Consider the following 72,089-nt stretch of genomic DNA (forward strand, 5'->3'; position numbering starts at 1 on the left):
TCTTATGCCTAGGATGAAGTGGTATAAATGGGTGAAGTAAGCTCCTATAATTTTAATGAGATGAAAAAATCAATTTTATCCCTCAAATCATTGTTATCTAGGTTAAGTATGAGTAATATAGTAAAATATATTATTTTATACTATCATTACCCACAAAACAAACCTGGAATAATAATTCACAACTATCTTATTTTTATCTTATCATCATATTTTATTATTATCTCTATCCCAACATTTATCTTTACCTTATCTCCATCAAATACCAAACGCCCTTTAAAGTTTACACATTAGTCAGTATCTTTCTTCATCACTGACTTACGCATCATAGCTGCGTCGTTGGTTTTTGACCCCTCTTTAACCATTTCTTTTTTGTCTTATCTCAAGCATCTTAAGGATTCATCAAAACTAAGTTCAGATTCTCTCATATCAAGTATTATGGTTATTGAGGGAATGAATTTAAATTTAATGTACAAAACAGTTAAATTTTGAACTTAACGTTTAGTATACGGTAAATTTTCTAGTCAGTCTGGTTAACGGAATATAGGCTTTTTCATTAACAAAAGACTGTATGGAATTTCAAGTTTTATGGATTAGTCAGAATGCTCAAAATTGGATGTTGGATAGTAATTTTTAGTATTGCTGTTGTGGGAATTTCACGTGGAAAGAATAAGAAAGAAAAGAATAGTTTATATTTATGAAGGGGATTTTATGGATTGTATAATTGTATTTAATATTTATAGGTCTAATACATCACGAGCTCGCTGAACTTGTTCATAAAAGTAGATTCACTCTTTAAACTTTGCAAGTGTCTCAGTAGTTCCTTGAACTTGATTATTTCGTATCACAAACTCCTTGAACTTGTCCATAAAAGCATATTAGCTTCCTAAACTTGTTTATTCCGCAACAACTAAATACAAAAACCTACTAAACCTAAATTCTAAAAATACAGTTTCATCTATTCAAGAGGTAATTTTTTTCTCTTCTCCTACCTTTCAACTTATTATAAGAGTTACTGCTGCAAGTTTAAGAGATCGAATGGATGGAAATTGAGAGTTAGTATTATATTTTTGTATTTAATTATTACGGAATAAGCAAGTTTGAGAGTTGATGAGACACTTATAAAGTTCAGGGAGCTAATGTATTTTTATGAATAGTTGAGGGAGTTGGTGATACAAAATAATGAAGTTCAATGAGCTGGTGAGACACTTGTAAAATTTAGGAAGTCAATCTATTTTGATGGACAAGTTCAGAAAGCTCATGATGTATTGGGTCATATTTATATACTAAATGCACTTAGCATGTGCCCATGGTTACTTAAAGATTAATAATATTTATATATTTTTTTGTGTTATAAATATCTTTAACCATTCATATTTATATTTCTGTTACTTCCGTTTTAAGCATTTCAATACATTCATAGAAAAATTAATGGAATTACTATCATTAATTTTGTATTAAAAAATACTAAAAAAAATTTAGTCAAATACAGTAAAACCTCTATAAATGCATATCATTGGGATCGGAAAAAAAATATTTATTAAGCGGGATTATTTATTTATAGATAAATAAATAAATTATTCATTTATTGATAAATCAATATTTATTATTTTATAGATAATTTTTCATTGTAAAATTCATACATTGTATGTGGTAAGAAAAATCAAAAGACATCAGTTAAGGATGTTGTTCATTTTTTAGGTGGAAAGAAAAAACAATCAACTATAGATACATTTTTTTTTAGAAGAAATGATTTCTAGTTGATTGATTGAAAGATTTTGGTATATATATATATATATATAGAGAGAGAGGGAGAGGGGGGAGATGAGATGTGACATATCTCTTATGGTGTGACAAACCTTATTGTGTAACAAAGATCAATTTTGTAATTAACCAAAAGAATGTGGCAAATTTATAAATAAAATGAAAGAGAAAATTGTTTTATTTTTTTTCTTTAAAATGCATTTTCCCGACTTTTCCAACCTCGTTTTTCAAAAAAATTTATACCGTTGGACTCGTCTTAATTAAACGGTCATTTTAAGATCCATGAAGCTCAAGTAAAAAAAAATCCGGTAAATGGAATTTGGGTGGGCGTTTTCTGGCAAGCAAAAAAGTGTCCAGAAAATTCTCAAAAAATTTCAGAAAATGTAAAACATTATTCTAAGAAACTTTAATTCTTGGATCAAAGCGAGATTTCTTACGGTTTAGTCCCAATAAAACTTTTTCCTTAATTTTATCCATTTTACATGCTTCAACAATTTGTTTGGTAAAAACTGTAAGGAATCTCGCTTTGAGCCAAGAATTAAAGTTTCTTAAAATAATATTTAAATGTTTTAAAATTTTTTGATAATTTTCTGGACACGTTTTTTGTCCTACTTACGTTGTTCCAAATCAATGTATCATTTGTTTTAACATAATACTTATATTGTTCCAATAGAAAATTGTTTTATTTCTTTTCTTTATAATACATTTTTCTGACATTTCTAACCTCGTTAATTTTTTATACTATTAGACTCGTCTAAATTAGACAGTCATTTTAAGATCCCTGAAGCTCAAGTAAAAAAAATTCCGGTGAACGGAATCCAAGTGGACGTTTTCTGGCAAGAAAAAAGTACCCAGAAAATTCTAAAAAAATTCCAAAAAATGTAAAATATTATTCTAAGAAACTTTAATTCTTGGGTAGAAGTGGGATTTCTTACGGTTTAGTCCCAATAAAACTTGTTCCTTAATTTTATCCATTTTATATGTTTCAACAATTTATTGGGTCAAAAATGTAAGGAATTTTGCTTTGAGCCAAGAATTAAAGTTTCTTAAAATGATGTTTTACATGTTTTTAAATTTTTTGATAATTTTCTGGGTACATTTTTTGTCCTACTTACATTGTTCCAAATCAGTGTACCATTTGTTCCAACATAATACTTGTATTGTTCCAACAGAAAAATATTTTATTTCTTTCTAAATCAGTGTACCATTTGTTCCAACATAATACTTGTATTGTTCCAACAGAAAAATATTTTATTTCTTTTCTTTAAAATATATTTTCCCGACATTTCTAACCTTGTTTTCGAAAAATTTTATACTATTAGACTCGTCTAAATTAGACGGTCATTTTAAGATCCCTGAAGCTCAAGTAAAAAAAATTCCGGTAAACGGAATCCGGGTGGACGTTTTCTGGCGAGAAACAAAGTACCCAGAAAATTCTCAAAAAATTTTAAAAAATGTAAAACATTATTCTAAGAAACTTTAATTCTTGGGTCGAAGCGGGATTTCTTACGGTATAGTCCCAACAAATTGTTGAAGCATGTAAAATGGATAAAATTACGGAAAAAGTTTTATTGGGACTAAACCATAAGAAATCCTATTTCGACCCAAGAATTAAAGTTTCTTAGAATAATATTTTACATTTTCTGAAATTTGTTGAGAATTTTCTGAGCACTTTTTTTCTCATCGGAAAACGCCCACCCGGATTCCGTTCACCGGAATTTTTTTTACTTGAGCTTTAGGGATCTTAAAATGACCGTCTAATTTAGACGAGTCTAATAGTATAAAAAATTTCGAAAAACGATGTTAGAGATGTCGGGAAAATGTATTTTAAAGAAAAGAAATAAAACAATTTTCTCTATCATCTCTTTCATTTTATTTACCAATTTGTCACCTTGCCCTTTTTAATTATCATCAAAACTACGTAGTTTTGTTATGTCACACAATAAGCTCCTTGTCACAACTTAAGCACTTGTCACGCTGGATCTCACCCCTATATATATATATATATTTATTGTATGTAATTCAATAATTATTAATTTATATTTTCATTGAACCGTTAAGGATTTAAATGTTTTTATTACTTAATGCATTTAGCGAGGTTATTACTTTAGTCCATTGGTCCAAATCGGGACCGAAAGAATTTATTATATAAACGATATTATTACTTTATCGAACATTCTTTTATTGAACCCAATAACAATTAATAGTGAAAATTAATATTTATCATCATCATACATTGGAAAGTGACCAAAATATGAAACTACACATAAATAAAACTTATATTCAATAAGATTTAAAATTATAACGTCTAATAAACATTTAACTTTTATCTTTAATTAATACAGTACAACTTAAAATTACACCGTTCGTAAACATTAAACTTAAGATATACACTGATATTTCCCGCAGACCCACTATAAGCATTAATTGCTGTCCGTTTTAAGAATTTTCCTAGTTCTTACAAAATTAGGAACCAAGAACTTGGACCACAATTTTCCTCAACCAATCATAAACTTGATAATGAAGTTACCATATTTTGTCTTGTTTTTAAACACTGAAATTCAAGATTAATTGAACTTCTATTGACCACCAAGCAAGACGATTAATATACAGAATCTGTTTAACCATTTAATCAAGAATCGAGTCATTCAAATAAAAATACACCATGATTAAAATATTTAATGAAAAAGCTTTATTTTTCGAAAAGAATCTATTCAATTCGAATATGGATTAGCTTATAAACTATCAGTGTAGGCTATCAGGTAGTTAGACAAAAAAAAAAAGGTTTACATCAAAAGTCCTCCGAAGTTCCTTAAAAAGTTTGATCTACCCTCTAAACTTGCTTTAAGTATCATTATTAAGTCTCTAAATCTATAAAAATGTCATAGAAATGTACAAAACAGAAAGTTAGTTTGTTTTAAAGACTTGTAATCATGAATTAGACATTTAGTTTTGAAGTTTTGAATTTTTTTTAAAGATTTAGATAAATTGCAATTTATATCATTTTAAACAAGTTCAATGGACAAATGGATCACTCTAAACAAATTCAATGGGTTAATAGATTACTTTAAACAAATTCAATTAATCAATATGTTATTTTAAGCAAGTTGAGGGAATTAACGAGACATTGTGTATAGAGAGTTAATCAAATTTTTTTAACAAATTCAGAGGCTTTGATGTATTAAGAAAAAAAAAATTGAACTTCTATTGCAAGTTAAATTGAAGAAACATTTAGAATAAGAAAAATAAAATCAATATCATAAATGAATTGTCCTTATCTAAGAAATTAAGAGGAACTTTCGATATGGTACTAAAACAAAACATTTGAGAATTGACTTTTCATGAAGTAACACGTAATCAAAAATTAAAATAAAAAAATTTAGATACAACAATTTGAAAATCTAAGTTAAAAAGGAAAATTAGTTAATTATGGATAGTGCCCCTTTTCTTGTCGATGAAGGGATAAAGTATAATCTTGAAGGTTTAGGTGTTCACACGGAAAAATCAGAGATATGAATATGATGTTTTTTTTTAAATTAAATATGTTTTTCTATTAAAGTAATTGAAATCCAATAAGGGGTAGACAATTTAGCATACTATATATTATCTTTCAATTAATTTAAGGTATATACATGAACATTGGTATTGACATATAAATATCTTGCTCAGAGTTAGTTTATATTATTTTTACAGAGTCAAATTAATGATCCGTTTATTTTACCTACTATTTGTTGTTGTTGTTTGATATTTATTGTTACGGTTTGCTGTTTACTGTTGGAAAATACTGCTTTTTTAAAAAACAGAGGTTTCCTTGCTTTTATAAAAGACTACTTTTTAAGTGTAAAATGCAAATATGAATTCACTAACTAAACACCAAAAACTCTATCTCAAAAGACAAATAAAACCATAAAAAACAACAATCAAATATCCCATAAGTCAAATTAAATAAACTAAGTTCCATTTGGCTCGCTCAATTTATATTAAGAAAATTTAAACTTAAACTATATGATTATGAACAATATAATTTGTATCAAGTTAAAATTCAATCAATTAATTCAACAAGATTCAACAAAATATAATTTTAAATACAAAAACTAACAAAATAACAATATATATATATAAAGTCGGGTTGGGCTAACGATTTGGATTTTGAGATGAATCTCAAGGCCAACTCATTTTATGTGTGGGCTTGGAGTAGACGGAACAAAACATTAAATATGTATCTACGTAGATTCATAGATTTACGAGGTTGCATTAGTAGAAATGATTCCGATTCAATCGGTCAAAAGAAACTAAATGATGAGATTGATTTGTAGCTCATTTCATGCTGATTTGGATTCAAAAAAAGTATGAGATTTGTTGTCATGTTGTTTAAGTTGTACTTTTTAGGATAAATAATTTATTAGTTCTTTTTTTTTACCTAATACACTATTTGGTTCCCATATTTTGAAAAACACATTATAAGATCCTTATCTTTTGTCACTATTAACCCTTTGGTATTTTTGTCCATTTTCTTTTGGATTTTTAACCGTTATATTTGACATAAACAAACATATATAAAATAACAAAGTAACATGGTCATTTTGTATCGTACTATGGATGTCCTGAAATGACCAAATGGTTAATATTAACAAAAGATAGAGATCTTATGATGTGTTTTTCAAAATAGGAAGACTAAACAATGTGTTATATAAAAAGGTGGGGGACTAATGAATTATTTACCCTACTTTTTATGAGTTTTTTTCTCTTTATAGTCTTGTTCTTTTCTTTACGAATCTTGTGTTATGTTTTAACCTATATTTATTCGAGGTTTTATTCCTTACTATTTTCATATTTTAGTTGTACTTTTTCGAACTGACATAAGCATTTTTAAAAATCTAACTCATAAAGAAATGACGATGTGATAAGACTGGCATGTCTATTTTAAGAGACAATTTGTTAACAATTATTAATAGAAAAAAACAACGAAGTAGAAATACAATATTTTAAAAAATAGAAAATACAATGAAACTGAAAGTAGAACGGATAATTTGAAATCTGATTATATCAGTTTCTTTAACATAAATTTAGTCGTAATTGATTATCATATCTCAGGTGCAACAGATACGTGGACAAACTTAAACCGTGAGTAGAAGATATATTTTTCATATTTATCCAACACAATTTATATTTATTGTATAAAAGTAAATCTCTAACATTTGTTTTATTTTTTTATTATATACTTTGGGAAGAAAACTCAAATTTGAAACCTTAGTGAAGCTCTTAACTACTCCAATTAACACATTATTAAATTAAACTATTATATGATTAAGTGAATACATTAGAATTACAAATGTTGAATTATGAGTGAAAATATATATTTTATTTTTTAAAATGTTGTTATTTAATTTGATTTTGGTTTGATAAATCGGGACACGATAAGATGAGTCATGAAATTTGGTGGAATTGAATTGACCAAAATGAAAATGAAGTGAGTATTCGTGTCATGGATGATGATGCAACTCTTTTTCTTCTTGTTTAAATCTCAAAAAAGTATGTTTTACGGATATTTATTTTCATAAAGTAACCACTATTTGTTGATGGATATTATGGTGTCGATAGAATTCCTTTAACTTGGATTTTTATCCTACAATGTCAAGTTGTGACATCAATTATTTAATCCATAATTAATATTCTATATTCAATTCTTCTTTAAAAAAAAGCAGCCCGGTCGCACTACGCGTCCCCGCTGAGCGAGGGTCCGGAGAGGGGTCCCGCCATAAGGGTGTACTGGGGGCAAACCTTCCCCTGCCAATTTATTTGGCAAGAGGCCGCTCCTAAAACTCGAACCCGTGACCTCTTGGTCACACGACAACAACGTTTACTGTTGTGATTTATCATGTCTTAAGACGAAACATTATAAATACAGCAAAAAAAAATTAAGATGAATAGGACTACATATTCATACAAACAACAATTGGTATAAGATTTTTAAAGGGAAAAAATTATAAAAAAAACCCATAAAAGGTACAAATAAAATAAAAGTAAATATATAAATTATATCTTTCTTATAAGTTGAATTCCATTGAAAAACTGATGCAATCCATTATTTATCATGTAGGTTTGTTTGAACATTCGGATCTGAATCATTTCTTTGTGTGCAACAATGCAGATCTATAAATTTACATATATAAGATGAATCTTTTTTGCTCTTACTAAGACTGAAGAAAATATAAATGAAAGAAGTATGACTATAGATATAGATCAGACGGAAAAAGAACTTTAATAAGGTATATAGATTTTAAACTAACAAGAAAATATAAATATGAAGTTAAAAACTAAAATTAAAACATAGATGAGATGAGGAGGAAGGAAGACACGCTTTCTTTAAAGATCTGCTTGTTTTGAGGTTAATTAGTTACCTTACTGGAGAGAAAGGTTAAATGGAGAATAGAGATTTAAATGTTAAATGGAGGTTAATAAGCTACCAAAAACGTCCATTTTAAGTCCAATCAAATTGGTGGGATTTGGAGGTTAAAACCTCACTTCACCTTCCCTTCTATTATTTAATCTTCCTTAACCCCCATCTAAGCAGATCCTAAGGTAACCTAGTTAAAAAGGCTAGAAGAGAGGGAGTTAAAGAAGAAGAAGAAAAAAGAATGAGATGATGGCAGTGGCAACAGTTAGACTTGTCCATGGGTCGGGCTGGACCGGGTTCAGGCCGGACCTATCGAGTTTTTAGCTAAAAATACTCAGTCTAAGCCCAGCTCGCTATTAATTTAGACATGCTTAGACCGGACTGTGCTCGAACTTAAAAATCAAATCCAAACCCAACTCATATAAACCCACCTAAAAGTATATATAATTTTTAATTATAAAAAATAAAATTATACTTAAAATTAAATATTTAGTATAAAAATACATAAATTTATTAATTAATAGACGGACTGGACCGGCTCGTGCTATTTTTATTAATCACAAGTTCGTCCAAAAAATAGATGGGCTTTAGCTGACCTGGACTGGATAGGGTCTAAAATCAATTTTCATTGTCCAAACCCGATCCAAGAGACACATGTCTAGATGGTATTCGGGTGTGTGGACAGGTCTATCGATAGCAGCAGCGATGACACGTGGAGAAGAACTTAGGGGATTTTTCAAGGGAAGGAATGGGGAGTTTCTTTCTCTAAAACTGTCTTGAACCGTCGACATTTTAGTTGTTAGATGCTAGATATAAACCATTATTTTATTCTTTTCGGGAAAAAAATAATTGTTTTATTTATAGGAAAACAACATAGCTCGATATAAGTAATTAAAAAATTACAATCCAAAATTGCATCGGAGTAGTTTGAATCTGCATCTTCAATATCATAGATCGTGATAGAGCAATAGTAGACAGTATTTAAAACTGTTTTTGGTACAACCGCGAGAAACACACTCTATCCACAATGGGCTTCATAATCTTTTTCTTCAGAAATGACTTCATGATATTTCAATCAGTCAAATTTATGTGATTATAGACAAAACTCTTCTATTTTTTCATGAATGAAAACATGATAACACTCATATAGGAAGATATGCTACAACCACTCATAAAGGGAGAAAGAACGAAAAAAATTATAAATAACGAAGAAACTAATAAATCTACCATAGTAGATCAATAAAAAAAACAGTATTTAATAAAGAAAAAGTAAAACAAAGTAAATCAAGATGAGAGTTTTTTTACAGCTAGATTTGGATCTTATTTTTAATCTAAACCATTCTTTTATTAAATAATTAAGTTTTAATTAACCTTTTATTGTTTGGTTACATTAAACATGAACACTTAAGTGGATATGGATGAAGTTAAATATTGAGCTAAGTGATTGAGTGACATTGTAGAATAAGAAAACAATTGTCAAGTCTTCATCATAAGTGAATATATTCATCAATAACTATACACCCATAAAAATTGCAAATTCACTTTGTTAATTGCCATATTAAGCATGATGTTGGAAATTTTGTATTATTACAAATTGGGCCAATGGAAAGCCCAATATTTTAAGAAACTGGGCCTCACTTCATTCACATTTTCTAGCCCAATTAACAAAATGGGTCCATCTGGAGCACTCTTTCATCTATATATATATAATATAAAACAATAACGATGGAGCTGAGGTGTCGCCTTCTCATTTTTTGTTGATTAAAAATAATATCATTTATTTATGTTTTTCTTTTAATAAAAGATATTGATTAAATCATTTTGAATTTCATTGATTAAATCATTTTGAATTTCGATTTTTTTGCATTTTGGATTAAAAATATTTGGATGAGTGAACTGAAATTACACCAAAACCGTGCCTATCTATTATATATAGAATTATATAGAATTGTCATTGTAATTTAAAAAAAAAAATTGTTATTGCTCCCTGTACAAGAAATCAAAACTTACTAGAATAAAATATAAGATTTATAGATTATATATAGATTATGGACCATATAAATTAGGGTACATGGTTCATAATTTATATTTCAGAATCTAAGGTTCATAATTAGGTTCTATTCTAGGATTTATATTTTAGGGTTAAATGTTTATAAATTAAGATTTAGGGTTTATATTTTAGTGTCTAAAATTAACATAAAAATATATTTTTAACATATAAAATAAAAATAAAATAAAATTATATTGAACATATTCATCTCTAAAGTCAGTTGTGCTGGTCTTGCATAGTCTACTTATTGATCTTATTAACTAATCAGCCTAGCGTATTGTATTAGCAGAATATTTGGTGATACTTGATATAGTTGCAATCAATCTCTACAAGGAAGATGCAGATCTTCGTTAAAACCCTAACAAATAGAGCAGTGATACCAATGACAATGACAATGTCAAGGCCAAGACCAATACATTGAAGATATTATTTTTCTTGCAGAGATTTTACTATCTATTTTCTTTCTTATGATATGTTTGGTTCCTCATTGTAATTAGTTTCAATATTTGTCAATCAATTAATCTGATATTTGAATAGTTATTCCACCGCAAGATGGGTGCACCTTGGTTGATTACAATACACAGAAAGGTTTGCTCTTTATTTACATTATCAATATTTAAGTTGATTTGAGCTTACTATTTCGTATAAAGAAAAAGAAATAAGAATAACTTTTTTTTATCTGGTACACAGAATTGACTCTTGAAGGAGGCTATTGCATCCTTTTATTTTGCTGGTTAGGATTTCTCTATTGGTGGTATTAGATCATTTTTATTTCATATTTCCTAGGAGTAGTTGTTTTTCCTATTTTAATACTGAAATGACATTTTTTTTCCAATTGTAGCCAAGTGGAATTGTTTTGTCAAAGTCTGTGTGATTGGCAATTTTGGGTTTGTCCAAATCCTAACCTTTGAGATATGATTAGGAGTGGCAATTTCGGTTTGTCAAAAATAATGTTATGTATTTAATTGAATTGAAAATTTCAGGATGAAGTTGCAATCTCTTAAATGTGTATCAGATTTATAAGTGTTGGTGGATTTTCATAGGTTGAGGAATTTTTAAATGTTGAACAGAGATGCTAAATCATTTGGATTTTTTAGGAGTTTTCTTATTAGACTACAATAAAATTTTAATTTTTATATGCTAAATCATTTTGGCTCTATGATTTTTCAGCCGCTCAAATCATGTGAACATCAGCCTATGTTTGATATTGGCTGCATGTTTAATTACAAAAAGTATCTCACTTAATTTAGCTATCTTTATGTCTGAGATCTCAAAGCTTCCTTTCTCTATTGTTCTTTTCTCAGGGTGTTTATCTCACTTATCAAAACAATATTCATGGAAGATGAAGATTAGTTACAGAGAAAGCTTTGGAAGGGAGAAGAAGAAGGAGACTCTTGAGTTTCCAGGACAAAGTGAACTCAATGACTATCTTCCCTAAATAAAAGAAATCAAGTTGATCTTTGAGTTACAAGGGTAATTCGGTCAATGCACAACAAATAAGGGCATTTTGTTTTTTTTCCCAATGATAGCACATTCTAGAAGTAGTCCATCTCCTTATGATAGTCCCTCCTTCATCCAATCCATCCTCAAACAAATCAACACCATCCATTTAATCAAGATTATCACAGGGCTCATCTTTGGACACTTGTCTTGTCCTTTTTATTTTCTTACCCATCAATTGTGCTTAGAGAGCACCTAGAACAATATAAAAATGTAATAGTTAGTAAGTTTTAATTTAATGAGAAAGTAATTAATCCTTTGATTCCCTCATTCAATTTATTATGGTATCAGAGCAAACACTAAATTAAAAGGCTATCCTTTTACTTACCCATTATGGCTGGTCCGATGATCACATCCAGCAGCCCGTACCATCTTCCCCAAAACGAGACGTCGGCGCTGTCTCTGGTCTCGGAGGTTCTCACCGGACCAAACTATCATCAATGGTCTAGAGTTGTCAAGGTAGCTTTAATGTCCAAGAACAAATTTGCGTTTGTAGATGGAACCATCACAGCACCTGCACTCGAAGACAACATGTTCAATGAATGGGAGAGATGTAACAACATGGTTATATCCTGGTTACATCATGCTGTCTCACCTACCATTGCGAGAAGCATAATGTGGCTCGATAAGGCGGAACAGGTCTGGGCAGATCTGAAAGAGCGATTCGCGCAGACGGATTCATTGCGGATACTCGAGCTGCGGAGGGAAATACATAGCATGAAGCAAGGAAATGGAAGTGTCACTGAATACTATACCAACTTGAAAGTTTTACAAGATGAGTTGATGAACCTGAGACCAATGTCGAAGTGTGTTTGCATACATGCGTGTAGCTGTAATGCTTTCAAGGCCTTGCGTGATCAACAAGACGCGGACCAGGTTATCACCTTCCTTCAAGGGCTAAATGAGTCGTATTCTACTATCTGTTCGCAGATCTTATTGATCGAACCAATCCCCTCCTTGAACAAGACATATGCCCTCGCCATACAGCATGAAAGGCAGCTTGGGCTTACCCCTGCAAAAGGAAATGAAGGAAATGAAAGCAGCATGTTCGCATGATTTACTAACACAAACGGCAAACAGGGCAGACAGAACAATCCAAGGAATAACAATCGCAAAAGCAATGGCAAAAATTCATCCCTATGCACCTATTGTGGCAACACAGGACACACAGAAGAGATATGTTTCAAAAAGCATGGCTATCCGCCCAACTATGGCAACAGAAACAAGAATCCTTTCAGAACAAATCAACCCAGGGCAAACTCAGCAGTGAATCAAAGCAAAGATGAAGACTCGGGAGAGGAAGATAACAGGCAAGCAAACTTAGAACCATTCACTCTAACCAAAGATCAGTACCAAACACTTGTTGCCCTATTGCCAATGAATCATTAAGGAAAGACTCCGGCCTCGGGCAGCAGCGTCAATACATTTGTTAAGGGAGACAGTTCTGGTAAAAGCTTTAACCCTAACTTTGTCTCATCATGCTAGATAATTGACACATGGGCTATAGATCATATCATTTGTGATAAACAAATGTACAGTTCATATAGCAAAATTGAAAAATGCTGGGTAAACTTGCCAAATGGAGAAAGGGTCAAGGCAGAATATATTGGCACTGTGAACTTAAAACCACAGCTTGTTTTACATAATGCTTTGTGTATACCTGCATTTGATTACAATCTTATATCGACTAGTAAGTTATTGAGTACTAGTGGACTGTGCGTTGTGATAACGGGGTCGATGTGTGTGATACAGGACACAACAAGTTGGAAGAAGATTGGCTTGGCTAGAGAGCATGGAGGCCTTTATTACTTGGAATATCCGTTACCAAATACTATTTCTGTTTTTTCAATTAAAGCCAGTATGTGGCATTTACGTTTTGGTCATCCCTCTCATGAGAGGTTGAAGGACCTCAACCTATCATGTAATGATTTTGATTCTTCTAAAGAAATACCATGTGACATTTGTCAAAAGGTTAAGCAGAAGAAAATACCATTTTCATTAAGTCATAGCATAGCAAAAGAATGCTTCGACCTAATACATGTAGATATATGGGGTCCAACGCAGGAATCACACTCACATAAGAAATACTTTCTAACCATATTTGACGATCACAGTAGGTATACATGGGTTACATTAATGCAAACAAAGGGGGAATCAAGCACAACACTACAACAATTCTGCAAGTATGTCAGTCGACAATTTAACAAAAATGTAAAGACAATACGGACGGACAACGACCCTGAGTTCATCATGAAGGATTTTTACGTCAACAATGGAATCATACATCAAACATCGTGTCCAGAGACACCACAACAGAACGGAAGAGTGGAAAGAAAACATCAAGATATCATGAATACCACAAGGGCAATTATGTTCCAAAGCTCACTACCTAAGGATTTCTGGCCAGAGGCAGTCAATCATGCGGTCTATCTCATAAACAGACTATCGTCTGCACCAATTCAGGGGCAAACACCTTATGAGCGCATATATGGGGAAATGCTAGCATAGAAGACTTGAAAGTCTTTGGGTGCTTAGCATATGCTTCGACATTGGACAGGCACAAAAGTAAATTCACAGAAAGAGCAGTGAAGTGTGTTTTCTTGGGGTACATATATGGCATCAAAGGCTACAAGCTTTTAAACCTTAGCACTAACATTGTTTTCTTTTCTAGGCATGTCAAATTCTTTGAGGATTTTTTTCCTTTTTCAGAAGAAAACCAGAAAGCAGAAATACCATGTTACAGTGAGGAAGAATTAGATTCACTTCACAGAGCATGCATGAGTGAAGATGAAGAGGAATCATACAACACAGAACCATAGCAAGAAATGCCAGAAACAACACAACATGTTGATGAGATATAAGAGATTGAAGAAAATCATGAACAAGCATAGGCAACATTGCATGAAAATCAACAAGAAAACACAAGACCACAAAGAACAAGGAGGCTTCCGACCTATCTTAGGGATTATCATTTGGCGCTAGCACAGGGTTCCACTTTGCCATGCCTCACCAACTCTCCACATGCCTTGTCCAAGCACCTTTCTTATGAAAGGCTCTCTCCAGCCAAAAGGGCCTTCACCATTAATCTCACATGTCACCGTGAACCTGCAACATACCAAGAAGCCAAGTCAGAAAAGAACTGGGTGGATGCAATGAATAGAGAACTAGCGGCTTTGGAAACAAACCAGACTTGGAAGTTGGTTACCTTGCCTGAAAATAAAAGACCTATGGGCTGTCGGTGGGTCTATAAAATCAAGCACAAGGCTGACAGGAGCATCGCAAGGTTCAAAGCTAGATTAGTGGCAAAGGGATACACACAGTAAGAGGGAGTGGATTTCACAGCCACCTTCGCCCCTGTAGCAAAATTCACAACAATCAGAACACTTCTAACAGTGGCTATTTCAAAGAATTGGCATATACATCAATTGGATATAGACAACGCTTACTTACATGGGGAGTTGAGCGAAGATGTCTACATGACAATGCCACCAGGGATGACTCCACAGCACCCATGGCAAGTGTGCAAGCTCAACAAGGCTCTTTATGGGCTTAGCCAAGCGGGCAGGCAGTGGAACGCCAAGCTTACGGCCACCATCAAAGAGATAGGCTTCACTCAGTCGGTCGCAGACCCATCGTTATTCATGAAGGGAGAAACAGAACAGGTAACCATGCTGTTAATATATGTGGATGATGTGGTCCTCGCAGGAAATGACATGCAAATGATCAACTAGGCCAAGAAGCACCTAAATGATGCGTTTAGCATCAAGGATCTCGGAACCATACACTATTTCTTAGGCTTTGAGTTCTCTCGCAACAGCTAGGGGCTCCACATGTCACAAAGAAAATATGTATTAGAACTAATACAAGACATGGGGTTCATAGACTGTAAACCAGCCTCATCCCCGGCCTTACCAAATTATAAACCAAGCCAAAATAGCAAAATTCTTCCAAAAAAACACACCATACAGACAGTTGATAGGGAAATTACTCTATCTCACGCATACAAGACCAGATATCACCTATATAGTGAACCAGCTATCCCAACATCTCATGCAACCAACCATGGAAGATCAAAACAGAGCAGATAGAGTGCTACGTTACCTCAAAGGGACGATTGGCCTGGGTTTGTTTTTCTCTGCATGCAACGATCTACAGCTACAGGCCTTCACGAACTCAGACTGGGCCACCTGCCATGAAACACGGAAATCAATCACCGGATATGCCGTCTTCCTCGGATCGGCTCTAATCTCTTGGAGATCGAAGAAACAGAACACCGTCTCCAGATCTTCCTCGGAATCAGAATATAGGGCCATGGCCTCAACGTCTTGTGAGCTTCACTGGCTGGCGAATCTCTTGCGAGATATGAGAACACCGCCGACGGCGGCTTCTCTTTTGTTCTGCGATAATACTTCGGCCATGCATATAGCCCAGAATCCGGTGTTTCACGAACGGACGAAACACATAGACATTGATTGTCATGTGATTCGAGAGCGCGTTCAAGCTGGCCTGGTTCGCCTGATGCCGATTCCCTCCGCTTTGCAACTAGCAGATCTCTTCACCAAAGCTCAACATTCACCACAGCTGAGGTTTTTGATTAGCAAACTAGGCTTGCGAAATTTATGCCAAGCATAGTTTGAGGGAAGGTATCAAGCTTATCAAAACAATATCCATGGAAGATGAAGATTAGTTATCTTTGAGTTACAAGGGTAATTCGGTCAATGCACAATAAATAAGGGCATCTTGTTTTTTTCCCCAATGATAGCACATTCTAGAAGTAGTCCATCTCCTTATGATAGTCCCTCCTTCATCCAATCCATCCTCAAACAAATCAACACCATCCATTTAATCAAGATTATCATAAGGCTCATCTTTGGACACTTGTCTTGTCCTTTTTATTTTCTTACCCATCAAGTTTGCTTGAAGAGCACACCTAGAATAATATAAAAATGTAATAGTTAGTAAGTTTTAATTTAATGAGAAAGTAATTAATCCTTTGATTCCTCATTCAATTTATTACTAATATTGTTCACGAATATGTTGAACTATATGGCATTCCAACGGCTGTTAATCGAGGAGGAAACTCTACGTGGATAATTCAGTCAACTTGTGCCACTGTCCATAATTATGGAATGTCATGTCATCAAATTGTTATTGAATCAGTGGACTAGCCAACATTACTCTATATATTTTGAAGCTTTTGTGGGAATTGCTTCATAAGCTCAAAAAATGTTAATATTTAATTTTCACACATTTAAAGAATATACTATTTACTGTTAACAGTAAGTTAATGATGTCTATTCGATTCTTTTTTTTTCTTCGGATGCAGGGTTGTTTTGTTGAGGGCATGTGTTAATAATTTTATTTTTTCTTGGGTTGTTTTTTTGGATTGTTCTAATAGGTTTTTGCTGCATTTTTTTATGTTGGTGAATAGCAATAAAGTTATTGAAAAAAAAGATATTTTTCCATTTTTTTATTTAATTTAGTTCCTAAATTTGTTTTTGTACATTATTATCAATTAAATTCTCTTAAAACAGTTAAATTTTATATGATATTTTTTCTTCTTTCCAAATGATCATTATTATTCAGTTCAAATGATTATGAATAAATATGATCAAGAAGTATAATTTGTTACTTATATAGAGTTTTTTTTTGATAGTGTTAATTATATAGAGTTATTTAAAATTAAACTTTCTCAAATTAAACACCGTTTTCACTCTAAATTTTAGAGTTTTCTACCAAGGGTAAAGGCTATACTTACTTTGTTTTTGACAAAGTAAACCTTATTTTGTGTGTTTTTACCATTGGATTAATTTTATACTCCATCATCCAATGGTGAAAACACATCAAGTAATGATACTTTGTCAAAAACAAAGTAACCATAGAAGACACCTTCTACCAAGTACTTATTTTGTCAAGTATTGTCAATAACAAGTATATATAAGTATCAGTTTTGTTACATGCACCTTAATGAGCATGTAAAATTTACTCATTCACCATTAGATCTAGGCTTATTAGAATCCTAAGGTGCATGTGAACATTCCTAAGTATCAATATATCATTACGCGGTCAACTATTGTCTTTCAATAATATTTTGTTCTTAAAATTAATATAAAATTAATATTTTAATTTTATAAATACTTTATTTTAAAATTGTTAAATATTGTAAGTAACAAAATTAAATATATAAGTATGCTTAATTTACATTTTATAATATTTATTTTCATTTTAGAAAAGTAATATATATATATATATATATATATATATATATATATATATATATATATATATATATATATATTCGCGCAAATGCGCGGGTTAAAAACTAGTTTGTTTTTATTTTGGGTTTTTTATAAGAAAACAAGAAAATATTAATTATTTAAAAGAAATTTACATAGAAATTTACTTTTAAAAACTTATCTACAATTATTTTAAAAACTTATCTACATTATGTCAAATGATATTTTAAATTATATGAAACTAATAAAATCATTATTTTTAATATATTTTAAGAATTAAAGTTTATAAATTAAAGATTTAGGATATATTTACTAAGGTTTAGAATTTATTGATTTAATTCTAATTTTTTTAAATTAGAGTATAAAATTATATTTTATAGAAAATAATAACATATTGAAAATTAATTTTGATGAAATGACTTAATTGTAATTTTATAACCAATTGTGATATTCATGTAAAAAAGCCCTTATTTAAATTATAAGTAGATCACATTACTAAAGTTAATTCCAAATATGTCATTTGTTTTCTATATGCCATAAATAAAGTATAATTTTATACTCTAATTTATAAATTCTAGATCCCAATCTGTAAATCTTAAACCCTAAAAAATATCTTAAACTCATAATCTTAGTCTTTAAAATATATTAAAAATAATAATTTAATTAGTTTAATGTAATTTAAATTATTACTCGACAAAGTTGAGGATAATCCTTAAAAAGTGATTTTCTATGTAAATTTTTTTTTTGAAAGGCTCTTTCATTTGTTTTTCAAGAAAACGAATTTATTTTCTATAACTGTCAAGAAAGATAAGAAAAATAATTGTGCTACTTCTATTTCGAGAAAGTAAAGGAACAAGAAAGAGAATAAAATATTATATTATATTATAATAATAATAATAATAATTACACTTACACACTATGTGACAGTACTACACTTGTGTGACTCTACTACACTTGTAACAGCAACACTTACATATAGGTCATCCCACATTGTAGACAAACGACTAACATAAACCACCATTATCTCAGTTTTTCCCTACTTACCCTCTCTCAATTATGTTTTAATTAACAAATGCAAGTGCCGTTTACCATACAAAACTTGTTTTTAAGATTGTTCCACAGTGCATCATCGTATTCTCTAAATTTCGATCGAAAGGATGACTCAATGGTATTGATTAGCCACGACACCAGTATCGAATACACAACCACCCAATTCTCAAGTTTCTCCTCTATTGTAGGCTTTGTCATCCTCCCTTCCACAAATCCGAATTTCCTTTTTGCCTCTAGCGAGGCACAAACATCTCTCACACATTCATCATAGTTTTCACCACACAATTGAAGCGGAGTAATGATGTTTTCCAGATAATCACTTGATGATCTGTCATATCGAGCTTCTTGTCACCATCCCCTTTCTTTGCTTCCTCTATGCCAACCATGATCTCTCGTGGAGGATATAAGACTTTATTTCCTAGGATCTCCTTATCGCTCTGATGCCATGAAAAACTGATTTTCTGTCATGTTTATTCACAATAATCAAGCATATAAATACATATAATGTAGGTGCGAATCCTTGCTCTCCAAGGCTAAAGATCTAATTACCTAAAACACAATAACTCTATTAAGGAAGAATATGTATATCTCACATACTCTTATTTAGTCACAATAAATAATGTTGTAATATAATACAAATTGGGCCAATAAAAGCCCAATATTTTAAGAAACTGGGCCTAACTTCATTCACATTTCTAGCCCAATTAACAAAATGGGCCCATCTCCAAATGGAATTGTTTTCATTCGTTTTGAAAGAAACGGAATCATTTTCTCTAGCAATTGAGAAAGAGAGGGAAAAGTAGTTTACTACTTCTGTTTTGGGAACTAAACCCAGGTAAACTAGGAATTCATCTCTGTTTGGTCTCTGAGAAAGTGAAGGAAACAAGAAAGACAGAATAGTTTTCTTTTCAACGTTTTTCTTATACTGTAAGTGTGTGAAATCACTGTGATAGAGAACTATTATTTTAATGCACATCAGGTGTTTGATGAAAAGCGTGTGTATGTTGGTTTTCATTTTCAACTTCCAGTTGGTTATTCTTGAGCTTGAAAACATTTCTGATTGTATTTATCAAGACTTAAAGCATTAATTTGATGATATTTGCTCTAATTTAGACGGTGGTGGTTACCACCTCAAGTTCAGTTTCTTCTCAATTTTTGTTTTTATAGTTATCGAATCACTCTCCATCTCTGAGCTCCAACTGTCTCTTCCTGCTAACATAGATAGTTCTTTTGGTCATTTTTATGTTTCCTTTTCTTCCAGACGTTCTAACCAATTTTCCAGCGGATGAGGAGAAAAGGGGTTTATAATTAGCGCGGAGCTTTAAGATTGCACTGTAATTTAGGATTTTTGAGTCGAAGAAGTGTTGTGCGTCAAGTTGGCTACGGATTACGAGCCCTATGATAGCAGTGGTGAGTTCAACTCTCCAAGATCAAATACGGTTCTTCCTATATCTTATTGTGTTGTGTATTGGTTTTGAAACTTTTTTTTTTTAATGAATTAGCGGTAAAAGTTTCCATCATATGTTACTAGCATTGCTAATTTTCTCGCTTCCTGAAATTGAAGCTGCAAATTAACCAGTTGTTCTGATTGGAATGCAAATTTAGGGTTTCTGAGTTTCACTTTGAGTAAATTACTGTGAATTGGATTAATGATTTGTGGTTTGAGTTTGGCTCGTAATGTGATTTAGGGCCCGTTTGGCTACTTGTTGTTTGCTGTTCGCCTTTCGAAAAGGCTACTTTTACTAAAAGCAGAGATTCTCTGTTTTTGTAAAAAACTACTTTTCAGCTCTAAAGGCAAACAAGAGTCGTCTAACCAAATACTTAAAACTCCGCTTTTTAAAGTGAAAAGGCAACATGAGGTGAAAAGTAGGTAACCAAACACTCTCTTAATGTGATATATAGAATTTGTTTTCTTTTTTCATTTTACAGGTGGAGAAAAACTTTATGACATGGTATTTCTCTGCAATTAGGTATCAACTAATTTTGTCAAGTGATATCAATAATTTAGTCAGTGTTCTAGCCTGCAGTCTAAATTGGTGCATATGTCATTTAAAGATATATGTTAGGGGTAAATATTACAGAATAATAGGTCAGGAGCCATCTGCAAACATTTTGTATAGGTCGGGAGGCCAAATAGTGCTTTAAGCCAAATGGAATTATTTTCACTGGTTATTGGGGAAGTGATAGAAACAAACAACTGAGGTATTCTTCTCAATCCAAACAGTAAACAAACAAGATAATATGAATATAGGAGCTGTTATTGTATTAATCCGAATTAAGGAATAAAAGAACAGGATAAGCTAGCCTCCCATGAAGAGAACTCTCCCCTCTCTGCTCAAAGCACAGCCCTGCTGAAAAGCAGAAAATACATAACAAAACCAGCCTGCCTGCCTCCCTTCCCATACGTTACTCCAATAGCAAAAGATGCCTACCCCTGCCAGCTCACTAGTACTAGGTTATAACTTATAACTGTCCTCCTACATACCCCTACTCTTAACCAACTGATGATGAATCCCCATTATGCCCCTGTAAAGTTCTCTTCTTCTGTTTTTGGGAACTAAACCCAGGTAAAATAGGATTCATTTCTGTTTGGTTTCTGAGAAAGTGAAGAAAAGAAGGAAGAGAGAATAGTTTTATGTTAGTGTGTGAAATGACTGTGCTAAAAACTAAAAAGTTAATTCTTTGAATGCACATCAGGTATTTGATGAAAAGCATGTGTATGTTGGTTTTCAACTTTCACTTGCTTATTCTTGAGTTTTGTAATCTCTCTGTTCATATTATGAATTGGGTATTGCATCTCGCAGCCTAAACTGAGAAAGTTCTCGAGCTGGTGATAAGATAATGGCTGCAACTAAGCCCCGGGCAAGTAGCTTCACTCGTAACATATCGTCAGTAGCATCGCCTCAGACTCCTGGAATCAAGTGTGGTCCCAATGGCACATTCTTTATCTCCTCTGGGATATCTGATCTTGATAGTAATTTTCTGCATTGTTTACTTTTACTTTCTCTTATATATATATATATATATATATATATAATTGATGGGAATCAACAGCACGTGTTACCTTTTACTTGAAAGTTGTTTTCCTCTTCCTAATAGAAAGTAACTTTTTTGTGTTTTTCCAATGTTTAGAGATACTTGGTGGTGGTCTTCCTCTTGGAAGTTTAGTTATGTTGATGGAGGATGCAGAAGCACCTCATCACATGCTTTTGTTGAGGAATTTTATGTCTCAAGGACTAGTTCAAAATCAACCCCTTCTTTACGCTAGTCCATCTAAAGACCCAAGAGGATTTTTGGGCACATTGCCTAGTCCATCGTCACCGAAAGATGAGAAATTGCGTAAGCAAGATACAGAACAGGTTCTTCCTGTACCCAATTCTATATGTTAATTTTCTCCTGGATTTCATTTTATTTTTGAAGTTAGTTTAGTGTTGTATCTGATATCTTCACATATTGCAGGAGAAAGCGCTTAGAATTGCTTGGCAGTACAAGAAATATTTTGGTGAAAATCAGCAGAGTTTTGATAGTTACAAAGGTTAAAGATCGTTTCTCTCCTTTTTCTCCTTGTCATTTATAGATTTAGTAAGCTGATACTGCTTCCTGTTATTGGGTTATATTGAATGATGAGTAGTTTGAAATAATTAATTAACTAAATTCTTCCTGAGCAAACACAACCACAGATTATATATGTGATTTCAGCACTTGTTTGATATGCATTCGAGCTGTTTTTTCTTCGCGAGGGTTAGTTTAGTCTGCATCTTTTTATTTTCTTTAAAAAATAAAATCTAATGCTTGTCTGCTTGAAGAGGGATGTTAATTTATGTTTTGGGCCTTCTTAGCGCTCTGCATTTTTAAGGTAGTAACATTGTACGCCCCTCTCAGTTTTGATTTTTTCTTTGAAACATCATCTAATTCTGTGGTCTCAGTTGAGCAGACTTATTATCCACCTTTATAAATTATTTTAATTTTAATGCAGATAATAAGCAAGAGTTCTGCAATGACTTTGACTTGCGAAAGCCGCTGGAGAGGCAATTTTTCAGCGGGCAGCGTGTGGATTGTGTTGGTCTCAAAGATTCCCCTAGTCTTGGCACTATGAGAGACAGCTGCACTACATTTTTAGCTCAGTTTCCTCGGTAAAATCAAATATTCTCTTGATCAGTAATCTTATGCAAATAATATCTGGTTTATCACAAAATGCTCATACTGTAAAATGTGTGACGTACGATATGCTCATTGATAATCTTGGCTGCTAGTTTGTGCATGTGCTTGAATATGTAGGACAGTGCATTTTAGAAAGAGATTGAATGATTTCTTTTGTGAATTACTTTAAGCGAGGTATATGAATATATTTATTTCTATTTGTTGCCTTTTCTTTTTCCCCTTGAACAAACATGGTAAAATGCTGTTGGCCATGTCTGTTACAGTGTGAGTGGAGCTCAAAATATATAATTGTTACAAATTAGCATGTCCAATCTTGCGCTACTTGCTTGTCATCAGTATTGCTTGGGTCTAAAATGGAATAAGTAACTTCCTGAATCTGTCAAGATACTAGTGCCTGTCCAACTTCTATGTCCATTCATCTGAAAGTTCCGTATTTTTACTTGTTTGATTAGCCTTGTGAAGTTGTGATTAAAGCTATTGCTGTATATGCTCACACACAGTTCTTGCTATCTATTTGTTATTGTTGCCAGAAACGAGGGCAGGATTTCTTCCATTGGTCGCATTGCGGTTCAGTCATTATGTGCTCCTCAGTGTGAATACTCCAACATGGTCTCTGACTGTTATTTTTCGCTCTCCTCTTATCATCCTAAGGCTTGTCGGAGATTAATATAAGATATATGATTGGGCTTCTAAGGGCATCACAGACATGTTATTTAAAAAAATAAATAAATAATGAGGTGCCGGGACTCGAACCCCCGACCATTTGGTCCTAGAGGCTCTGATACCATGTCATGGAACCGTTTTAACCAAAAGCTCAAGCTAATAGTTAAGGCCCAATCGTATATCTTATATTAATCTCCGACAAGGCTCTGCAACTTAAATGACATTTGTGTTAAACTTTTTACTTGCTTTTAAACTGTTTGTCGCTGTAAGAACATTTCCTTGTATTTTGCCCCTTCTCATACCATTTAATTCATATTCATCACATTTCATTGAAATTTGCAGGAATGGGGTGTACTTTCCTTCATCAGCTCTTTGAAAAGCATGCTACGATCTGCAAATGCGGTTGCTATCATCACCTTTCCACCTTCTCTTCTTTCAGAGCCATTCTGTAAAAGATTGCAGCACATGGCAGACATATTACTTTCTGTCAAAGCAATTCCAGGTTAATTTCGATATTACATGTACTGTTGCACTGGAATTGTGTTTCAAACTTCTTTAGCAATTCTCTCCTGCATAGTTATCAAAGTCGTGCCTCACTCAAAAGATGCTAGGCTCCAAGAATGTCGTCTGAGAAGCCAAAAGGTGGGCTCTGTTCAAGAAGCTCGTCTAGGCTCAAATTTAGAAGCTATACATTGTTTTTTAGGGTTCCAAGTTAAAAATAGGATGTTTTAATCTCAGCCCTTTCCTATATATATGATCTATGGTTGATTTAAATTAGAATCAAAAGAAATAAATAAAAAAGGAAAGAAGATTTGGACGGAGGAAACATAGCAAAGAACAAAATAGAAAAACTCTGTTCCATTTTGAAGAGTTTAGAAATATCGCAAATGGAGACTGTAATCTTGACACTTGATGAAAAGTAGTTATTAGAATGTTAGTCAATTAACTTAGGATTTGGTTGAACTTTAGTCTTTAGATTTAGTCTTTAAATTGGCAGGGGAAGGCTTGCCCCAGTACACCCTTGTGGTGGGACCCCTCCCCGGACCCTCGCTCAGCGGGGACGCGTAGTGCGACCGGGCCGCCCTTTTATTATGATTATGGAAGAGTTAGGCCCTGTTCTTTGTTACTTAATTTCAGTATCAATCAGTTCAGTAATTTATCATTACTTATTATAATTATAATTATTTTTTATAATTATTTATTATTATTAGAACCATTATTATTTTTATAAGCTTTTTATTTTAATTATTGCTATTTTTAAAGAATTATATTATTATTTCAGTTCAGTTGCATTCAATTCAGTTCAGTTTTTTTCGGTCATTAATTTGGAACTTATTTCATACATTTTATGATTATTTGAATATATAACACATTTTAGAAATGTTAATTGTTGTTATTTATGATTTATATGTTATCTTTCTTTAGTACGCCTTGCGTTGTGTCGCTCAAGTGTGTGCCTGAGCCAGGTCCCCATTGCGCCTTTAATGACCATGCTCTCCTGGTTTCTTTCAGATGATGACAAGGAATTGGCAAAGCTCCTAACCGGTTACCAAGACATGGTTGGCTTCCTTAACATACACAAAGTAGTGCGAATCAATACTCAGGTACTCGACTAGTGTCCTTCAGTGCAAATATATTCAATCTGCAGGACTTGAACTAAACTTGACTTATACGAAAGACCTGTTTCAGTTTTGCTTTGTGTTTCTTGTTTCAAATTGATAGGTTCCTGTGATTCTTGAGGCAACAACGTACTCGATAAAGCTTCACAAGCGTAGGTTTCTAGTTTTAGAATGTTTAAATCAAGCTCCTATTGATGGTTCAAGTGGAAGTTCATATGGCACGTCTGGTAGTTGTTCCTCAAAAAATGTGACTCTTGATTTTTAGTAACACTGCCATTCGACTGGGAAACGAGAATTCAGGTGACACTGAGACCAGCCAGTGATTCCGAGAACGAAGTACTGATCCTGTTTCCAGAAATCTTCATATACCATTTTCATTTGTTGATCCATCATATAATCCCATTCTGTATCTTTGAACTCACCTTGAACAATAGAAACAATTTGTGCCGGTTCTCCAAACGCCATTTGTATGGAATTCTTAACATCAGTTCATAACTTTGTGTGGCAAGGCGAGTTCTGCAGTGGATTTCGGAATATACGAAGAACTTGAAGTTTGAATTGTGATTATAACTGTTGCCATATAAAAGAACATTGCAGAGCTGTAGTGTTCTCTGTAATATTCGTGCATCTGTATGATTTAATGTTGTGAAATCCTATTATTTGCTCCTTTGCTTTGTTTTTTTTTTTTTGCAATACTCTATATTATTGATAGTAATCATACCGTATATTATAGATCACATCACATAATCAATGATACAATAATTTGGTTCGACTCATAGTTTCAAATGAATAGGCCAACAGCTTGAGACAATTATTGACATTTACTAAGAAATGAAGTCAACTTTTAAAGCTGTATATAAATCACATGAAGATGATAATCTGTTTTAACACTCCTACCTCCAAATAAATCCAGCCAATACCTTGAGACAAGTATTGGCATTTAATATATATATATTTTTATAGTTTTTATGATTTCTCTCTCGGTATGTTAAAGATTCGGATTTGGGATCTAATTTAAGCAGTGACGGATCCAGGATTTGAGGGAGAGGGGGCAAAACTCTATGTAATTTTTTTTAGACAAAATAGCATTAATTAAAAAAAATATACTTTAGTACATAATTGCTATTCGATACAAAATGTCTTAAAATAAAAAAAACTTCTAATGCTAAGTAGATCGACGATTATGAGGTGGCAATTGATATCTATGATCCTTGAAAACGATCTGCTGCCTCTACCTATATTGCTTCGTTTTAGGGTTAAGGTGCAAAAATACCCCTAACATTTCGGGTCAGGAGCAATTTTATCCCTAACGTCTAATATGGTGCAATTTTACCCCTAATGTTTGTAGCCAAGAGCAATTTACCCATAACGTTAATAAATTGGATCAATTTCATACACGATTATAAAATACAGTCATTTTTTTCTTTATTTTGCACCAATTGCATATCAATTTGTTCTAAAAAAAAAAGGATATAATGTTTTTTTTTTTGTAATTTAATAATAAAATTAGAGATTATATTTATAAATTCGGTGAATTTTTTGAATTGTTTTGTCTAATTCGTACAAAAGACAATATATTTTTAATATATTTTTCTTATTTTTTTCACATCCCAACATATGTTTGTGATTTGTTACTGATAAAATAACGTATGTGTGAAGTGTAGATGACAAGATTCATGACCGAGAAGACAATTTGATGAATTATTTCTCAAATTGACCTAGTTTATCAACGTTAGGGGTAAAATTGCTCTTGGCTTCCAACATTATGGATAAAATTGCATCATTTTAGACGTTAGGGGTAAAATTACTCCTGACCCAAAACGTTAGGGGTATTTTTGCACCTTAACCATTCTTTTTATATCAAAAACCCACAAGGCAAAATGGCGTCGTTTTGAGGGGAACCAAAACGACGTCGTTTTGGACTAATTTTTTTTTTTTTTTAAATTCGGGCTGAAAGGGGGCAAATGCCCCTTTGACTTCAGACCCTCCACCATTCAAAATAACTCAACCATTCCAAATAAGGCCATGTTCTTTATCACTTAATTTCAGTAACAATCAGTTCAGTTCAATTCAGCTCAATTCAGTTCAGTTCAGTTCAATTCAGTTCAGTTCAGTTCAGTTCAGTTCAGCATTCAGTTTCAGCATCCAGTTTCAGCATTCAGTTTAAGTATTCAGTAATTTATCATTATTTATTATATTATCATTATTTATATATAATTTATTATAATAATTATTATTATTTATTTATAATTTATAATTATTTATTATTATTATTATTTATAGTTTATCATTATCTATAAATTAGATAAAAGTCAAGAAATGATAGTTTATTAAAGTATATATGGTTTAATAAAAAAAAATAAAACTAAAGTATGCATCCATATTTAAAAATTAGGAATTGCATCCATATTATGAATTATTTCTCAAATTTATCCAATTTATCAATGTTAGGGATAAAATTCCACCATTTTAGACGTTAGAGGTAAAATTACTTCTGACCCAAAACGTTATTTTTGCACTTTAACCCTTAATTAAAATAAAAAGTTAAGAGTTTGTATTCATATGAAGATTTGTATTTAATTTCATAGGTTTTAAATTATATATAAATTTGTGTTTGTATGTAATTTGTATTTTTAATTTAAATTAGACTTATTTTTATTTAATTTCATAGGCTTTTATCGAGCCAAGATTTTATCATCCCGGGCTTTTATTTGATATTCAATTTAGTTTTATCTTTAATAATATATTTATTTATTATTGATATTATTAAATTTATTAGAACCATTATTATTATTATAAGTTCATTAATGTCCAATATTATCATGAAAATTATTTTAAAGTCTAATATCATCATTATTGTTAAGTTCGGTTAAGTTCGGTAGCATTCAGTTAAGTTCAGTAGCATTCAGTTAAGTTCAGTATTCAATAGTATTCAGTTAAATTCAGTTCAGTATTCAGCAGTACTCAGTTCAGTTCAGTTCAGTTCAATTCAGTTCAGTTCAGTTCAGTTTTTTTCAGCGATAAAGAACAGAGCCTAAGTCATTTTTAAGGCGAAGTTGTTGTGATAATAAAAGCCGTAACATGCAGTTGGTGATGGGCATAAACTAATTTATCTTTCTTAGTACGGTGTCGTTTCGCTGTGGTCTACATCTCTACCCGCGCTTTTTGTGCTGAAGTAATATATCCGAGAAAAAAGGAGTAAATTCTGAGGGAAAATAAAATTAGGAAAAGCGCAAGAAAAACATGGCAACACGGTCTGTATGGCGGGCTCGGACCAAGTTCGCGGTGGCGGCCTCCGCAGTTTTTACCGGCGGTGCCGCAGCAACTATCGCCTCTTCCGAAGATCCGGCGATGACTGTGAAACTCTGCACCAATGTCCCTGTCCGCCTGGCGCGCGATGTCATAACTGCTGCTTCCATTACCTTTGGTATCTCCGCTTGAGCTTTGATTTTCTATTTTTTAAATGTAATTCTGTTGCTTTTTTTCTTCTTTATTCTAGTTTAACGCTAAATTTTCACTTTGGAATGCTTCTTGAAGCTTTTTATTGACAACTAGTTGTTGAATTTTGAGCTGGACTAGGTTCTTACTTCTTAGTAATGGAGTTTCCAAAACTCTGAGCATATACAGGTCTTCCTCGTCTCTGGTTTTATGATTCTGTTTACGTACTACTTACAGTAATGCAAAAAACTAATGCATATGTTATCATTTTGGTTACTAGAAAGACTGTTATATAGAGCTTTATTTAGCTCCTAATTCGTTCTATGATATTGCTCAACCAAGCAGTAAGGATGCTGTGATTGATCCTTTTAGTTATTTAGGAATCGATGCATTGCTTTGTTCTTTTTGTTATTTCTTATTTTTCCCTCTTATTTTGATCGCAACTTCTTAAATATTTAACCAATTTTGTGGATACTTCAACTGTTTTGACAATGTTAATGCATATGGAAGTTCTATTTGAGTTATTATGAAATATTTTGATGTGTTGAAACTATATTCTGTTTGTTATTTCTTTTATATAAATATTTTGAAGTCATTCTTGTAATAAGTTTGTTCGCTCATTATCGCTAGATTATGAATACTCACTGTGGGGACTACCAGAAGGTAGTCTTGAGAGATCCAAAGCCAAACATGAGGTGCACCTAAGGTCAGCACATAAGCTTCAGGAGCTGTGTTTCAAAAATGGAGGAATATATATCAAGCTTGGGCAACATATTGGACAGCTGGTATGTGTGTAATATGCTTTTTTAAGCATCATTAATTCAACCATTTCTATTTGAGATGGGTTATTATGGTTAATTCTGCTATTGAATGAACTCATAGTATATTACATTTTGCAGGAATATGTAGTCCCTCAGGAATATGTCCAGACTATGAGGGCGTCCATGCTGAACAAATGTCCTGTTTCTTCATATGATCAAGTTTGTCAGGTTATCAAGAAAGAGCTTGGAGCCACCCCGGATAAAGTATGTATTGTGTCTTAACTATTCTCGGAAAGTCCATGGAAGAATGATATGTGCACTAAATATGGAAGTTTATTCCGGTTAGGTCGTATCTGTTCAATATAACTATATAAATCGTGGTATTGGTTGTTTTTAGAGTGCTGCATGCACCCTTGATACTTATTATGATTGTAGTACTTTTTGATGGAGGGTCTAGACTTGCATACTGAGTTGCCCTTTTGTCTACAGATTTTTGATGAATTTGATCCGGTTCCAATAGCAAGTGCTTCCCTAGCTCAAGTTCATGTTGCTCGCACTACTGATGGACAAAAAGTTGCTGTAAAGGTTTGGTCGTTGTCACTCTAAGCCAAATAAAGTTTCATAGGTCTTAGCGGAATACATTTGGTGCTTATTTAGGCACAACTTTGCCATATAATCTTCTGGATATTCAGGTTCAGCACACTCATATGACAGATACTGCAGCTGCTGATCATGCCACTGTGGAATTGATTGTGAACACACTACACTGGTTTTTCCCTTCTTTCGATTACAGGTTTTCTTTTTGAAGTTTCTTACTGCTACTAGATTTAAAGAAAGATAAATTTGGTAGAATTCAAGCTTAATATTAATGGTTCTGTTGCACCGTTTATTCGTTTGGTCTTCTGTTAAGAGAAATTGGCTGTTTTCTAGAGATCTGACATCTAAGGATGCATTTAAATGTTAAGATTCATTCAAATTCTGGTTATGGATGAATATGCACATTTGTTCTTATATCCATAGATGTGCTCTTCTCCTTTATATTTCTGAGTGAATAATCTATGCCCCCAAAATGCTAGTGTTAATTGAAGGTTACTTGCTTTCACATGCAGATGGTTGGTTGCCGAAATTCGGGAGAGTATACCCCAGGCAAGTTTCAACATTTTCTATGCTTTTTCGGATTTTTAGACTTTTTGCTTGGGTGCAAATCTATAATGAAGTTTCTAAAAAAACTTTCAAGTATGCTGATGAATCCTTGTCTCTCTCATTTTGCTTAAGTTTCCCCACCTCCATCTATCTGCTTTCTTATATCTTGCTTGATTAAGGATCATTAGCTCCCAAACTTCTTTTTCTTATAATATGTGCTTATCTGCTGAAAACTTTGTGACATGGATTTTCTAGCTTCTGTTGCTGAATACATTATGCTGGCAGCTTGTTGAAGTAGTTAGATAAAATTTGAAATTTGTTATTGAAATCTAAAATTGCTCAAGGCTAAAAATTGTATGAGCATATATCTTCTTGGCAAGCAGTGGAAAATGAGCTTTTACAGTGACTTTACCTCTATATACTTCACCTGTAAAAAGACAGGAAGATTAAGAAAGGAAAGAGTTCAAGAAAAATATTGTTTGTGAAGAAAAGTTAAGGATTAATAACCCTTTTAGAAATCGAATGGATTCCTTGGGAAGAATGATGCATTTGAATCGATATGAGAGTCTGAGTTCTCTTTAAGATAGGAACAAAATGCCCTAATCGTGTAGGATATAAATTGGGAAGGCTTAGTCACGAGGTTATCTTTTTCCAAAATTTAGGTGGCTTGGTTTCTTGTTACAATCAATTTTTTGGAAACCTATCTTTCTAGATTTATGGGACTGTCCTGGGATGGGCACTGATTAGGTGATCTGCCTGACATTGATCAAACACTGCAACCTGCTGGTTGAACCACATACTGGTTAACCTGGTCATGTTTCACAATTGATTAGTTTCTTGTTTGGTTGATGTTTTATTCTTTTGTACGTCCTGCTATCTTTAGCATAAATGAATATATGTGTTCTGCAACTTCATTGTTCAAACTTCTGTATATGCATCTGTAAACCTGGTCAGTTTCTGTAAAGCCTTTGATGATGTTGCTGTCTAAATGTGACTATATGCACTACTTGCAATGCCTAATGCTTGGGATTTCTATGAATAATAAGTTTATCTTGCTTACGCTCCATTATAAAGATAAAAACGTGGTTGTGTGATATACTCGTTGTAATGACCACTAATTAGTCAAAGTATCTAACCTATTGCCCTTATCATTTTTTTTACATGTTAATGAAAATCTAATCTCTAACAATCTAATCACATTCATTTGATGTACACTAATAATTAATACATGTGACCATCAGGAATTGGATTTTTTACGTGAGGCTAAGAATAGTGTGAAGTGTCTGCACAATTTTCAGAAGCTATCCCCAGATGTTGCAGAATATGTCTATGCACCAAAGGTTCTCTGGAGCTTAAGTACATCAAAGTTACTGACCATGGAATTTATGGATGCTGCACAAGTGAATGATGTCAAGGCAATTCAAGGACTTGGCATTCAACCTCATGAAGTTGCAAAATTAGTAAGTTGATGGCCTTGATAATGAGGATTTTTTGTTTGCAAACTTTTGTGGTTGATAGCATTTGCTGCCTGTAGAGAATTCCCCCTTAAGAAAAAGCCACATACACATTTTGCAAGGAGACATCCAGTCATATAAACTGTCTTAGTGTTGCTTGCCCAGTCAATACGTTACCCATTTTTTGTTCATTGAAAATATTTTAACACATGCCTGTTTCGATGAAGGAAATAGATAAATAACTAGAGAGTATTAACATGATTTTGGGACTTTAGTTTGAGTTTGACATGTTATGAATAATGCCTGTACAGGGAAGTCAATCATTCTCTACCAACTTTTGATAACTTCTAAGTATATATTTTGTAATTTTGATTAGATAATCTGTAGATTAATAGATGTTTGAGCTGCTAATTCTGAGAATTGCTTGTCTTTTTTTTTTTTCTTGAACAGGTTAGTAAAGTATTTGCTGAGATGATGTTTAAGCATGGGTTTGTACACTGTGACCCGCATGCTGCTAACTTACTGGTTCGTCCTTTGCCTTCTGGTAAAAAAAGCATATTAGGTGAGGGCTATTTTATGCCGAATTGCCATTAAGGATCTATCATACAATTCTATTGACCCTGCCATATAAAATTCTACTTTTAGTTTATTTTGGGGGTGAGCCTTCTGCACCAGCGAAGTTGCACCATTTGGTCTAGGATGTCATGAGTTTAAATAAATGCAAGGAGAAGTCTGTACACCTCTGGCTTCCTAAGTCTGCAATAGAGAAGGTCTTGCGTAGATGAAAAATATAGAAAAATCAAGTACTATGATTCTTATTTCAAACTTTAATAATTGAACCTCTCTGTTATCCACTTTTTGTTGCTATCTTTCACTTCCGATTATTATTCCTTTCAATGGCAATCTTATAGGTTTCCACCCAATGTTCTTTTCCCTTGTGATAACTGTGTTTATGAACTCGGGACGGGGTCCAAACGTCTTGATGGATCTTTCTGATTGAACCCGTAAAACAGAACCAAGGGTCAGAGAGGGGCCGGAGTCCGGCGAACCCGCTCTGATGCCTAAGTCAGTAGGCGCTTTAGGAAGGGTTGAAGAGTAAGAACTAGTTGCGAGTTGCTGAGTTAACGTACCATAGGATGTGGCTATACCCTCTATATATGAGGCTGGACCGAATCCTTTGTGTGTTAGGATTCCTTCTCCTTTTAGGAGTCTGTTTCTAGGAGAAGTCCTTCATGGTGAGGAGTCTTCGACCTAGCCGCATGAGGGTTCCTTTTATAAAGGAGACGTTCCATGGAAGCTTCATACTGGATCCGAAGGCCTGTTTTGAGACACGTGGCGATTGATCCGAGGGCTCCTGAGATGCCACGTGTCGATGTCGTTTTGTACGATGTCACCTTGTTTTTCAATTGTAAGGGGCAAGGGCATTTATTTGGAAGTTGGTATGATGAACTTTTATTATCTGCAAGTGTTGTCATTTCTCACCTTCTCGTCATGAAAACTACTTATATTTTGACTGGTAGTGCTTATAATTGATACTCCTTCTTTAAACTTTTTGTAGTCTGTAATGTCTAGTTGGTTTATAAAACTATTTTGACTGGCACTGCTATAACAGAAATGCTTTCCATAAACTTTTTGTAGTCTGTAATGTCTAGTTGGTTTCTGAAATACTAATAGTTTAGTTTTTCAAATATTTCTATAGGCAAGAGAAAGCCACAATTGATTCTCTTGGACCATGGACTGTACAGGGAACTTGATTTCGATGCCAGATTTAATTATGCTGCTCTTTGGAAGGTAAATTCTTGCTTGATTAAAACCATTTTCCTCTTATTACTTATTTGCATTTTACATTTTCAATGGAGAAATTCTGACATTTGTGTTCATGATCTTCTCACAGGCACTAATATTTGCTGATGCAAATTCAATAAAGGAACATAGCGTTAAGTTGGGTGCTGGAGAAGACCTATATGCACTATTTGCAGGGATTCTTACTATGAAACCCTGGAATAGGGTTGTGGACTCATCAATTGACCATTTGGTCATACGTGGGAATGACAGCGACCGTTCGGAACTTCAGGTCTAGTTAGTTGGTCCTCTCTTCTGCTTAGTGCTAGTATTTTATCGTATGAGAAGCTTTTGGCTGTTATTGACTGGTTCTTGTTATGATAATGAAATGAATGACATCTAGATTCTTAATGCTAACTTTACGCATTTTGCAGATGTATGCATCTCAGTATTTCCCTGAAATCTCAGAGCTGCTAAGTAGGTTACCTCGTGTAATTTTGATGTTGCTCAAGACAAATGACTGTTTGCGTTCCGTGAATAATTCTCTGGTATTGTTATTTCCTTTGCTCATTGTTGCTATTTGTTTAATATCCCTTGGCTAGTTAGTGATGCATAAAAAGACATTTATATATGTGAGGCTATCAATATCCTTTCATGTACCTTCTGGGGTGGACTTCAGCTCAAATTTCATAACATACTATCACAGCCACCTAGTCTAAAAGTGAACCGTCTTTTTGGACCATCTCATGTTGGTTTACCTGCAGACGTTCATTTTCTGCAGTTCACATGTTTCATCCCTAAGTGGGTGTGTGCTAAATATCACACATTGATACGATAAATCCATTTACGCGAGCTAGGCCCCAACTTTGTAGCGAGTTGGACATTATAATGGTATGGAATAGAACGAAAGGAATGTGTTATCAAATAAATAAGCAAGAAAGTGGTGAAGCTCTTAGCCTAGTGGTTGAGAGCTTACCTATGCCTTGGGAGGTCATGGGTTCGAATCACATCCGGGTCTGGTGGGGATTTTTCTTTCTTCTTAATGTAAGCGCATTGCACAAAATTTTTTTAAAAAAATAAATAAATAAGCAAGAAAGCCAATTAGCATTAATTGCTACATATATGCATAATGCATGATTTTTCCTTGAATTGAAAGGGTAAATAATTTATCAGTCCCTACATTTGTACCTAACACTGTTTAGTTTTCGTATTTTACATTATGAGGTCCTTAACTTTTGTTCTATTCAACAGTTTAGTCCCTCAAATATTTGAACTCTATAAGGGACTAAACAGTTGAATAAAACAAAAGTTAAGGACCTCATAATGTAAAATACGAGTACTAAACAGTGTGTTTAGGTAAAGATGTAGGAATTAATAAATTATTTAACCTAATTAAAAATGGTATAAATGATGTGTCATCTACTCTATGACATCATCCTGTTTATGAAGGATTTGGAGCATTTTCTGTGGTTTATTATTTAGTTATATCTTTTGCCAACTGGGTAAAAAATTGAAGCACAAATCACATTCTAGTACGTGTTCGATCGGGCTAAGAACCTGGAAATGTTGATATATTTGACTTCTGTAGTATTATCTTCTCTTGTGCTTAGCAGGAAAAATCATGTTTAATTTTGATTATCATTTTATCTGGTATCTCTACTGAATTACTAATTCAATTACTTGCACGACAAACAGTTGCAGGGCTCTTCTCTTGAGACATTTTTCATTATTGGAAAAGTTTCGTCCGAGGCCATTGTTGAGGCAAAAAAGTCACAAAGAAAATCCTTCTTTAGTAGGTTCGATATATGGTTTGAGGAAATCTTGTTGGGAGCTCGACTTTTGGGAATGCAGATTGCGCTATGGCTTTTACAGTTCAGGAGAGCTTTGCCTGGTTTAAACTAGATATCGCTGCAAAGTCGGGTCAAAGCAGTCCAGTTTCTTTTACGCCTTTTTTCAACCATACAAAGCTCTCATTATTGACTCCAGGTATTACAGATTGATGCCTTGATTTATTCTTTTTATAAGAACCAAAAGGAGAGAATTTGTTGTATTCATTCTTTTGTGTGATCATAAAAGGTTTCCCATATGTTCTGGGAATCTATATATTCCGGAAACCCGTTGATAGGAGAAAAAGAATTATATAATACACATTGTATTATGAGAATAATGATCAATGAAACTTGGATCTTATTTTACTACTAGCTGGTAGTATTAAAAGTAAAGTTCATCTGATATGATTTCCAATTCTGAGGAAGATCCGAGTTCTGCTAATTTTTCGTTTGCCCCTTTGTGTTGTAACTTCTCACTTCATATTTGCACCCTTTTGTTTTAGCGATTTACTTCATTCTTGTGCAGAAAACAGCCTCTTTTTGCGCTCTTTGTAAGAATTTTGAACTTTAAAAAGTGAAATGTTGGATGTTAATGCTAGTTTATGCTTGTTCATATACCCCAATCTTCTATTAAAAGTTCATCTGGCTGCCTCTAAGTTACTCTTAGTCCACTAAAGCATATGATTGTGTCTGATGACAAAATATGGGTCACCCGAGACTAAATTACAGAGAAATCATATTAGAGATTTCGAGTTCGAGACATATTATTTTTTAGTTGGAAGATGGACATATAGAAAGTATATGATGAATATTGAACCGATTAACCAAATTTGCCTATTTGAGTGAGCAGATAAAATTATTATTATCAATGTTTTTAGGTTGTTGCAATGTCCTTCCTGCTGCTATTGATGCTGAGTTTTGTTCCCACCATTTGATTAATAAGTTTAAGCTGATAGCTATGTTCAAGAATAGCTTTTATTACATGTATATATCCCCGGACATGAATACCTCTTGAGTTTGAAGCTTCCACCACTTGGTCTAAACGGTTTTGATAACAATTCAAGGAACCATTAACTCAAAAGTTTAAATTGATAGGTAAGGTTCAAAAATAGTTTATTATTATTATCTCTTATAATGCATCTATATCCGGAGTAAATTAATCTTTGTTTACTAAAGCATGGTGTATGATAATTCAACAGAATCGCGGATCATATTAGAGTTTTGGAGTTTGAGTTCTAATATGTTTAGTATCTTTAGTTTAAAGATTGATCATCTGAGTATCTGATCAATCTTGAACCGATTTATCAGATTTGCCTATTTGAGTTAAGAGATAAATTCTTTATTCCAGTAGGAAGTAACAAGTTATTATCAAGGCTTATTACATCATTAGCTTTTTGAACTTGATTTAAAAAGTCAATTGGTTTTCCGAACTTGTTAAACATCTCACGTTGCTTAATTGGAGAGTTGCAGGTGTGAGGGGGGCGTGTTAAACATCTCATGTTGGTTGATAGGAGAGTTATATGTCTTTTTATATTTGTGAGAATCCTATGCCTTTGAGCTACCTTTCGTGATCAATTGAACAAAGTTCGGAGTACTACTAATGTATTAAGAGCATCAATGTTATCAAGCCCGGACCGCACCGGCAGTCCGATCCGAGCTTGACTGGTTCGATGGAGGCTCTAAAAACCGGCAGTGAGAGCTCATTTTGGGGTAAAAATAGCAAAAGGAGTCCGGGCTAAGAGAGCTCATTTTTGGTGTGGCATTCGCATCGCCCACGTCGTGCGGGTGCGTCCCTTAGTAATTACTTAAAGGTTTATGAAGACCATTTACTTATAAACTAGTTAACATTCTCATTTCTTTCCTATGTGGGATAAGAATGCTTAGTTTATTTTTATCTTCTTCTAAAGCATTTCAAATGGTTCATTTTAAGCGTCAATTTCTCATTCACCACTTGTCCGTTTTGTGTTTATAATATACCGTTAAAAAGATCGCATGTCATAGAATACATTTACATACTTCAAGTTATTCTGAATTCTATTTATCCGTTATGTATTTAGTCTCAAGTTGATAAAAAATAACAAATCAAAAGTTGTTTATAATTTGTGTTGGATATATATAATTTATAAAAATAATTTTAAAATAATTATATATATTTAATATATATAAATATTATTTATTTATTTATTTATTACGTCATCCGGTTCGACCGATCCGAGCCATCCGATCCGACCAAGTGATTCGTGACCCAGTCACCAATCCGGTTTGATATCCGGTCCGGTTCTGATAACATTGAAGAGCATTATTATGAATGTCCTTCCTGGTGCGATTGATGGTGAACTTTTGTTCCCCAACTGTAGCAGTTACATCAACTCGTTTTCCCTTTATTAACTTAAATACAGTATTTTAGGTGACTATTATTGCACTATGACATCTTTTGTTTTCTTCAATAACTTCACTATTTGTTTGGTGCGATGGGTCACTTTTGTGGCCATATTTTTTTTTATATTATTCAATAAATTAAACTCCAGTTCTGGTTGATTAAATAGGAAACTCAGGACGTATTTGGTTGTGATATTTAACTCAATCTACTGACTTTTTTAATTAGTAACTCCACATTTCAAGCAAATAATAAGGGTCTCTTACTCTCTTTATGATCTCTAAATTTCAAAATCAATTTTACCATTTATTATGGTCGGTTCATGAAACTACCATTTTTGGAGTTTGCGTTCCTCTGAACAACTTTTTTTTTTTTATCTCATAATCAAACAACACAAACGATTTGCAAATCGGAACTGTATTTGCAAATCGGGTAAACTATGTTTTTATATACTTTATTTGTTAAGAGAGAAGTTGTAAAATAAACGGTGGAGGACTCTCCTATTGTGCTATTCTGGTTGTGATAATAGTGATTAAAAAAGGACAACATGTGCTATTGTTGTCGATTTTTAATTTCATTTTAGTTTATTGTATTCTGATTTTCTATACATGATTACTATTAAATTCAGACAGAGAACAATAATTATTTATATGCCTAAGTTTTAAGAATTGAGAACTAAATAATTATTGTAACCGGAATATATTTACGAGTGAAGACCTCTTAAATCAGATGTCCTAATTAAAATATATTCTGGCTTAGAGGTCCCCTTATATCAGAGGTCTTAGACAGCCGTCTAGGTCGGTTCTGGCTCTCATGTTGTCTGTTAAAATAATCCGAATGTCTACAGAAAACACACCACACTTATAATTATCCAAAGGAAAAAAATTTGTGATATTTGTCATCTAGTCAGTAGCTCGATTACCTCTTTGGTACATGTGTGCAAATTTTTTTTGTAAAGTGTATTGCTATGATAGAATTTTTTATAGGTTAAAAAGAAATGAATTAGGTGCTTTTGAAAAAAAAAAATATTGAATTAGGTGTCAATATTTATTAGGATGTTATGTTATGTCAGCAATTTAATTGAATTAAATTGGATTTATTTATTTTGTAAAATGTAAAATTAAATTGAGAAATTCATGTGTACAACTTAATGTTTTGTCGTACTTTATTTTTTGATAACGACGGATCAGATTACTTCAAAATCATTATATGAAATAATAATTTATTCTTTTTAATCAGAACTAACAATTTTATCATTAATTTTTTTTTAAAGAAAAATAATTATTCCTTTCAAAAAAAAGAAAAATAATTATTCCATTCCTGAAAAAAAATAATACATTCTCATATAATTAATTAAAAATTCAGAATTACATCAAATAATATTGAATTTGTATTTTCAATATCATAAACCGTGATACAATAATAGTACACGGTGTTTGAAACTGTTAATGACGAGATATACATTTCACTCAGAATTGACTTTATAGTTGTGAGATATAATAATAATAAAGGTATTCTTGGACCTTTATAACTATCCTCTTAGATCAAGTGGTCGAGGGTTCAAATCTTAACAACCTTATTTATTGATTAATATCTTGTTTGGTAAAAAGGTTTTTAGGGTAAAATTAGAAGTTTGAGCCACTTTAGAGACTTTAACTGGTCAATCCTCTAATTATGGTGAAGAGATGTTTGAAAGAGCTTATTAGATCCAAAACTAATTTTGAAAATGTTGGTTTTATGAGTTTTTTCAATTAGCTTATTGCTCCATCTTTTTATAATGACATTTTACCCCTAATTATTATCATTTAACTCCAAATAAAGGTTTTATCATGTCTTTATTTGTCATTTACACAAACAGCTATTAACAATCAGGTAAGTTTTACCAATCAGCTAATAAAAAAAAGGTAATAAGCTAACAGCTAATTTAATTAGCTTACAACTATTTACCAAGCAAGACATAAATATGGACATATGTTGTACACGCTCTAAGTTCAATGAGCATTCACGTGAGGGATGTTGCAAAGATAATAATAATAATAATAATAATAATAAAGATATTTTTAGACCTTAACTATCAATTTAAGTTTTTAGTTCGCTACTAAATAGCGGGATAATAGAGATAAAGAAGATAGCCGTGGTCCTTAGGTTCCTTTATAAAAATCTTTTTTCTCGATATATGATTTCATGGTCTTTCAATTGGCCGGATGTCCAAAACTCAAAGCTGTTTAATTAACTCACAAGATATAAATAAAGTGTTACAGTTTGAGAAATTGCCATTTTATGTGAAATTAGAGAAATTCAATTTGAGTGACAATGATAGTTTGATTTCTAGAAAAATCAAATATTAAATTTTGATAATAATTTTCAAAGACAAGGACAGTTCCTTTTTTACTATATTTAATATTCCAAGACATATCTTCTCAAACAAAATCTATTCTTAGATTTGCAATAATACATATGAAACAATTCTTTTTTTTTTTGTCCGAAAATATTTTACAAGACAATATTTATTACTATTATTATCTTTTAGTATTTATTTATTTAGAAAATAAGCGAACGGAAATTTTTTAAATTAATTAATAAAAAAATATATTAAAGGAAAATATTTTATTCATTTAAAAAGGAACAAAATATGTTAATAAACCTTTTAGAACCATAAGTAAATAATTTATTAGTCTCTTCTTTTTTACATAACACACTATTCAGTCCCTTATTTTGAAAACTACATTATAAAAACCATATCTTTTATCAATGTTAACCTGTTGATCCTTTTGTCTTTTTTTTTTTTAGATTTTTAACCGTTATATTTGGCATAAACAGACAGACATAAAATAACAGAGTAGCATGACCATTTTATATTTACTATGACTGTCTTGAAAGCTAAGATATATTCGGTTAAAAATCTAAAAAAAACTAGACAGAAGGACTAAATGGTTAATATTAACAAAAGATATGGATCTTATAATGTGTTTTTCAAAATAAAAGGACTAAACAATGTGTTAGATAAAAAAGAGTGAACTAATAAATTATTTACCCTAAATTTTATTTCTTTTTATTTTCTTAAAAACATCAGTCATCCACTATTTTTTTTTGTGGTTGTTGTTTTTCGATATTGCAACCAAATTGTGAAAAATATTTTTTTTCTCTTGCTTACTATTTTCTAAAGTACAATATTTTCTAAATATAGTTTACATTTATGGTATCTGACTTTTTAATTTTTATTATGGGAAATTTGGCTTAATTACAAAATATCATAACTAAATATAAAATTACAAATAAGTCATATCACCAAACTTAATTCTTAATATGTCATTATTATTTATAATATTATGATTTTATACCATGATTTAAAAATTCTAGACACTAATTCATAATTCATAAACCCTAGAAAATATATTCTAGACTTCTAATTTATAAATTGTAACCCTTAAAATATATTAAAAATACTGATTTTATTAGTTTGATATAATAAAAAATTATGACTTGACATAGTTGTAAATAATTTTTAAAAGCGGAATTTCTGTGTAATTTTCCCATTTAGTTTGTTACAGATGGGGCCATTTAAGGAGAAAAGCCTATCTGAAATAGATTGGGCCATAAGCGGCCCAACACTAGGCCCATGGTTTGGTTAGGGATATTTAGGTCAAATCACACCTTCCAAAACTTAAATATACCTAATTCTCTCACAGGAGTCATGTATCCATGACTACGAATTTTGAAGTTCGTACATCACAGGTTCGAGGATTAATTATCCTTTTAGATGAAGTGATGGAGGATTCGAGCCACAGATTCCGGATCAAGAACAAGAACATTTGGTAATATATAAATATTGGTGTAATGAGCATGGACAAGATAAATTCACACGAGTGCTTTTATTCTTTTAGGGTTGCATCGGCCGCGATAGTATATTAGTATTTAATGTATTTTGTTTGTGAATATGTAGGGTAATGACTTAAACATGTGTTGTAAATTGTAAAGTTTTTTTTATGTATAATATGTAAAAGATAACATATATTTAGCGAGAAATCTTTTATATGTGATTGAAGTTGTTATACATCAAGTTAATCAAGATAAAAAAAATGGTGAAACAGGAAGGCGCAAGGCCCTGGGGAAGAGGGAAAAAAATAGTAAGAAAAAAAGACCTAAGAGCGGATTACTCTGCTAAATGCTAGACCCCGACGATCATCAGAGAAGATTTTCTGGAGGCCTGCAGGAGGCACATCATACACATGATGACCCAACGGACTAGAACCTACAAAGTTCACCAACCAGTCAGCAGCACGATTCTATTCTCTATAAGTATGAACAAAAACAACTGTCCACTCCCTATCACGAAGCTCTCTACACCGAGAAATCAGCCACGAGTAAGGGTGATGATAGTCCACTACATTTAAGATTAGATTGAGAGTCGTTCGAGAGTCGACTTCCAAAATGACTTTTCTATAACCCGTATCCCAAGCTAGACTAAGACCAAAAAATAGTCCCCAAAGTTCAGCCAGCGAAACTGTACAGTAACCAATATTAGCTCCAAACCCACCAAGCCAAAATCCCTGTGCATCTCTCAATAGTCCTCCTATCATTGCAAAACCAGGACTACTCTTACAGGCCCCATCAGTGTTAGCCTTAATCCACCCTGGGACTGGTGGATGCCAGCTAATCCAAACAGTCCGCGACACCAATACTCGGTCATCCAATAACTCCTCTTATGCCCTAATAAATTCAACACAATAATTGACAACATGGTCCACCTTATACTGTTGCGGATGAGTTCTATTAAAAACATAATCATTCCTTCATTTCCACAACCACCAAACTATAAAGGAGAAAAGGGAGGACCATTTCACACCTCTAACAACTGTGTGAGTATTTAAGTTTAGTAGCAACCAACTCACTATATCGCCTGGAGCAAAAGTCGTGAGGTACCTAGTCGGAATAAGAAGCGACCAGACAAAAGCTGCCACTTTACAGTCACGAAGGACATGAATGACTGTCTTCTCCAGAAGGCAATGAGGACATGTCGTCCGTTAACCGCTACAAACACGAGTAGCATTACACATAATGGCCCCATGTGCGGATTTTTGCTGGAGCCTGAACCTGCCAGACAGCCTTCCAAATTTGCAAGTCCACTCCTGGATTAGTACTTTCCAGCAACACATAACCTGTTGCAACCGAATACTCTCCAGATGCACTAAGATGCCAGAACTATGGGTCATGCACCTGAGACAACTAGTGCTGCCATTTTAAACATATCCGAAGAGCTGATACGCCCTCGATGGCGATCCCAATTCCAACAGCAACGATCAGAATCCTAGTAAGAAGCCACTGATTCATCCATTTCAGCAGGGTCATCAGTAATCACTATGTCATTTTCCCTTTCACATGATACAAGATACATGACAGACATTTGTTTTCGTGTCGTCTGAATATGTTTCGTGACAGTATTTTAATTCTATGTCATCGGAAGGCGAAATAAAAAATGCGCTCGCGTCTCAGATGACGTTACGGTTAGAGTATGATGTCATCCTAAAAGAATGCGATTTTGATGGAAAAGTCACTTAAGCATCAGACGACACTTCGAATAAATGACTGTCATTATTGTACGAAAATAAAAAAGCGGCAACCAAAACTTAGAAAAGCGGGGGAGCAAAAACTCTAACTTTTATTTTGCGTGCTTAAAAAAGAACGGGGTATGTAAGGCCAATTTAGCCTCAACCCAGTCTTTCGAACTCCTCTTCTCCTTCGATCTCCACCTCTGCAAAAGCCCTAAACACAATTCATCTTCTCCTGCTTGGTTTATCTCTCTCAATCGGGTGAATCGTCTTCTAACTCGTTAATTCTTCATCTCGGTAAGGTTCGTTTTAGGGTTTATTTAACACATTACGCTATGTTCATGACGATTGTTCTTGAAATTGTTATACTATCTGCATGTTAGTTTTGACTTAATCTACTGCATATTCTTTCTATAATTCAAAGTTTGTTTGCTTAAAATTAGGTATTGACATTCTGAAATAAGGGTTTTATGTGGTTTTAGTATATCTAGTTATTTTTTATGTTTATCTGGTTTTTTGGCAATGTTGTTCTATTTGGATGATTCTTTCATGTACTTTTGATGCTGGGTTTACTTTGGATGATTCTTTCATGTACTTTTGATGCTGGGTTTACTTTGGATGATTATTTCATGTACTTTTGATGTTGTGTTTACTTTGGAGATGATTCTTTAATGTACTTTTGATGCTGGGTTTATAGTCTTGCAGATACATTTACATATACATTTTGGGTTTCTATGATGTTTTATGTTTGTCAATGTATGTGTTTATTGTTAATTATTAGTTAGAATACAACTGATTATAGATTATGTTTGTTCAAGATGGATAAATCATGGATGGTGGCTGATAGGAGATCACTACAGTTTAGAATAGGCTTACAAGAGTTTCTGAAGTTTGCAACTGCTAATGCTACAAACTCAAACTATATTTTCTGTCCTTGTGTCAAATGTTGTAACCTCAGAGGTGGTATTATTGACTTTATTAAAGATCATTTAATCTGTAATGGAATTATGAAAACATATACAACTTGGGTATGGCACGGTGAGTGTTCTATTGCAGCCTCAAATCATATAGGTGAGAGTTCTGAAATAGTTGAAATGAACCATGACTTAGGGAGAGACTTAGAAGAAGATGGGTGCTCAGTAGAGTCAGATGAATTTATGCATTTCGTTCATGATGGAGACAAGCCTTTGTATCCTGGTTGTACTAAATCCACCAAGATGAATGGTTTACTACAAACCTTTAATATGAACGCTAAACATGGTCTGACCGAGTCTTGTTATACTGACATTTTATTGTTGTTTCACACCCTACTTCCTGATGGGAATGAAATGCCAATATCTACCAATGAGGCCAAAAAAACTCTTCATGCTTTAGGGATGAAATATGAGAAGATTGATGCATGTCCTAATGACTGCATTTTGTATAGAGATGTTAATGAGGGTGCTACTCGATGTCCATCATGTAATGTCTTTAGGTGGAAACTAGCTAGGGATAATACAAAGAAGGTAGGGGTAGCAGCTAAGATTTTATGGTATTTTCCACCAATCCCAAGGTTTAGAAGAATGTTTCAGTCCACAGTTACCGCTAAGGAACTTACTTGGCACTCGACTGGTAGGAAAAGGGATGGATTGATGAGACATCGAGCTGATTCCCCAACTTGGCAAATGATTGACACTAAGTGGCCAGATTTTGGTAGTGAACCTAGGAACCTTAGGATAGGACTATCTTCAGATGGTTTTAACCCATTTGGCAATCTTAGCAGCACCTACTCGTGTTGGCCAGTCATAATGGTTGTTTATAACCTTCCGCCATGGATATGTATGAAACGGAAGTACATGATATTAACTTTGTTAATTTCCGGACCCAAGCAGCCTGGAAATGATATTGATGTGTACTTGCAGCCTTTAATAGATGACCTAAAAGTCTTGTGGGATGATGGAATTGATCGGGTGTATGATGTAGTGAGAGGAGAATACTTTAGGTTGAGAGGGGTCTTGTTGTGGACTATTAACGATTTTCCCGCTTATGGGAAATTATCAGGGAGCATTGTTAAAGGGTACAATGCATGTCCTATATGCATTGACCAGACCAAACCGATAAGGTTAAAGTATTCTAAAAAGATGGCTTATATAAGGACTCGTAGGTGGACTGCAAGAAACCATCCTTATAGGAAGCAAGCTTCTGCTTTTGATAATACTGTAGAAAAGGATGATCCTCCTAAACCATTAACTGGGGAGGAGTTATATGAAAGAGGTTAATGCTTGCCCAAAGCTAGTGGGAAGGGTGAGAAATCTGTTCCGTATAAGGGTGGCCCTGAGTCTAGACCATGTTGGAAGAAGAAGTCTGTATTCTACGAACTAGAATATTGGAAATTCCTTCCAGTCAGGCATAATCTAGATGTAATGCATATTGAAAAGAATTGTTGTGAGTCTATTCTTGGGAAACTATTGAACATACCGGGTAAAACAAAGGATGGAGTTGCAGGTAGAAATGATATGATTGATATGGGGATCCGTACTGACTTGAAACCCACATCTGGTGACAAGAGAGACAAGTTGCCTATGAGTCAGATCAACTTGTATGCGGAAGAACGAAAGATTGTCTACAATTCATTTTTCAATATGAAGACGCCCTCTCGCTTTTCATCTAACGTACGGAACCTAGTTTCGTTAAAAGGTTCCAAAATAGGTAATTTAAAGTCTTATGATTGCCATGTTATAATGCAATTGCTAATGCCCATTGCATTGCGTTCAGTGTTGGACAAACCTGTTAGAATTGCCATCATTCGATTCTGCTTATTCTTTAAATCTGTTTGCACTAAATTAATCGACATATCAGTCCTTCACAAAATCCAAAGTGAGCTTGTCAATACCCTCTGTTTGCTTGAAAAGTTTTTCCCACCCTCTTTCTTTGACATAATGATTCACTTAACCCTACACCTTGTAAGAGAAGTCGAGTTGTGCGGTCCGGTATTTTATAGATGGATGTACCCCTTTGAGAGGTATATGAAAGTGTTCCAAGGAATGGTTCATAATCGACAATTTCCTGAGGGTTGCACTGCAGAGTGCTACATTGTTGAAGAAGCCGTAGAATTTGTTCAAGAGCATATGAGTAATGGAGATGTTGCAACGGTGGGGCTTCCTAGAAGAAACGTGAAGGGACTAGTAAATGGATGCAAGTCTTTATCTGCCCATACAATTGTACAGGTGGACTCAGAACAACTGCATAAGGCTCATTTAACAGTTTTGCAAAACTGTGAAGATGTACAACCTTATTTTCTGTAAGTACTATCGTGTATACCTTGTGATTTTGCTTTATTTTTGTTTGTTTGTAGAATAAGTTATTATTGCTTATCTATGAAATATGTATGAATTGTAGGGAGCATATGAAGTTCTTGGAGTTGAGTTATCCTGGCCAAAAAAAGAATCCTAAGTGGATGAGAGATAGACAAAACAAGACATTTCCCGATTGGCTTAAAAACAGGGTAATTTTTACATGAATTCAATTGCTGATATTTATGCATATCCGGTTAAAGTAATGGGTTATTGTGTACTAACTATAAATGATTTCATATGTCAGGTTTCAAATGAAATAAGAGTTGACAAGTCTGCCGTTTCAGAGACCTTGAGGTGGCTTGCTTCTGGACTGAATAGTCACGTTCCTACATATCAGGGTTATCATGTCAACGACATTGATTTCAACACAAAAGCACGGGACGTTACCAGATCAGTTCAAAACAGTGGTGTCTTCTTAGTTGCCGATGCTATGCAGTTTGCAAGCGCAAAGGATAAAAGGCCTAAGACTATGGACATGGATTTTTATGGCCGTATCAGTGAGATTTGGGAGGTGGACTACTACCACTTTAGGATTCCAGTTTTCCTGTGTGATTAGGTTGAGTCAGCTAGAGGGGTGAAAGTAGACGATCTAGGCTTTACTTTGGTCAAACTAGATAGAATTGGTCATTTGAACAATCCATTCGTGCTGGCTACCTATGTAAAGCAAATATTTTACATTGAGGACCCCTTGGATCCTGATTGGTCGGTTGTCGTGACGTGCCCAGATAAATATTTCAAATGTGATGACGAAGATGAAGCTGATGTGGTTGATGATGATTATTATGATGATGATAACAGTAGGATATTCGATGAACATCCACTGAATGTGCCTACCTTCAATGATGTTGACGCCGATTGTACAGTTTCATATGCTAGACCAGGAGAAGAAGCAATCTGGATTGATAAGTGAAATGATGATGAAATTGTTTGTGTGCTTGTTCTTATACCATGTATGTCAATTGTTAGGCATGAAATTGACTACATTTAAAGGTGTTAATTATAATGAATTAAGGGTGTTTGTAGTGTTTTATTACATGAAAGAAGGCCTTATAGGTGTTTTTATGCAGATAAGAAAAGATTTAGCCGAATAGACTGGAAGCAGCCTGTTCGCACTACCAAGAGGAGATTATGCCATTCTTTGATCCAGCGGTCAAACGTTGGAACCCCTGATGATGGACAACGACTAGACGGGAGGCAGGTACAATAGTAGCTACTGGCAGAGAGGCGGAGAAGTGCATGCGGAAAGTAACAAGATGACAAGAAATCTCGACCCTTGAGTGTTCAAGGGTCAAAATGATCTTCAACTACTTTTAGCAATTTTTAGATTTCTGAACTTTTGACTTTCTTTTGTAATATATTTTGTGCGGATACTTTTCTAGTACGGTTTTTAGACTCTGACCTTTCCTTTAAATAGAGGTAGTGAGGAAGGAAAGGTATCGGACTTTGGGGATTATTTTGGAAGTAAGAAGATAGACTTTTTGGAAGGAGAGAGAGAGAGCTCGATAGATGGAGTTTCTGAGCTTTGAATTATCTGATTTCTCACTCGCCTGTATGAGTGAGTAATCCTTTTGAATGGGCTCGACCAGTAGGGGCCGGTAATGTAAGTTCTCTATCCTAGTAATGAATGAACGATGTTTATGCATGAAGTGTTTGTTGAGGTTATATATTTGATTGCGTATGCATGTATGCCTGTGTTAGATGAATGATAGGACACTGCTTTCATCTTCATTGAACTCTCTATCAAGCATCCAACCCCGAAGCAGAAATGTTAGGTGGTTTTATCAAGGGTTTTCTCTTTTGAAATGTTGCTTCAGTCTTAATGCAAGAAAGAACAAACCTTTAGGACGCTACTGGTTTTAGTAAGTCTTACAATCTTAAGAACACACGAGAGTTGACTTAAGTGAGAGTTAAAGCAGAAACTTTGGCTTCAGTTGCATTGTTCATGATTCATTAGGGTAGAGCTTACGGCAACCTGTTTCGCTGTGCACAGCCTGTTCACTTTGTTATCATCTACAACTAATCATTTTTAACACGTAAAGTAATCTGTTTAATCTCCAGTTTTCACGACTACCAACATCTGTCAATATAAAAGAATCACGAACTACGAGCACCCTGTTCACAAAGAATTTCTCATTAAATTTGGTCATCAATCCCTGTGGATACGATACTTGACTTATCACTTTATTACTTGTATCTAGTGCACTTGCTAGAGTCCATTCAGGAGACAACAAGTTTTTGGCGCCGTTGCCAGGGATTGAAAGCAACAATTTTATTTGAAATTTTCTGTGAAACAAGGTGTTTTTAATCTGTTTGCTAAATAGTGCAGCTAGAAGGAGTCTTTATCGGTTTATGCGCAGAGCTGGACCTTATGTTTTTCCTATCGATCTCGAGTTAGAGAGAACGTGTAGACGAAACAGAGCGGGAGCTCGACGTGCAAGACAAAGAGAATGAAAAAAAGAGAGAAGAATGGCTGGAAGGGTACCACTCGAACAACCAGTCCAACCAAATCAAGAAGAAGAAGGAGAGAATAGCAATCCTCCTATCATGAGGATCAGGGACTATTCGAGGCCAACCACTGAAGGGCACTCGTCATGCATCATGTTGCCTGAAAGCATCGATGATACAAATGTTGCAGGCAGTAATACAGTTTAATGGATACCAGTCAGAAGACCCAAATGGGCATATCCTGGAGTTTATCACACTATGCAACACTTTCAGATCAAACCGAGGCGTTTTCGACGATGTGATCAGGCTAAAGCTGTTCCTTTTTTCTCTGAAAGACAAAGCAAATAACTGGTTGAAAAATCTGCAACCAGGGACGATCACTACTTGGGAAGAAATGGCCAGTGCATTTCTGATGAAATACTTTCCGCCGAGACAGGCCATTAAACTCAGAAACGAGGTATCCCATTTCGTGCAAGAAGAGGATGAATCTTTAGCCGAGGCATGGGAGAGGTACAAGGAATTATTAAGAAGGGTACCCAATCATGGCATCCCTATGTGGATGCAGATGCAGAACTTTTACAATGGAGTCACCAACATTTATAAGATCCAAATCGAATCCATTGCAAATGGGAACCCTGAAGACCTTGAACCCCAAGCCTTATATGACCTAATTGAGAGAGTAGTAAGCACGAGCTATAACTGGCACTCTGCCAGAAGTGAAGGAAAGAGAATGGGGAATGAAGATGTGGTGTCAAAATTGACAAGCCAGTTGGAACAACTTGCCAGGCAGCACGGTAAGATAAATGCATCCTCGATCCACAACGAACCACCGTTCAATGATATATGTGATTTTTGTGGAGGACTTAATTTTAACATCAACTGTCCCGGAGTCAAGCAATGGAAGGGAGCACAAGCAGAATGCGATTATGCAGGTTATAATCAGAGGAATCCACCTAACCCATACTCTAACACATATAACCCAACTACAAGAAATCATCCGAATTTCGGATGGACAGGCCAGACCAACCAGCAGGAGCAACCGAGGTATCAGGAACAACCAAAATATCAACAACAGCAAGGAGGACACTACCAGAGGCAACCTCAGCAGCATTATAAACAACCTGTGCCACCAAAAGAAGATGTAGAGCCAGACATGAAGACAATGATGATGCAGTTCATGAAGCAGACACATGCATCAATTAAAAATCTGGAAACACAAGTCCATCAATTAGCTGCATCTGGTGACAAGAGAGACAAGTTGCCTATGAGTCAGATCAACTTGTATGCGGAAGAATGAAAGATTGTCTACAATTCATTTTTCAATATGAAGACGCCCTCTCGCTTTTCATCTAATGTACGGAACCTAGTTTCGTTAAAAGGTTCCAGAATAGCTAATTTAAAGTCTCATGATTGCCATGTTATAATGCAATTGCTACTGCCCATTGCATTGCGTTTGCGGCTAATAGAATAGAAAGGGGTTTTCTTTAATTATGTATGTGTTTATAGGAAGGAGACCTACTTAAACTCAAATAGTAATAACTGCTCCCCACTTTTCCTATATTCCTTTTTTTCCGGAAATTATTTATAAAAAGGAAGTATAAAATCTGATTATATACAATATTATTAATTAAAATAAATTATAATTCATATATCTATTTTAATTATCATAACTATTGTTATTATTTTCTAACTTTAATAAATTCGTATAAACCTAATAACTGTACACGTATCTCTATCTTTTTTTTTGGACGTTACAGTTCTCTCCTCCTAGAAAAAAAATTTCGTCCACGAAATTTACGTACCAGCAATATCAAAAAGATGAGGATATTTTTGTCTCATGTGTTCCTCAATCTCCCATGTGGCTTCACGTAGAGATCGATGGTGACTCCAACGAACTCTCACCATTGGAATCTCTCGCCTTCTCAGCTTCCTTATTTGGGTCTCTAATATCTCCACTGGCTCCTCCTTGTAAGTCAAGTCCTTCACTACTTGAATTTCTGGTTCCAAAATCACGTGACTGGGATCCGATCGGTACTTTCTTAACATTGACACGTGGAAAACGTCATGAATCTGTGATAGCTCTACTGGTAGTGCTAATCTGTAAGCCAATGGTCCAATCCTTTCTGTGATCTCATATGGTCCAATGTATCTAGGACTTAGCTTACCCCTTTTCCCAAATCGAACGATTCCTCTCCAAGGTGAAACTCTTAAGAACACACGATCTCCTACTTCATACTCCATCTCCCGACGATGCTTATCCACATAACTTTTCTGCCTGTCTTGTGCCGCTTGTATACACTTCTTTACTGTCTCGATCTTCTCAAATGTCTCTTGTACCAATTCAGGTCCTTCCAACTACCTCATGCCTTCCACATCCCAACAAACAGGATTCCTGCACTTCCTACCATATAGAGCCTCGTATGGTGCCATCCCGATGCTAGAATGGAAACTATTATTATAAGCAAACTCAATCAAAGGCAAATGCTTATCCCAATCTCCCTGAAAATTTAATACACAAGCCCTCATCATATCTTCTAGGGTCTGAATAGTACGTTCAGATTGTCCATCTGTTTGAGGATGAAAAGCTGTGCTAAAATTCAGCTTTGTTCCTAAAGCTTTTTGCAAACTACCCCAAAATTGAGAAGTGAAACGGGGATACCTATCTGATACAATAGAGACTGGAACACCATGCAATCTCACAATCTCATCCCGATATAACCTTGCTAACTTGTCTAAAGGATCAGTTTGCTGCATTGGCAAGAAATGAGCAGATTTAGTTAGCCGGTCTACAATCACCCAAATGGCACCATGTTTACGCAGTGTCCTAGGTAGTCCAATAACAAAGTCCATGGTGATCCTTTCCCATTTCCATGATGGAATAGCTAAAGGTCGTAATTTTCCAACTGGTGCTTGATGTTCCGCTTTAACTTGCTGACATGTAAGACATTTAGCCACAAATTCAGCAATGTCTTTCTTCATAGCCCGCCGCCAGTAATGTGGTCTCAAGTTTCGATACATTTTTGTACTACCTGGATGCATTGCATATGGTGCATTATGCGCCTCCTTCATAACCTCAATCTTCAACTCCCCTAATTCAGGTACACATACTCGACTTCCCATCATAATCATCCCGTCACCTCGAATGGAAAAGTTGGGCTTCTTCCCCTGTTGAATCTTCTCTTTCATTTTCTGAAGATAAAAATCTTGAGCTTGCATTTCCATAACCCTATCTTCCAACATTGGCCTTACTTGTAGTGTAGCCATCAACCCAGTCACCTCATCCACACTTAATCTCACGTTCATAGCCATTAAATCCACTAATGATGTTATATTATGACCCCTCATGCTTGCTAACACTTCTGAAGTCTTCCTACTCAATGCATCTGCTACAACATTCGCTTTGCCCGGGTGATAATCAATGGTGCAGTCATAATCCTTTAATAACTCGATCCATCTCCTCTGCCTCAAATTCAACTCCTTTTGTGTAAGGATATATTTAAGACTCTTATGATCAGTGAGAATTTGAAATGTTTCTCCATACAAGTAATGTCTCCAAATCTTCAAGGCATGAACAATTGCTGCTAACTCCAAATCATGTGTGGGGTAATTCACCTCATGTGTTCTCAACTGACGAGAGGCATAAGTAATCACCTTTCCGTTCTGCATCATTACACATCCCAAATCATGCTTTGAAGCATCAGTATACACCACAAATCCACCTCTACCAGATGGTAGTACTAACATTGGTGATGATGTCAATCTTTTCTTCAATTCATCAAAACTCTTCTAGCACTGCTCAGTCCATTGATAGACTACACCTTTCCTTAGCAACTTCGTTAATGGCCCAGCAATAGTTGAAAATCCTTCCACAAACCTTCTATAGTAACCTGCTAAACCTAGAAAACTCCTTACTTCAGTCACGCTTTTTGGTGGATTCCACTCCATAATAGCCTTCACTTTAGTCGGATCAGGCATAACCCCATCCTTAGACACCACATGACCCAAAAAGACTACTGTTAGACGAGGTGCCGCGGCCTAATCTCCCAGGCGGACCGGAGGGTGGACAACCTCATGGCGACGTAAGCGGTGATTGGCACCGAAAGCAACCAATCGTGGAATCAAGCTGCTCGGCAGGACCGGAGCTCAGAGATATGGAAGAGTCGCCACCCACGAATGGGAAAATGAACACCGATCCCTTGCGGGAGACCGGTGTGGGTTCGAAAAACTTAGGTACGAGCCGAGAAGGCTAGCTCCTTTCCGGAGAAAGGCTACTAGGCACCCCGACATCGCCCGGTTATGAACCACCGGTCTCCTACTCAGCATGTTAGGCGATAACGGACTAATCGTATACTTTTTTAAGTTTAAAATTCATTTGAAACCCTTTTCTTTCTCTTTTTGGAAACCGTTTTGAGCATATGATATTGAAAAGCCATATCAGTAAAGAATCATCCATTTATGTTTATACATACACAGAGAGAGGTAAGAAAAAAGTGATTTATTTACAACCGTATTAAATGTTATGTTGTGTGTTTATTCTACACTAACTTATTTCCCCAAAACGGATTTATTTACATGGTTCGCACCTTAATCGTCGTTGGAACGATTTAGGTGTGTTTTAAAGCCCCGTTTGATGAAGTTTACCCGAATCGCCGTTGGAACGACTCGAGTATTTGAAAACGTTTGAGATAAAAACTTTTTGATGAGAAAACGTGGTTAAACATACAAGTCAATTTTATTTTGTACAAATTCTTTAAGAAAATGGCTCAAAACTCTATTATTTGCAATGAAAACGATTTTAATTACAATGATCCTTTAATCCTCCTTTGGAACGGATTAAGGTTTTAAAACATGGTGTTTTGAAGACAATTCGAAATATTAACAAGAAAGACTCTATTTATTTACATTAGAAATCTAAAAAAACTCATTAATTTAAATAATCCAATTGAAAACTCTCTTTTTGTCTTTTATTTTCCCCACCTATTTAATGGACATTCTACTATTATAATTACAATAAGAAACTTATTTAAAGCAAGATTTATAATCAAACAAGGCCTATTTGAGACATGGACCCATGAATGGGCCCAAATGAATAAAGAAATAATTTAGACATATATATATATATATATATATACATTTAAATCAAAAAGGAGAAGATAAGAAAATAAGAGTTAATAAAAGGAAACTATATAATACATATATGAAAATACTAGATAAAGTACATTTATATTTTAGAGATGTGAAAATAGCAAATAAATCTCCTAAATAAGAAAATAACCTTTATCCAAAATAACCTCATATAATAATCAATAACATAACCCATATACCCAAAACTATATATATACATAGCTAATATAACTTTAATGTCAAGAATACTATATGTTTATCCCCTAATATCTATTAATTATCTCTCAAAGTGCCCAAATAAATAATATTTGAAATAGAATTTAATATAACTTAAATGAAATGAAAAAAAAGAATATATATATACGTATAAGAAAAGAATAAAAGGTGATATACAATATCCTAAAATAATTATATATACTAAAGTTCTAAAATAAGTTGAAAAACATGTATTACATAATTATATATATATATCCTAAGGATTAAAAGTCTAAAAGTTAAGAAAAAGGGACCGAAATGACATTTTCTACATTTTGGCAGATTTACCGACGGAAAATCCGTCGGTAAACATCATTTAGTGACAGAATTGACAAGTTACAGCAGCACTCCAATATTTTCCAGATTTATTCAAAAGCTTTAAATTAAATCTAATTCAATCGTTTTGGACTTCCGAACTACCAAAAATGGATCATAGTCGAAAACGGAAGTTCCTAAAACAATGTTTTTATTTTAAAACGTTATTTGAAAATATCTTTTAAATTAAAAAACTTATAATTACAACGTCTTCGACACCTGAACTACCTTTTTATCGGATCACGGTTCGTATTGGGTATCAAAACGAGGTTTTTATTTTAAAACAAAACCGAATTTTATTTAACACGGAACGAAAATTAAATAAATACACTAATTAAATAAAATGTGACAAAATAAATAAATGACTAAATGAATAAAAACTATAGCATAAAAAAAATAAATAGAAGGAGAGAATAAATTAAATAAAATAAAGAGTCTAGTCCTCGGATAATACCTTTAATTCGGTATCTGACAGTCGAAGCCGATTGATTCCACGAACCGCGAGCTCCCGTTTTTAATGAAAATTTAGTAAAAATTGAACTTAGGAAATTTGGAATTTTTGAGAAAAAAAATATTTTTCTCAAAAAAATTCACTCTCTCTCTCTAAAAATGTTTAGAGTGAGAAAGTTTATCCAAAAATCCCTCCAAAAGCCTCTCAAAAGCCCCCTTCTTCACCTTGGGATCCGTGCCTTTTATAGGCCCACGGATCCCGAAACAATGGGCGACGCCCAAAAAAATTTGGGCGTCGCCCAACGCGGGGTTGGGCGTCCGCGCCCAATCCTCGTCGGGCGTTCGCCCGACGCGTTGGGCGCCCGCCCGACGACCCTCGGGGCGTGCCCTGCGCCGTCGGACGCGTGCACTCTGTGGCCACCGAGCGCGCGTTTGGCGCTGCCAGACGCTCGCACGTCGCGGCCGCCGAACGCGCGCCCCGCGCTGCCAGGCACGTGCGCCCAACGGCCCACGAGGGCGCGCACCGCCAGCGGTCCCAGGCATTGCTCGGACGTCGAGAGCGTGCCACTCGCGGTGCATCCGACGGACGTCGCACGCACGTCTCGAGTCGTCGAGTGGGCGTTCGACCATCGTCGTCCGCGTGCGGGATGCCGTTGCGCGCCCGCGCCGTGCCGTTAATTTTCCTCCGCTTATTATTCTTTATATATTTTTCAAAACTTCCGGAATCAATCGCTTCGACCGTCTCGTTTCAGTTTTTCGTCACAGGTCCTCCGACTCGGTGTCTACAGTTGCCCCTACTTTTCTATTTTGACAGTGATGTGTGTGGTTCGAAAACGTTTTTTGCTAACGTAACACATGCAATGTAAAACATATAAAAGTAAAGACACGTAAAGAGTAGGAGGGAACGTACCTGACCTTTGCGCTGCACGCTCCGGCGTTGTTTTCTGGCTTCTTCAGACTCTGCTTTGGGGTTGCACCCTAGTTCATGACTGCGGGGATAATGGCTAAATAGCTACCCTAGTTTATGACTGCGGGGATGATGGCTAAACAGCTACCCTGGTGTACGACTGCGGGGATAATGGCTAAATGGCTACCCCTGTTCGTGATTGCGGGGATAATGGCTAAACAGCTACCCTATTTTGAGATTGCGGGGATAATGGCTAAATAGCTACCCCTTGTGATTGCGGGGATAATGGCTAAACAGCTACCCTATTCGGGGATAATGGCTAAACAGCTACCCTATTCGGGGATAACGGCTAAATAGCTACCCTGATTTACGACTGCTGGGATAATGGCTAAATAGCTACCCTAGTTTGTGATTGCGGGGATAATGGCTAAACAGCTACCCTATTTTAAGATTGCGGGGATAATGGCTAAATAGCTACCCTATTTTGAGATTGCGGGGATAATGGCTAAATAACTACCCTGATTTACGACTGCTGGGATAATGGCTAAATAGCTACCCTAGTTTGTGATTGCGGGGATAATGGCTAAACAGCTACCCTATTTTAAGATTGCGGGGATAATGGCTAAATAGCTACCCTGATTTACGACTGCTGGGATAATGGCTAAATAGCTACCCTAGTTTGTGATTGCGGGGATAATGGCTAAACAGCTACCCTGGTTTACGACTGCCGGGATGATGGCTAAACAGCTACCCTGGTTTACGATTGCGGGGATAATGGCTAAACAGCTACCCTATTTTAAGATTGCGGGGATAATGGCTAAATAGCTACCCTGATTTACGACCGCGGGGATAATGGCTAAACAGCTACCCTATTTCAAGATTGCGGGGATAATGGCTAAATAGCTACCCTGATTTACGACCGCGGGGATAATGGCTAAACAGCTACCCTATTTCAAGATTGCGGGGAATATGGCTAAAAAGCAACTCCGGTCAGCGACCACGAGTCAGATGGCTAAAAAGCAACTCCGGTCTGCGACCGTAAGTCAAATGGCTCAAAAGCAACTTCGGTCTGCGACCGAGAGTCAAATGGCTAAAAAGCAACTCCGGTCTGCAACCGCGAATCAAATGGCTAAAAAGCAACTCCGATCTGCGACCGTGAGTCAAATGGCTAAAAAGCAACTCCGGTCAGCGACCACGAGTCAGATGGCTAAAAAGCAACTCCGGTCTGCGACCGTAAGTCAAATGGCTCAAAAGCAACTTCGGTCTGCGACCGAGAGTCAAATGGCTAAAAAGCAACTCCGGTCTGCAACCGCGAATCAAATGGCTAAAAAGCAACTCCGATCTGCGACCGTGAGTCAAATGGCTAAAAAGCAACTCCGATCTGCGACCGTGAGTCAAATGGCTAAAAAGCAACTCCGGTCTGCGACCGTGAGTCAAATGGCTAAGAAGCAACTCCGGTCTGCGACCGTGAGTCAAATGGCTAAAAAGCGGGGGCCGTTTCTGGATTTTCTTACCACCCTGTTGTCTGTATTTTCTCACTGGAGCTATCATCTTGAAGATTCGATGGGCACATGTCTTAGTCTGAAATGATATAGACTAATGATTGTTTTTCTGTTGACTGTCGTCTGTATTTTGGCTGGTGTCACTGTTCTATAAAATTTGACTGTTGTCTGGAGTTCATATCTTGACAATGTTGGTCACTGTCTGGGAGAATCGCAGGCTAAAACGGACTGCAAATCGGAGGTCTGTGCACCTGGTAATTAATTATTTACTTTTTACCTTTATGTCAAATCGTACTTTTTTCACTATTTACGGGAATGTCATTCCCTTTTCCTATATAAGGTGGTGGGGTTTCATTCCAACCCCACACCTTCTCTCTCCTCTTTCTCTCACCAGACTTCAATTTGGATTATTCTCGGGATGAATTTAGACGAATGGGACGGCACTAGAGGCATGGACGAGGTTTACGTAAACCTGGATAGAGTGGATACCTTCCACGACCCTACGACACACTTGAGCAGGACACGCTGCAACGAGGTAAGTGGTTTCTCACTTTTATTTGATTCGAACTCTAGGCTTTAGCACTCCTATACGAACATGATTTGCATGCTAACTCTTAGACTGCCTTAGAGGACTTTAGCTAGAAAACGTGAATTCCTTTATTTACACGTAACATCGGTTTATTTTTGCAAGAATGCGCGCTATATGCATGTGAATAGTGACACTACGAATTATGCATGTTAACAGTAAAAACGACGTGAATAGTACAAACGTGAATAGTGCACGTGAATAGTAAAAACGTGAATAGTGCACGTGAATAGTAGAAACTTAGCTAGTGCACGTGAATAGTAAAAACTTAGCTAATGCACGTGAATAGTAAAAAAACGTGAATAGTAAAAACTTAACTAATGCACGTGAATAGTAAAGACTTACCTAATGCACATGAATAGTAAAAACAACGTGAATAGTAAAAACTTACCAAATGCACGTTAACGTATGTGAATAGTAAAACCTAATCTACGCTCCTCGTCACCTCAGACGAGGGTGGATCAAAAAATTGACTAAACCTTACGTGAAGGACCCTACAGGAGAGATTTTTACAGAAAATTGGTCCTAACTGACCGGATGTCTGTAGGTTAGAAAATGAAAGAATACCTAGTCTTAACGCGTTCTTATCAATTGCATGCTTTAGGAGCTGTATTTAAATTTTCTTATCTTGTTCCCCTTTAGCTCATCGAGATTTCCGGGACCACTGCCGAGGTTCTTTCATGGTATGATAGACTGAGCGCCGCGGCGAGAGCCCGCGTGCAGGAGTTGGGCTTCGGACCCTTCATTGCAGCGCTGCCCCGCACCAACGGGGTGTGTGATCCCTTTGGCCTACGGGCCCTGTGTGAGCGGTGGGTTGACTCGACCCACACCTTCCACCTTTCCTTCGGGGAGATGACCATCTCGCCCCGAGATTTTTCATTATTGATCGGATTACAAGGGAGCAACACTCCCGTCCCTTTCCATTATGGCATGATGCGACCGCGGGTCGACCCTGCTAGGCTTGCCGCCTTGATAGGACCAGGAGTTCCTCTATGCGCCAAATCTACCCCGGCGAAGTTTATTTCGACTGCTAGCCTCTTGAGTAGACGGGACTTCTGTGAGACTGATGCTACTGATCTGGCGGTTCGTAGCTTCCTTGTATATGCTCTGAGTGAGACGATTTTCCGCACGAAGGGCGGAAAGGTACACGCGGGTCTCATCCAGGCCCTTAGTGATTTAGATGCCGCAGCTTTCTACGATTGGGCGGGGGCAGGCTTAGCTTTTCTCTACAAGTTTCTAGACCTGACTTGCCGAAAGCGCAAGGATTTCGGTGGTTACACCTTTGCTCTGCTGGTATGTGACGCCTTCTTGATTCGCCAGTCTTTGCTTCTTTCTTTCTCACACTCCTAGTCCTTGTTTATACCGCAGGTGTGGGCGTACGAGAGACGCATCCTTCCCAGTCGGTCTCGACCTCGATTGAGAGCATCGAGGCCGCCTTTTATGGTTCGATGGAGAGATTTGATCTGAGCGCCGAGAGGAGGCGGACAGTGCCATGGCTCCTAGATCGGATTGACTCATTGGTCCTCACAAAGGTAGATTTCGCTTAGTCTCGCTAGACTTTGGCTTGAGCCTTTCTGACCTTTTCTTTGTGCATATTTTTTTAGATTAAGTTCAGGTGGGACGACCTTGACTTCGGTCCCGAGTATGCATACACATCGATGATCCAGGAGCAGCAATGCGTGCTCACCGGCCCTTGCGTGCAGGCGTGGTATTTGGGAGATCGAGGCATCATCGGAGTGAGTGATGTTCACTGGACGCCGGGGGAGATTCCCGTTTCCATGTTTGCTGTGCGGACTCTGCCCTTATCGACCATTCGTCGAGATCTGACCCATCATTTTATCGGTAGAGTGGTCTGGATTCACGCCGGGGGCCGCGAGCCTTATTTGTCCACTTTACTGAGCGCGAGGGATGCCCCGGCGGTAGCAATGGAGGTAGACCCGGTGGCGGACGTGTTTTCGAGAGAGGCGGTCGAGGCCGTCTTTGGTCAGGCGGAGGTTCCGGTAAGTGATTCCGCCCTCTTTTCATTTTATTCATGATATGCTCGGAGGTTTTATTGTGTGTTTTTTTGCTTTTTTGCAGGAGGGATCCTGGCGGAGTGCTCACCTATCTGATTTTTTCGACGGTACTCGGGCTCAAACACCGGTGTGCGAGCAGCCCTATTTTGTCGGCGAGTCCTCCAGTGCAGCTCGACCGAAGAGGTCGTCCATAGGCGTGCCTATACCCGGCTACGGGAGGGATTACGCTACGATCCGCTATGATGAGTCTGGGGCCCCTTATGCGGGATTTGAGGCGGCTCCTCCTATCTTCTCCTCGAGGGTCCCGTTTGATCCTTCGGATGCTTCTCTGACCACGAGAGAGACTTGTACGGATTACGTGGGGCTGTCTGGTTATCTCCGAGACCGCCTCAGCTTACGCTGCACCGATCACCTGGTATGTATCATTACTGTACTTTAGTGTAGTGAAATGCATGCATGTATGTATGATTTATGTTTTTGCCTATGCTGCCTTTTATCTGTTCTTTTTTCTTTTTCTGTAGAGTGATCTGCATGCCCACAAGCGGAGACAGAACGAGCTAGTGCGGGAAGCTGATGCCCGAGTTGGTCATGTGTATCAAGAGAGGAACGACCACTGGTCGGGGATGATGCGACGGGAGACTGAGGGTCGCCTTACCGTCAAGGAGAGGGCGCGCGATGAGTCGATCAGACGCCTTACTGCAGAGGAGAGAGCACGAGCTGCTGATGAGAGAGCACGAGTTTCTGATGAGAGAGCGCGAGTTTCTGATGAGAGAGCGCGTGCTGCCGAGGAGGCACTATCTGCGGAGCGGGCATCCCACCTGAGAGATTTTGAGAACTATTGGGACTTCCCTCCGTATTAGGCTCGTTATGTATTGCTTTGTAGCTTTCATTGTTGCTTTGTAGCTTTCATTGTTGCTTTGTAGCTTTTATTAGGGTTTCTCCGATGTATAGCTGATGTATAGGGAGTGGGGTGGATAGTAGGTAGGCTTTTTGTGAAGAGTAGGATAGGAAATGCATAACTCGTGATTCATATTACCATGCATTCAGTAGATTATGATGATTCCAATCATTCTCGTCAAATATATTCATGCCTTTATTTATTTACAAACAACAGAAATACTTAGTCTCTTATACATTGTTTTTGTAATTGCTAAAGTTATAACTATTGTTACCAGGACCCGCCTTTCGGTTTTCGGATCCCGGCGATTTTTCTCCTCCCCTTTTACTATCCCGGAATTTTTAAATGAGTGCCCTTTCGGGTTTTCACCCATTGGGATTTCCCTTATTGTTGCATAGGTCGCCCTTTGCGGGTTTTCAACCTATCAGGAATTTTTCTTTTTTTTTCTTTTTTTTTTTTTTTTTTACGAAAAGTATTTCTTAAGCCTATCCAGGTTGGTAGGTTCGGAGAATTCCATGCCGTCCATTGTGGTTAACTTCACCGCTCCTTTGCTTAGTATCTTTTTTACGACGAATGGTCCTTCCCAGTTAGGCCTGAACTTCCCCCTCGGGTCGGTGTGCGTCACACGGATCTGTTTCAGCACCAAATCTCCTTCTTTGATAGGGCTGGTCTTAACTTTTTTATTGAAAGCCCGAGCCATCCTTCTTTGATATAACTGTACATGGTAAAGGGCTTCCATCCTTTTCTCATCAACTAAAGCCAACTGCTCACATCGCCTCTTCACCCATTCCGTCTCGGGGATTTCTGCTTCCACTGCGATTCTCAACGATTGTTTTTCAATCTCAATCGGCAGGACTGCTTCTGTTCCGTATACCAAGGAGAATGGCGTTGCCCCAGTCGAGGTTCTGACTGTCGTGCGATAAGCCCACAACGCGAGTGGGAGGTGCTCATGCCAGTTCCGATGTGATTCCACCGTCTTTACGAGAATCCTTTTAAGGTTCTTATTAGCTGCTTCTACTGCCCCATTAGCCTGTGGACGGTACGGAGAAGACCTGTGATGTTCAATGCCATATTCTCGGAAAAGATTCCTTACTTCCCCCTGAAATTGGACTCCGTTATCCGTGATCATGTGATGAGGTACTCCAAACCTGGTGATCAAGTGTTTTTCAAGGAACTTTCTCATCTGCTTGGATCCCAGTTTGCTAAACGACTCTGCTTCTACCCACTTGGTGAAATAATCGATGGCGACAGCAATAAACTTATGTCCATTTGAAGCGTTAGGCCTTACTTCGCCGATGATGTCAATGCCCCAAGCAGCGAATGGCCAAATAGGTGCTAGCACATGTAGTTCCATGGCCGGAAGATGACTACAATCGCCGTGGATTTGACAATCATGGCATTCCTTTGCATACTCGTTACAATCTTTTTCCATGGTGAGCCAATAGAAGCCTTGTCTGATAATTTTCTTAGCTAGTACTGCTCCTCCCATATAGGCTCCACAAATTCCTGAATGTACTGATTCCATCGCCTCGCGGGCTTCCCCCGTATCCAAGCATCTGAGTTGTAATCCATCAACGTGCCTTTTGTAAAGCAAGTCGTTGTGGATGACGAACTGACGAGCTAGCCTTCTAATCACAGCTTGATCCCTAGGTTCTGACTCTGCCGGATATGTCCCATCTTTCATGAAGTTCACGATATCGAAATACCATGGTTTTTCATCTGTCCCTAATAGCATTACATCCTCGTAACATGGTTTGTGAGATCTTCTCAATACCAATGGCTTCGAAGCAAGGTTCCGGGGGTTGTCCCAAACTGACACCAAAGTAGCCAAGGCATCCGCCGCCTGGTTCTGTGCTCGAGGAATATGATAGAAACGACATTCCTTGAATCTTTGTGCCAACCCTTCTAGCTGATCTAGATATGGACGTAGCTTTTCTTCCCTCACTTCCTAGTTTCCTTGTGCCTGTTCGATGATCAACTTGGAGTCACCCCAAATTTCGACATATGATGCTCCCAGTGCTGCCAATGACTCTAAGCCATAAATGCACGCTTCATATTCGGCCATATTATTAGTGAGAGGGAAGGATAACTTCTTGGCCATCGGGATCCTTTCTCCTTCCGGTGAGGTAAGTAGTACTCCTACTCCGGCTCCATTCGAATTAACTGCTCCATCGAAGAACATTTTCCACGGTATAACTTCGATTGCGTTCAAGTGCTCATCGGGGAAATCATAGCTTACTTCTTCCTCTTCTGCATTCAGGGGTTGGTTAGCCAGAAACTCTGCCATGGCCCTTCCTTTGATAACCTTCTTCGTCATATATTCAATGTCAAACTCGGATAAAAGCAACAACCATCTGGCTAACTTCCCCGTCAAGGATGGAGTTCGGTATAGATACTTCACGGGGTCCATCCGAGAAATAATGATCACTTTATACGATTGGAAATAGTGCCGCAGTTTCTTTGTCAACCATACCACTGCCACACATGTCTTTCGATCATGTTGTACTTGAGCTCGTACTCCAGGAACTTCTTACTTAAATAATACACCGCGTGCTCCACACCGGTGTCTCCCTCTTGAGCCAACATTGCCCCAATAGATCGCTCCTCAATCGCTACATAGAGGAGAAGCGGCTTTCCTAGTTTAGGCGGTCTCAGCACTGGCGGATTAGACAAATAGCTCCGGACGCTCTCCAAAGCTTGCTGACACTTATCATTCCAAACAGCGGGTTGGTCTTTCCTTAGCAACTTAAAGATTGGCTCGCAGATTGCGGTGAGTCTTGCTATGAACCGACTGATATACTGAACCTGCCCCAGAAACCCTCTCACTTCCTTCTCATTTCTCGGCGCCGGCATCTCTTGTATAGCCTTTACTTTATCAGGATCTACCTCGATTCCCTTATTTCCGATTACATAGCCTAAGATTTTCCCAGACAAAACGCCGAAAAAGCACTTCTTCGGGTTTAACCTCAGCTTGAATTCTGCAATTCGGGCCAAAAACTTCTCGAGCGCGGCAAAATGCCCTTCTCTTGTCTCTGATTTGACCATCATATCGTCCACGTAGACTTCTACCTCCTTGTGTATCATATCATGGAACAGTGCTGTAGCCATTCGCTGGTAAGTTGCCCCGGCATTCTTCAAACCAAACGGCATTACCCTGTAGCAGTATGTTCCCCACTCAGTTGTGAACGAGGTTTTCGCTTTGTGCTTTTCGGCCATCTGAACTTGCATGTAGCCCATGAAACCGTCCACATTCGTGTGTAAGACGCTTGATGCTGCACTGTCGATCAATACATCGATATGAGGCAATGCGAACTCATCCTTGGGGCATGCCTTGTTAAGATCTCTGTAATCAACGCACATCCTCACTTTGCCGTCCTTCTTTGCGATGGGCACTACATTTGCGACCCAAGGGGGATAGTCGATCACTTCGATGAATCCTGCTTCTAACTGCTTCTTCACCTCCTCTCTGATCTTATCTGCCCATTCGGGTCTCATACGTCGGAGCTTCTGCTTTACGGGCCTCGCCTCGGGATATGTTGGAATACGGTGAGTTACGATTGATTGATCAATTCCAGGCATGTCTTCGTATGTCCAAGCGAATACAATTTCGTATTTTTTAATTATTCTCTCAAATTCTTTTCTCTCTTCAATAGTTAATTCTTGAGCAATTTGTATAAGTTTAGGATTTTCATCCGTACCAAGATTGAAAGTTGACATTTCTATCGTATTGTTTTCAAATGTAGGCATGTTATATGAATGAGAATGCATGGAATGATCATGATCGACACCAAGCAAGTAAGCAAAATCAGAATTCATTTCATTGATAGCATGGGTGATTACATCATTTGATTCAAACAAAGCAGTAATACAATTTTCATCATCAGGGTTCTCGGGCTCCTCATGAACCTTGGAGGTACTGGGCTCGTCCACCGCTCCCGCAGTCGCTTCGATGGTGATGACCTGCTCCTCGGCATTTAAATCCAGCATCATGATCTCCTCGACAAAGCAGCTCGCCTTTCCTTTGCCCCAGTCGGCAACATCATTGAAGATTTCGAACCCTGGCAGAATCTTCCCTTCCATGCTAGTCCATGCCTCGGGGGTCCCTGAATACGCCTTTCCATGCCCCTCGTTCATGAAGTACTTCCTTAGGCCCACTTTTCCTTCACCATTCACGTTGGACGGACCTCCCTGCTCATATCCCAAACCCCTCCGGGTTTTCTGACTCTTAAAGTCCGGAAATTCTGGCAACCCCTGATGGTGTGCTCCTAAGCCCATTCCTGGGATGAAACCTCCCTTCATCATCTTCACCACATCGGCGGTCATTCTTGACTCGTAAATCCCGGAAACTTGGAACCCGGAGAAAAGTTGGGGCTCAATTCCAGTGCTGCCACCGAGCTCAATTTCTCAGCTCTAATTGTTACTATCTCCTCCCCGAAGGGGAACTTAATCATTTGGTGGAGTGTGGAGGGCACACCTCCTAACTTATGGAACCAAGGGCGTCCCAACAGCACAACAAAAGTTACCGGGATATCCAACACCGTGAACTCAGTTTCTTCCTCGTGCGGCCCCACTTTCAACTTGGCCTTGAAGACTCCTTCAATGTGCCTACGACTATCATCATAAGCCCTTATCACAGTTTCCGAGGCCGTTAGGTCCCCTCTTTCTACTCCCAACTTCGACAAGAGTTTCAAAGGAAAAACATTAATGGCCGATCCATCATCGACCATCACGCAACTAGTCTTCTTTCCGTTAATTTCCGCTCGGATATACAAAGGCTTATTGTGAGCCTTCCCCTCTTCTGGGAGATCCTCGTCAGTAAATGTGATCTCAGTCTTCTTTCGGGCCATAATTGCCCCTACTAGCGCCGCCGGCTCAGTATCGGTGTAAATAACCAAATTCTGCAACTCCTTCATCAGGTTCTCACGATGGTACTTAGAATGGCATAAAACTTCCCAGACCGTAGACTTAGCTTGCGTCTTCTTCAACTGCTCAAGAACTTGGTCATCGGGCTTAGGAGTCGACCCTTCTCCAATCTCAGTCTCTACCATTGGTGCCTTTCCCTCGGCCACACGACCTGATCTCGTCATTACCGCAATTTCCGGCTCATCATCTGATTCGTCCCAAATGTTAATAGGAACCCTTCGATTGGCATCTTCCTCGTCCGAGGAACTCGCCCAAATGTCTACGACCATTAAATCCATGACGTGAGGAATACTCGGATTCAGGAAAAAGGGATCCGCCGATCCATACAAAGCCCAACCTATCAACTCATCATAGTCACGGAGGGACACTCTACTCATCCTTCTTGCGGCCAACGGAATAGCACCTCGTTGTATGCACATAAGCTGCACCTTATCGCTCATTGTCTCATTACACTGCTCATAACGGTGCCTCCACCTTCTAGCATAATCCACAAAATGTTCCTCGGGGAATTGCCTAATCCTATCCAGATCATCCAGGGATCCCGTCCATGGAATGTACATTTTATATCTCGCCACAAAGGCATTTCGGAGCGGTATCCAATGACCCATCTCCTCCTCTGGTAGCCCCTGATGCCACAATAAGGCTTCACCCATCAAGGTTTCCGGAAAATGTTCATGCAACTCACACTGCGGAAATCCGGCGTCATACATATGATTGCGAAACATCCTCGTATGCTCCACAGGATCCTGGTATCCACCATACCTAGGCATTGCTAACACCGCATCAAGTGTTTGGTAAGACGGGGAGTCAGGGGTTTGCTCTGCCAGCATCCATACTGTATACTCCTTGATAAATCTTTTCGTCATTGCTGCCCAATCGGTCTTAACATACATTGGCAGTGACATGTACCACATTAACGGTTCACCTATCAACGAATTACAAAACAAGCTAGTGATCTCTTCTTCTTTAAAACCCAAGGGTGCCATGGCCGACAAGTAAAAATGAAGGTGTTCCATAGGATCCTTATTGCCATTATACTTGCTAACCCTCGGTAGCGGACGCTTGATAGGTCCAATCTGCATTGCGAAGCGCTCTGCGGCCCTGTCCTCGGCTCTTTGGTACTTTTCTAGAAATAGATCCGACAATTGATCCCAATCATACTTGCAAGAGTCGGGTAATGAGTGAAACCACCCCAAAGGCTCGCCTATCAGAGAATGGTGGAACCACTGAGCAATCTCATCCACTCCGAAGGATTCAACAAACATATCGCGCATATATTCACGCAAGTGCACCTCGGGATCTCCTCCACCACTAAACAGACCCAATTCTGGCACAATAGTTCGAGACGACCCCTCCCTGGTCTCTTCGGCACTATCTTCATCATACGGTGCTCCACCATCCAACCCTTCATCCATTAGTTCATTCTCCTGTTCCTCGCCAAGGAAGGACACATACAAACCATTTCCTACATTGCTCTTTTCATCGGAGACCAACAACTCCTCTGCATTTTCCTCGAAGGATTCCATCACTACAGTTTTTGTCAGACCAATTCCGATCATGCTTACCCTATGATTAGGCAATGGATTACGCCTAGTGGAAGGGTTCGCTGACGAAGGATCAGCTATCTTTTTCTCCTCAATTAAATCTTAGATTTCGTGCTTCAGCCTCTCACAATTCTCAATTGTATGTCCATAACTGCTGTGGAACTCACAGTACCCTCTAGCCTGAATCTGCGAAGTAGGTTGAGCTTTGTTATACGGGGTAAGGGCTTTCAACAATCCCTTTTTCTGCAGACGCTCGAAAACTTTAGCATAGGTCTGATCGAACTTGGCGAACCGCCTCTTTTCAATAGCATTAAGATCAACTACTTTCACTGCTGCGGATTCCGTACTCGCGCTAGGCCCTCCGGCACTATATCTAGACTTCGTCCACTTGGTATAAGCTTTCTTCGGCTCCCCATCACCTTCGACAGTCAAGGCACAACTATACATCTGATTGAAATCCGTGAACGGCATATACCGCAACTCATTCTTGATATACGGCAACGTGTTGCCAACCACCATTCGGATCTGATCCTGCTCGAGCGGCTTTTGTTTCATCACTGCGGCCTTAGCCCTCCATCTTTTCACAAAATCGGAAAAGGATTCCCCAGCCTGCTGCTTAGTGCTCTCTAACTCCTTCAAAGTGACCTCCAGCATGGTGTTAAAGCTATACTGAGCGATGAATGACTTCGCTAATTCTTTCCAATCCCTATTTATCACCATTGGTAACGCATGAAACCATGTGAGGGCAGCCCCCTCTAGGTAGGTGTTAAACAGCCCCAGGACTTGATCCTCAGTCAGGATCGTGTGCTTCATCACAGCAACATACTGATTCATGTGAGCGGTGGGATCTCCAGTTCCATCGAACTTTTTCATGTCGGGGAGACGAAATTTCAGAGGCAGAGCTATTGCCGACAAACAATTCTTCAAGTTATAGAAGTCCTAATTTCCGAAACTTCCCCCACGCAAGTCCTGCGCTTCCTATGTGATGTGTTGCTTCCATTCCTCTTCCTTAGCTTTCTCCTTTTCCAGCTATTTTCGGATATAATCCTGATAATCCTCCTCATTCCCAAAGCGAGGGCCATCGTTCACCTCATTCTCAGCACGCTTACTACCACTCTTGTTGTCCTTCAGTGCTAACTCAGCTAGCTGGGCCAAGATTGCGGCCAGCTGATCATTGATATTGTTCACAGAGTTTTCCAATTCAGCCACTTTCTCGTCGGTCGCAGACATACTGACAGAAGACTGAGTATACCCAGATGAAGATGATTCAGAAGCCACAACTACTGATTCTGAACTGTCTACTCGTAGCTGATCAAACTGTCTGACAAGCTGATCACTCTCGCGAAACCACAACCGCTTAATGATGACGTCTGTGCGAACGGTATCTATTAGTATATATGCATGGTTTTATATGCATGATTCGTGGTGTGTGCGTTTATTTATTTACGATTATAAGATAAGAAGAACAAACGTTAGTTCTAATTACACGTATCACAACATCTCTCTTCCACCCTTATTCCTCCACACACTCGTTGGTCCAGGTCTCTTTCCTAGGATTTTGGTTTGGGGCTCACATTGCGGTCCAGAGGACGCGTGATGCCGTCGATTATTGCGGGAAAGTAAATCATCCATCAGACAATACAATTCGTTTTGACATATCAACGTTCAGTGACTAAGAAATCGACCAAGTTGGATTGTCCTTTCGGAATAACTCGTCTCTCGTCCTTTCATGAGACGCATTAATTCGGGTTTTGACTCCCTTTGAGCGCATCTCAGTTTTTAGACGTGGTTCGAGTTATTCTTCTAGTTCAATCGTTCGTTATTATCGATGACTCGTTCCCTTTTGTTCGCGTGGGTTCATGTCTCGATTTTGGATTACAACGGGATCTTTTGGATCTATCGAGAGACGTAACCACATGTTTATTTAGTGATGGAATCACTTTTGGATTTTATTTTAGGGAACGGACTCATCGCGTAACGCGTTTGTTCTTAGCGTCGAGGATCCGTTTGCTCATTTTAGCTACGTGAAAAAGACGGCGAGTCTTATTTTGAGCGCACGGTAACCTTTCGGCTAGCAACAGTTCGTTGTTCTGCCCAATCCACGGGATATATCATCTTAGTGTGGTTATAGAAAATCAACGTTTCGTTGAATCGCATGCTTATTCAAAGCGAGGACATCACCGTTCTCTTTCCTTTAGGCACGATTTAAGCAAACACGTACATCGGGCCATATTTCTTGCAGTTTTGGTAACAGTCGAAATGATCGCATGCTTATTCAAAGCGAGGACATCACCGCGGCCTAATCTCCCGGGCGGACCGGGGGGTGGACAACCTCATGGCGACGTAAGCGGTGATTGGCGCCGAAAGCAACCAATCGTGGAATCAAGCTGCTCGGCAGGACCGGAGTGGGTTCGGGAAACTTAGGTACGAGCCGAGAAGGCTAGCTCCTTTCCGGAGAAAGGCTACTAGGCACCCCGACATCGCCCGGTTATGAACCACCGGCCTCCTACTCAGCATGTTAGGCGATAACGGACTAATCGTATACTTCTTTAAGTTTAAAATTCATTTGAAACCCTTTTCTTTCTCTTTTTGGAAACCGTTTTGAGCATATGATATTGAAAAGCCATATCAGTAAAGAATCATCCATTTATGTTTATACATACACAGAGAGAGGTAAGAAAGAAGTGATTTATTTACAACCGTATTAAATGTTATGTTGTGTATTTATTCTACACTAACTTATTTCCCCAAAACGGATTTATTTACATGGTTCGCACCTTAATCGTCGTTGGAACGATTTGGGTGTGTTTTAAAGCCCCGTTTGATGAAGTTTACCCGAATCGCCGTTGGAACGACTCGAGTATTTGAAAACGTTTGAGATAAAAACTTTTTGATGAGAAAACGTGGTTAAACATACAAGTCAATTTTATTTTGTACAAATTCTTTAAGAAAATGGCTCAAAACTCTATTATTTGCAATGAAAACGATTTTAATTACAATGATCCTTTAATCCGCCTTTGGAACGGATTAAGGTTTTAAAACATGGTGTTTTGAAGACAATTCGAAATATTAACAAGAAAGACTCTATTTATTTACATTAGAAATCTAAAAAAACTCATTAATTTAAATAATCCAATTGAAAACTCTCTTTTTGTCTTTTATTTTCCCCACCTATTTAATGGACATTCTACTATTATAATTACAATAAGAAACTTATTTAAAGCAAGATTTATAATCAAACAAGGCCTATTTGAGACATGGACCCATGAATGGGCCCAAATGAATAAAGAAATAATTTAGACATATATATATATATATATATATATATATATATACATTTAAATCAAAAAGGAGAAGATAAGAAAATAAGAGTTAATAAAAGGAAACTATATAATACATATATGAAAATACTAGATAAAATACATTTATATTTTAGAGATGTGAAAATAGCAAATAAATCTCCTAAATAAGAAGATAACCTTTATCCAAAATAACCTCATATAATAATCAATAACATAACCCATATACCCAAAACTATATATATACATAGCTAATATAATTTTAATGTCAAGAATACTATATGTTTATCCCCTAATATCTATTAATTATCTCTCAAAGTGCCCAAATAAATAATATTTAAAATAGAATTTAATAAAACTTAAATGAAATGAAAAAAAGAATATATATATACGTATAAGAAAAGAATAAAAGGTGATATACAATATCCTAAAATAATTATATATACTAAAGTTCTAAAATAAATGGAAAAACATGTATTACATAATTATATATATATATATCCTAAGGATTAAAAGTCTAAAACTTAAGAAAAAGGGACCGAAATGACATTTTTTACATTTTGGCAGATTTACCGACGGAAAATCCGTCGGTAAACAGCATTTAGTGACAGAATTGACAAGTTACAGCAGCACTCCAATATTTTCCAGATTTATTCAAAAGCTTTAAATTAAATCTAATTCAATCGTTTTGGACTTCCAAACTACCAAAAATGGATCATAG

At 36.5% G+C, this 72,089-nt stretch overlaps 2 protein-coding genes and 1 non-coding gene across 4 annotated transcripts; 2 read left to right on the forward strand and 1 right to left on the reverse strand.

The window, feature by feature from the left end:
* The first annotated feature begins 19,698 nt into the window (after nucleotides 1-19,698).
* On the forward strand, nucleotides 19,699-26,104 carry LOC136228015 (elongator complex protein 4). 2 transcript variants are annotated; one of them, XM_066016845.1, is made up of 10 exons: nucleotides 19,699-19,829; nucleotides 20,256-20,404; nucleotides 21,799-21,968; nucleotides 22,127-22,353; nucleotides 22,454-22,529; nucleotides 22,971-23,127; nucleotides 23,686-23,764; nucleotides 24,161-24,320; nucleotides 25,331-25,422; nucleotides 25,541-26,104. In XM_066016845.1, exons 3-10 carry the CDS (start codon nucleotides 21,836-21,838, stop codon nucleotides 25,700-25,702), a joined length of 1,086 nt encoding a protein of 361 aa, XP_065872917.1. In that variant the 5' UTR covers nucleotides 19,699-19,829; nucleotides 20,256-20,404; nucleotides 21,799-21,835; the 3' UTR covers nucleotides 25,703-26,104. The 2 variants fall into 2 exon arrangements, with proteins under 2 accessions (XP_065872917.1, XP_065872916.1); XM_066016844.1 differs by having other exon boundaries at nucleotides 19,765-19,921.
* Nucleotides 26,105-28,633: 2,529 nt separating this feature from the next.
* LOC136226630 (putative ABC1 protein At2g40090) lies at nucleotides 28,634-36,262 on the forward strand. The gene is made up of 12 exons (XM_066015217.1): nucleotides 28,634-28,864; nucleotides 29,506-29,660; nucleotides 29,775-29,900; nucleotides 30,126-30,221; nucleotides 30,329-30,429; nucleotides 30,746-30,782; nucleotides 32,021-32,239; nucleotides 32,684-32,795; nucleotides 33,933-34,024; nucleotides 34,128-34,307; nucleotides 34,450-34,563; nucleotides 35,711-36,262. Exons 1-12 carry the CDS (start codon nucleotides 28,681-28,683, stop codon nucleotides 35,915-35,917), a joined length of 1,623 nt encoding a protein of 540 aa, XP_065871289.1. The 5' UTR covers nucleotides 28,634-28,680; the 3' UTR covers nucleotides 35,918-36,262.
* A 13,730-nt stretch (nucleotides 36,263-49,992) lies between these two features.
* LOC136228152 (small nucleolar RNA R71) lies at nucleotides 49,993-50,099 on the reverse strand. Its single transcript, XR_010688486.1, has one exon. It is a non-coding gene; the product is annotated as a small nucleolar RNA R71 (small nucleolar RNA).
* Between the last annotated feature and the right edge of the window lie 21,990 nt (nucleotides 50,100-72,089).

Source organism: Euphorbia lathyris, chromosome 4 (assembly GCF_963576675.1).
Source record: "Euphorbia lathyris chromosome 4, ddEupLath1.1, whole genome shotgun sequence".
In the NCBI taxonomy this organism is placed as follows: domain Eukaryota; kingdom Viridiplantae; phylum Streptophyta; class Magnoliopsida; order Malpighiales; family Euphorbiaceae; genus Euphorbia; species Euphorbia lathyris.

Coding starts and splice junctions, on each gene's coding strand:
- LOC136228015 (XM_066016845.1), top strand. CDS start 21,836: ATGGCTGCAACTAAGCCCCGGGCAAGTAGCTTCACTCGTAACATATCG. Junction 21,969..22,126: donor TGGGATATCTGATCTTGATA/GTAATTTTCTGC, acceptor TCCAATGTTTAG/AGATACTTGGTGGTGGTCTT. Junction 22,354..22,453: donor GTAAGCAAGATACAGAACAG/GTTCTTCCTGTA, acceptor CACATATTGCAG/GAGAAAGCGCTTAGAATTGC.
- LOC136226630 (XM_066015217.1), top strand. CDS start 28,681: ATGGCAACACGGTCTGTATGGCGGGCTCGGACCAAGTTCGCGGTGGCG. Junction 29,901..30,125: donor TTGGAGCCACCCCGGATAAA/GTATGTATTGTG, acceptor TTTTGTCTACAG/ATTTTTGATGAATTTGATCC. Junction 34,564..35,710: donor GTTCCGTGAATAATTCTCTG/GTATTGTTATTT, acceptor CACGACAAACAG/TTGCAGGGCTCTTCTCTTGA.